Raw genomic sequence first — 70922 nt, forward strand, 5'->3', positions numbered from 1 at the left:
GGTCTCAAATAGAACTATAGTGGGTGCCTGGCTAAATCCAAGCTCTGGGAGTGTGTCGGAGGAGGGAGGCTCCCACCACAGGCCGGGGTTACTGATGGAGCGGGGCTGCATCACGGTCTGAGCTTCTCCAACCCTTCCTGCTTCCTCCCCGTGGTGCCTGGGGTGGGGGTTACCCCCACAAGCCTCTCAAACTCTTAACTCCTCCTCAGCATCTGCTTTCTGAGGCTGGAGCTGACAACACCCATTTCTCAATTCTGTGTCTCCCCACAGCAACCGACTCTCCAGGGCCCAGACTCATTTGTGTGCCAGGACTTGCAGGGCCACCCAGGGCACACCCAGGGCACACCCAGATAGGCAGGAAAGACACACGGGGTGCTGGCTGTTGCTGATCAGAACATTTATTCGCCCTGGGGCCACTTTCTCAATAAGCCAAATGTTGCTCTGATTGGACTGGGGTTGGGGGACTGGGGTCCTGGACAGGGAACGGTTCCAGGCAGCAGGCTTCCACTGGCCACTTTAGGTGGAGGTTCTGTGCACCCAGGAGGGGGCTAGAAGGACAATCAGGCTGCCAGGGGAGGCAGGTCAGGTTGTGGATGGTGAGACGAAGGCTTTCTTCTCCTGGGGCCTTTCTTCAGTACTCAAAAGTAACTGTCTTGACCTTCAGGTACTCATTCAGGGCCGCCTCTCCTGCAAGACAGCACGTGCCATTGGGACTCTCATCGTCACAGTACCTGCTGCACCCATGTTATTTCACAAAACCCAGCAAGTGAGTGGGGTCTGACTCAGCCCCAGTTATAGGTGAGAAACCGAGACCCAGTGGGTCAGCCGTCAGGGAGTGGGGGCCAGGATTCCAACAGGCATTGGAATACAGAACCAATCTGAGACCACTGTTCCAGAGACTTCTCCAGCTCCAACCACCTACACTTAGGGAGGGCAGCCTTAGCAGCTCCAGAGCAGCTGAGAGGCTCTCTTGGTGCCTTCCTATTACCCAGATGTGCCAGCCTCTCCCCACTGCTGCCTCCCAGCTAATTCCAGGTCAAACTGTGACTGGAAAAAGGGGTGCCTCACAGGGTCCCTGGGACCCCCCGGAACTTGGCTGTGCTATGTGGCTGGTATGTTTCAGCCCCGCAGCCAGCATGAGGGGTCTGTGGCTGCCTGACAACTCCCCCACCTGCTTTTTCCAGCATTCCTCACTTTCTAGAAGGATCTTGTGTAATGCCTTAATTATCACTTGTCCCTTTCCAGTAAGACGTGAGCATCAACTGCCATCTTTCAATGTTACACCCCTGGCCCTTGGGACAGGGCCTGGAACCAAGTGGCCTCTAACAGATGTTTAGGAGTAGGTTACCCAGGTCTTTGCCAAATCCAGACTGCTTGAACCCTCCGAAGGGAGCGGCCACATCGGTCTTGTTGTACGTGTTGATGAACACGGTGCCTGCCTCCAGCTTGTCACTGACGTACAGGGCCTTGTTGATGTCTCTGGTGAAGACACCAGAGGCCAAGCCAAATTCTGTGGCATTGGCCCGAGACAGCACAGCGTCCACATCACTGCAAGGAAAATCCAAGAAGAACTTGGTGAAGGATGGTTGGGGACAGCCTTGGATATGGGATTCAGGGAGACCTGCACCCCTCCTCAAAAGGGGAACCTGGCCCCATCCAAGCTCCCCACCACTCAGGACCTTCTGAGGACAAACACGCCAGGCCTATAGCAAGAGTGGGGGAGACAAGGCAGCAGAGGAAAGAAAAAAGTTAACAAGAGGAGGAAGAACAGTTGAATCTGCACACAGACACCCTTTGGGTCATCAAGGGTGAGCCCCTCACTTTACAGACGGGGCCTTAGGGGCCCAAAGAAGTCAGGTGAGGCCCTCGCCACACAGGGTATTCCCCAGGGAGCCATGTTGAGGTGTCCCTTGAAGACCTAGCGCAATATTTGCTCGTTAGATAGCAGAAAAGTATCTTGTTCTAATACCAGCAGAAGGTGATGATAATTTTGATAATTTGTTGACAGCTGAAAGTCAGGTGGATTAGGAGGAGATGCCAATCTGAAACCTGTTCAAAGGCTCTGTTCTGAGAAAGAATAGCCAATAGAAGAACTTGCGGTAGTTCAAATATGGCCACAGAGTCCGATCCCTCTCCTTCTAAACCCAGGCTGGCCTTGGTGACTTGATGGGCCAATAGAACACGGTGAAAGTTAGGTTCTGGGATTTCTGAGGCTGACCAGTGGATCTTGAGGTGTCTCGAAGCTTCCACCCAGCTTCTGTGTGGGAGGCCCTGAGGCTGCCACGGGAGAGAGCCTTTAGGGAGGCCCAGAGCCCACTCAAGGACAACCACTCCAGGCATCCCCATTGAATCCCAGACGAAGCACAGGGCAGAGGCGGTGAGCCCCATCAAACCCTAACCAAACTGCAGATTCATGAGTGAAATAAGTAACTGTTGCTATTCCAAGCCACTGAGTTTTGGGGTGGTTTATTACACAGCCCAACACACCATGAGAGACATCCAAAGGCTCAGAGAATGCTCATATTGGGACCTAAAGCCTTGCCAGTCCCTTGGGGCTCTCCTCACCTGAGTGGCTGATGAGGGCTCAGCTGGCAGCCAGGTTGCATCCACACCCCCACTTGTGTGAGTTCTCCTCCTGACCCCACAAGCTCATGTGAAGAACCCAGTAACACATGGCAAAAAACCAGGCTCTTGAGAGATACAAGCAGGATTCCTACCCATTGGCAAACCGAGAGATGATCATGACGGGCCCAAAGGACTCTTCCTTGGCTATGAACATGTGGTCCTCCACATCTGTGAAAACGGTTGGCTCGAAAAAGAAACCTGTGGGAGAAACAGAGGCCCACTGCATGGGGGAAGGTGCTCCTCCAGTGTTCTAGCTCCTCCCCATCCGGGCTGGGTCCCGCCAGCCACATGCACATCCCACTCCAGCAGTGCACTTTGTGATACCTGTATAGTGGATGCCACATTCTGTGAATAGTTTTCCCGTCCCAGACATGTGAGTTCATGTGAGCCTCACGACTCTTTCAACTAATGTTGCTGATATAAATGAGGCTTAGAGTTGGTCTATGACAGAGCTGATATTTGGATCCAAGCCTGTCCAAGGCCAGTGCCAAAGCCCAAGACATGACAAAGACTTGGATTTTTCTGGTGGCATTTAATCTGAAAACATATCTGGATTTTTTGGCTAGTGCAGCCTCCCAGATGGCTCTCCATTGGTCACTGTGAAATGGTGGGGGGGTGGGGGTGGGGACAGGCTTTGGACAGTGGTCCTGATGCACAAGACCTCCCAGGACTGCCTCCCTTCTCCTTCCTGGCACTGACTCTCCAGGTGCAGGGTAAGTGCTCTTGGCCAAGATACAGCCTCCCGCTCTCCTGTCAGCATGGATCCCCCATGTATTCCCACAAGACTGCCACCCTGCAGGCCCTGGTTGCCTGGACAAAACCATTTCTGATGGCAAAAATGCTTTCTCTGACTATTTCTCCTCTGACACCCTGCTAGACTGAGATTTAATTCAGCCTGGCTTAGGAAAAAAATCAAGAGACTTGAAATTTTCTGTCTCTGGTTTTTAGAAAAACGAACAAAAAAATTTAACTTTAAAAGCCTTTTGATTGATAAAATATTCCATATTTTATATATTTATATTTTAACATAATTACCATTTTTAAAGTGTGAGGTATGTATGAATACATGTTGATGCCTACGGCGTGGCCTGCATTTGCCCACCAGGAGCCGGGAGCTCTGGGCTGGCCAGTTTCTGTCCCTCTCCCATCCCTTCTGCTGTTTTCTCTGCCCCGCTGTGGGGAGCTCCCTCACCCTCCAGTTTCCAGTTGGGCTTGGCTACTAGGAGGTAGCCCCTGTCCCACCACTCTGCCCCTGACCAGGTCCCAGGAATTCTGCTCCCTCCTCTTGCACAGTGGTGTGGTGAGGGTTCCCCACTTTTCTTGGTTCTTGGGTGCTGCACCCCCAAGCTGCTCTTTGAACAGTGCTTTCATGTCTCTCTCTCCCATCTGCCCCTGAGCCCTGGCCTCATGGAATCCCCAGCAGAGTGGGGGCGGGGAAGAGGGAGGTTAGACAGTGGCACTATAGTGGTTATAAAACTCCGTCGAGGTGTGAGGTGCCCAGGAGTGCCTGTGACACAGCGATGGGCTGGCTTGGCTGTCGTTTAAGTTGGAAAATGAGTTCCCCAAGTGGGAAACTGGGGAGGTGTTTGCTAAGCAGAGGAGCGGCAAATTCACAAAGAGCAAGAAAACGCGAGGCGTGTTCAGAGGGAAAGTTAAGCACGGCCACAGTGTGGGTCAAGGGCAAGCAAGTTAGACACAGACCACGAGACTCTGGGTGGGAAGCTGGGACGCTTGAGTCTGCAGGAGAATGGGTCACGGTGGAAGTGTGCCAACATGGGGGCAGCACAACCAGACCTCTGGCAGCTGCGAAAGTAAAGGATGAGTGGGGTTCAAGGGATCCGCAGGACGCCACAGCGACAATCCAGGCAAGACAAGACGCAGAGAGTTGACGTGATGGTGGCAGGGATACAGGAGAAGCAAGAAAGATATCTAGGTTTAAGAGCATTTAATTAATTTAAAGTAGGAGGGCAAGAAAAGACGGGAGTCAAGAATTCATTCTTTCCTTCCCTCCTTCATTCCATCAGGTTAACTCAGGCCTGGTGCAGGCTCAGTGCTGACACAAAGGACCCAACGGTGTAGAGGAGACGCAGGGCTCCTGTGGCCCAGGAGCAGGCAGTCTAAGGGGAAGCGGCTCAAACAGTCCATGCCTGTGACTCCAGCTCCTCTGGCTCTGCTGACTTAATCAAATGGAAGAGTCTAGAGATGAGGTGAGTGTGTCTGGGGACAGGTTGGGTCTGGGGACACTGTGATGATGTGATGGATCTGATACCCTTTGAGTTTGAAGGGCCTGGGGGACATGCAGGTGGAGGTGTCCAGGTGGTCAGGAGTTCTGGGTAAGGAGGACCCTGGAGACAGGTATTTGGGAGGGTCTGAGCCATTGCAGAGAGTGAGATCCTCTAGGGGAAGTGTCTAACAGGAGAAGTGCTTCAAACTCCAGACAGACCTGGGATTTATCTACATTTAAGAGACAGGTGGAGAGGGAGCTTCCTGCAAAGAGCAACTGCCAAGAAGTCATGGCCAAAGGTAGGAAAACCATGGAACCCACAGGAGGAAAGAAGGTCAAGGATGCAGTGATGTTAGTGGCAAGTCAGAGTCCACTACAATACAGGTTAAGCCAGCCTTCCCCTTGCCAGTCCCACACTTGGTGCGGCAGGCGTCCAAATAGCCAAGGATGGGGCCTGAGGCCTGAGGCCTGAGGCCTGACTGTGCAGGTACCTGGCCTTCAGATACCTCCTGTTGGAGATGAACAAGAAACCATGCTACCTGCTGCCTCAGTTTGCCCAAGTGGGCCGAGGGTGCTCTGACTGACCTGGCCGAGGGACTTGACTCCCACCACAGACCAGAGTGGCCCCTTCCTTCACGCCGCGCTGGCAGTATGCGATCAGCTTCTGTAGGTGGGCGTGGTGGTTCTGCGGCCCATGGTTGGTGTCCCGGTCTAGAGGGTTGCCAATCTTCATCTTCCTCACCTCTTCTACCTGCAGAAGGTCCTCCCAGTCAGGTCTCATTCAGGTGCCTCAGTTTCTGACTTTGCTCATTACCCGACCTCCCTTCCATGTTTGTGTTTTCAGTGACCAACCACTGGCCCCTGGAGAAAGACCACGCTCCGGTTTCTGGCACTCAGGGCACACTCCATTTTCTTGTTCCCAGCCTGCCTTCCAGGCTGAAACTCAAATATATGCTATGTGCAAGGAGACCCAAGCCTAGTGTCAGATGCACTGGGAAACACAGTTGTACAGGAATATGGGTGAATGGAAAAGAGATGCAAATGTGTCCACGAGTGAGGGAGGCTGGGTCTGGGGGTAGCACAGTCTCTACACAGGTCCTGCACCCAGCTTCATGGACTGTGAAGCTGAAGGAAGGCTTACCCTGGGACTCCAGTATATGGGATGGGGATGGGGTGGGGAAACAGCAGTCCTGCTGCAATGCCCTGGGTGAGGTGGGACAGGCACTGAGTGGAATGGAGAGGCCTGGGCCTTGAGCCCACCCACCCTTTCCCCCACTTCTGCCTGCTTCAGAACCTAACTTGAAGACCCCCTCCTCCAGGAAGCCTTCCCTGTTACCTTGGCCAACATACAAGGAGGTCTAGGCTTTGCTACCTAGAGATGGCCTGGGTCTCCTCAAAGGTTGTACTAGATATTATTTGATGATTCTGGGGCTGGGATGGGGAGAGACAGAAAAGATCGGGGTGTGGGACGCTGTGATAGGAAAAGGAATTCAGGTGAACATAGCCATCATGAGGAGGTGGAGGGAAAGACAGCATATATTCAGGGCTTTAGGCTAGAGTCAGCACCTCTCATTTTTGTCACCCACTCCCCAGCTCCTTCCTTGCTTTTCTAAGACCAAACAAGGTCATCTCAGCCCTCACTGTAGCTTCTTTGAGGTAATGCCTGACTGGCTTCCTCCCCTGTGGCCAGGGCCACTTCACTCCACAACCCCAGCCAGGCCTAATAAGATGCAGGAGGGGCTCAAGCCCACAGCTTGGCCCTCCGACCAAGGCCCCTTAGCTCCTCTGACTGTCCTGAAGAGTCCCCAAACCAGTACCAAGCCCCCATTGTGCTCCTGCCTGGCCATCCAACTGCTCCCCTGTCTCCCGGGAACAAACCTTGCTGAATCTCCTGAATGTGCAGCTCACTCCCTGCATTCGGGAATCTGAGCCTGGCCCTCCACAAGTGGAACTAAGTGAGCTCCAAGAGGCCTCTAAACTTCTATTCTCAATCTTGGGAGTCCTGCCACAGCCCTGCACATCCCCAAGCACAAACTGTAGAATGAAGGACCGCAGGGACAAAGACAAGCCATCCAACGTGGTCACCAAGTGCTCCAGCTGACCTGCAGCTCACTGTAGATGTGAACAAGCTCAGGCGAACCTGGCTGGTGTCCACACTGCCCATCCACAGGATCATGGGCTGCGGGGGCAGTTGTTATCTCAAGCTACTAGTTTGGGGAGTGGTTTGTAACATGGCAAAAGCTGTTATGCACCGTTTTAGAAAATCGGTTCCTTTCTTCACTGCCGTTCATATTTTTACCATTATTCGAGATCTCCAGGATCTCCTTCCTAATCAGCAGTGCCACCCTGTCCCCAGACCTACTCTCTCGTTTTTCCTAAAATACAGAACGTACAGGTCTTAAATACAAAACGTGCCAGGCTTCCTAAATAGTTTGTTTAAACCTGCACATAGAGGTTGTGCCCCCAGCATCCCCTTTCATATCCACTAGGATTCGATTTTACTCTCCAAGGCGTGAAAAGGAGAGGGGCTCTTGGCTGAAGCTGAGCCAGCCACAGTCCCCAAACCCTGCTGTGCCTGAACGGATCAGGGATCGACCAGAGGCCCGGTGGCACCAACTGCATCCCTCCCCACAGCCTTTTCCAGCAGAATTGATGCGGAAAGAGTGATTTGCCCTCCGTGTCCATGCTGTAAGAATATAGGAGATGCTGTCAGCACCCACCCCATCGCCTTTACCTGTGGGCACCCACTCCGCAGTGGCCATGGGAGGTGGCAGCTGAGGGGTCCCAGGAGCTGACAGGAACTATCTTCCTTCAGCTGGTGGACAAGCCACAGTCAACAACTGTTGACAGGAGACAAAAGCCTGTCCCCTCAACTCCAGGGGTACATCTGAGTGGTGTCATTTGTGCTCCAAAGCCCGTCTGTGGGTTGGGCCAAGGCTGGACGTCACCTGAGACCACGTCCTCAGTCCCCATTCTTTCCTGGCCCCTGGCATCTCCCAGGCCCCGTGTGAGTGCTCGCCTTTGGTAGGTCACATGCATTCCTGGCTCAGGCTCCATTGCTAGGGACCTGACCTAAGACAAACTCTTTTTCGGTTATACCAATTTTAGCTACTGGGTTTCTGTTTCTTGCTAAAATAATAAAATCCAGTGAAGAGTTGATACAGCCCCCTCTGAGGGCTCCCTGCTCCAGGTGGATGGTGTCCAACTCCACATGCCCAAGCCCCCTGCAGCCCAGGTGACCGTCCCAGTGCACCAGTGCCTCTGAGAGCCTGTGGCAGAACTTACCACCTTCTGCACAAACTGGTCGTGTATTGAGTCCTCTACGAAGAGCCGGCCCGCTGCGATGCAGTTCTCACCTTTGTTGAAGAAGACGGAGCTCATCCCCTTTGGCAAACGGACAGGAATGCTAGATTACAGCTGCTCCCAGGGGTGCCAGCTCCCCACTCCCACTGGCCTCCGGTACCCCCTTCGTACAGGAAAGAAGAGGAATGCATGTCCTGACCTCCTAAGGAGGCTAGGCCCAGCCAGTGCTGGGCACGTGCACTGTACTCGTTCCTTAGTCACCTTAGGGGAGAGGCAAAGGGTGACCTGCCCCTGGGGGACAAGGCCTGTGTCCACGTTGCAGAGAGTGGAGGAGAAGAGGAAGTGGAGTGGAGTGAGCCTGGAGACTCCGCATGCTGGCTTGGCTCCCTGGGTAACTCAAGAGGAGTCAGAGCCCGCACCCGTGGAGTTGAGCCTGGTGAATCTGTCAGCATGGAACAGGCTGGGTGGGCAAAGGCAGGGATGGGTTATCTGCCCAGGCCTGAGGGAACTCCTGGCAGGAGTCCAGAATAAATGTGCACACAGGCCCAAGGGAGCCTGCTTTTTGCACCTGGGGAACTCCATGTTGGGGACCAGGGGAAGAGCGAGAGGCTAGCTGCTTGGCTGTCCTGAAAGCTGGGACTGCACGGGCCTCCTGTCCAGCACTGTCAGCCTCAGCACTAGGACCCCAATCCTTGGGCTGATGGGCTGGCCTCCCTTGGCTTCCCCATCTAGTGAGGCTGGACTCCCTTTCATGTCCGTGCTGGGTGTCACATCATCCTCCAAGGCTTAGGTGGGGTAGGGACACATCTGAGCAGCTGTCTGAACAGGGCCTTACTGTTCAGCCAGAGACTGAGGCATGACAATGACAATGGATAGTGCTAATGTAAGAAGAACTGACATCCAGCACATGCCACATGTGGCCACCATTCTAAGTCCTTTAGACATAATAGCTTGTTTAACCCTCCTAACAACCACAGGAGGTACATATAGTATTCGCCCACTGTACAGGCGAGGTTACAGGGGCCCAGAAAGGTTAAGCAATTTGCTGAAGACTGCCCAGCGAGTCTGTGGCAGAGCTGGGCTAGTGTGGACACAGCCAAAGGTTGGGGGTGGGTATCTGTCAGCAGGGTTGTGCCCAGGATCTAGGGTTCTGCTTTGCTTTTCTAGGATGGGAAAGGTTGCCCTGCTGACTTCAGCACGTTTTCCATTCCGTGAAGCTGATTCCAGGTAGCCGTACAGTTATGAAACTTCTTGGGAAATTGGTTTTGGAGAGCACACGTCATTCCTTGCCCCCAAGGCCCCTTCCTGCCACAGTCTATGCTTGTGGTGACACTACAGTCTAGGTTAAATGTGCAAGTTTGACTGTGGAATCAGAGAAAGCCGCCCCCCACTGCCCCCCACTCGCCCTCTTATCCCTCAGGCCAGCCCTCACCATCTGCACAGCCTTGCTGAGGTCACAGTCAGCAAAGATGATAAGGGGTGACTTCCCACCTAGCTCCAGGGACACCTTCTTCACGTTACTCATGGCACAGCTGAAAGAAACAGTGTTGGTGGGGTTGGGTCCATGGCAGGTGGGTACACAGGGGCTCTAGTTTGGGGGAAGGGGGTGTCAAGGCGGCTCCAAAGCATGCTTTACTTGAAAGAGCAAGCAGAGGTTAGGGGGAGCCCATGTGAGACCAGGCCCAGCCCCTTCCCCACCACATGCTGGCCAACTAGTCCCCCCCCCCACTGGCTTTCCACTGCGCTTCTTCCACCTTCAACACCCAAGCCCACGCCCACCTCAGGGCCTTGCTCTCACTGCTCCCCCTCCTGGTCACTCCTTCTTCCTGAGCTCATTTCTCACTTCCTTCAGGCCTCTGTTCCAAAGCCGCCTTGTTAGGGTGCCTGCCCTGACAGCCCCAGACAAAATCCAAGCTCCTGGCACCACGGTGCATTTGTCTGACACCACGCACCCAAGCGTAAGCCCCAGCGGAGTGGGCAGGCGTTTGTCTGGGCACGCAACTCACGTTGCCCAATGTCAAACTAACGAATCAGACAGAACCATTCCCCAGCTGGGACAGCTGCAGTACTGTAGGGGCTTCGCACCTCAGGTTTTTAGTGATGGGTGCAGACAGAGAGTAGCTGGGCGTCCTGTGCCCGCTGCATCCGTGGACACGAAATGGGCTTACTGACCCTGTCCTCAAAGAGACGCTCAGGGAACTGGGCCGGTGAAGCACGATGCATCACACAGGGCAGGGGGTTCCTCACTCGGGACTGACTGCAGGAGGAGGACTCCCCTGTTTCAGGCCCTCCACAGGGGCTAGGAGAGGATCCCAGGAAGACAGCCGCCACAGAGCCACGGGATGCTGCTTGCCCAAACCCTTCCTCCCCGGAGTTCTCAGAGTGGCCACTTCCTGAGTCCTCCCTCCGCACTTTGCGCACACACATTCAGACGTGACTATCACCTACGCACCACAGAAGAGCCGGCCAGGTTTTGAATCAGGAGAGGTAAATGAGCTGCTATGACTACTTGCAGTTACCTCCCCTGCTTTGTCACCTGGCCCCACCTGATGCACTCACAGGCTGTGACATCAGCCTCTACTGACCCTAGAGACATGATCCACCAGCCACACTGACCCTCACTCCTGACCCGAAAGTGGATGTTACATAAGGCCATTGTGATTGACACAAGCATGGTGCCCATTTGAGAAGGGGGGCACAGCCCAAGCTGGCCCACGGAGGGCGTGTGCAGGGGCATGAGCCCCACCTTGTGGGGCACAGAGAGGCCTGTGGAGTTGTGGGGTCAGGGGCTTCAGAACTGTCCCAAGGAAAGAGAGCATTGCTCTGCATTAGGAGCTACAACAAGGAGACATTGTTTTAATACAAGAGAAGCCTTTCTCCCCGTGGAATTGTCGTGATATAGCTGGGCTCCCCACACACGTGACCCTTGGAGCAGAGACAGAAATGGGTGGTCATGTTTCCTTAGAGATCCTGAAGGTCAGTTGGCTCAGAAGAACCCTCAGCTGCTCTCTATTTGTACCCATCACTCAAAGCGCAGATACCCCAAATCCACCACATAAATTCAGCTTCAGTGGGGTGGGGTTTAGGCATCTGGTGATTGTCCTGGGGCAGCCAGGGTTAGGAGCTGCTGCCCTGGGATCTGGCCCTATGTACCACTCCATGCTTGTCCACTACGCAGACCAGAATTACTAAGCCTGTAAACTACCTTCATTGAAATGATGGGGAAACTGAAGCCTGGAAGGGTCAGGGGTTGGCCAGAGTCATATTGTGATTTAGTAACAGAGCCTGATACACAACCCAGTCAGTTTAAGGCCGAAGTCCAAGGAATCAGAGGTTAGAGGATGTCCTAGGTCACTGCCATCTATTACAGTAGAACAGAAGCCTCAAATACTAGCCACACATGTAATGACAATTTTTTTAGTAGCCACATTAAAAACAAAAACAAACAAAAACTAAAGCAAGACTGGTATTAATAAAGAATATTATCATTTCAACTTGTAGTTAAGATAAAAAATTATTAATGATATGCTTTATTTTGTGTGCTACATTTTGAAAATCTGGTGTCTTTTACTCTCCCCAGCACATTTCAACTCAGAGCAGCTCTATTCCAGGTGCTCAGCAGCCATGTGGGCTCCGGCACCTCACCCATCCAAGTGAGCTCCACAGAGCCCCTACCACTGGCCACGCTAAGCATTTGCCACACATTTGAAATCAGCCTGCTTTAACCTGGCCTCTGGGAACCACCAAGCACATGGTGGCTTGAGAAGCAGGATGGAGTTCACACATAGCACTGTCCAGTTCCAGACACTGGGACCAGAGCCACAGCCTCTGTGGCAGCGGTAGCCTCTCCCACACACCCAACCACCTACCTTTTCATGATGTGCTTTCCCACCTCTGTGGAGCCTGTGAACCCAATCTTCCGCACATCAGGATGGTCTGAGAGCCTCTGGCCAACCAATGAACCTGCAGAGGGGAGTAAGCAGAGGAGGGGAGGTAGTCAGGACAGCCTCCGAGGCCCTGGAGTGGAGAGGCAGGAGCCCCTTTACCCCTCACATGTCCACCCCGAGGCCAGAGCTCTGGGCTGTGTCCTCTGTGAGGCTCACTAGGTCATGCTCCCTGTTAAGGGCCATCCCTAGGTAGCAAAGTCCATATTGTGTAGATGTAGATATGAACCAAACCAACTCCATCTCTGTGTCCTGGATTTCATTTCATTGTTAAGCTTCATGCTGTGACCTTTGACCAACCTCACTGTCCTCAGTAAGTATACCAAAGCTTTGTAGGTGATGTCTGAGCTCCTTAAATGTAGCCACAAATATGTTTGTTAGTAACAGCCATGAATGGCATGACTGCAAGATAAATATCAAAGTGGCAATGGTCTCTATCCATCTGTCACAGGGCCAGCAGGAGCTGTGGCCCCTGGTGCTACTGCATTCTTTGTCCCTTTGTCCTGTGAGTCTTTAGTGCCTGGGTTATACTATAAAAAAGGACAGTAAGGGTCTGTTAGCAGAGAAGAGTCTGGCAGAGTTGCTGGGTCGTCTCTTCCACTCTGACCCAACCTTCCTGTAAGTAGTGCCCTACAGTGAGCTCCGTTATATCTGTGCGGCAGCTGCCGCATCTCTCGGTCTGCAGATACCTTCTCTCTCTGGTGGCCATTACCTTTGCCCCACCATTGGGCACATATGTTGAAGCCCTGACCCCCAGTACTTCAGATGTGACTGTGTTTGGAGACAGGGTTTTTATAAAGAGGTAGGTAAGGTAAAATGAGGTCATTAATCAATCCAATTAAGGATATTATCCTTAATCCAATCTGACTGATGTCCTTGCAAGAAGAGCAGATGAGACGGACACCTGCAGAGGAAAGGACCTGCGAAGACCCGGGGAGGAGATGGTCACCTGAAAGCCAAGACAGAAGCCTCAGAAGGAACTAACCTTACTCACACTTTGATCTTGGACTTACGGCCTCCAGAACTGTAAGAAATGAATGTCTGTGTTTTTGTTTTGTTAATTTTTTAATTTATTGATTTTTAGAGAGAGAGAGAAGAAACGCTGATTTGTTGCTCCACTTACTTATGCATCATAAAGTGATTCTTGGATGTGCCCTGACCAGGGATAGAACCCGCAACCTTGATGTATGCGACAAGGCTCTAACCAGCTGAGCTACTTGGCCAGTTGTTTAAGCCCCCAGTCTGTGGTACTTTGTAACAACAGCCCAAGCAAACTCATACAGTCCACACGTGGCTTTCAGCCTACTGAGGTAGACATCAAGGGTGCAGGCACCGACGTCCAGCTTTTGCAGGGTCTCCAGCAGAGACCCAAAGATTGCCTAGACTGGCTGTGGGGGCAGTGGTGCCCAAGCACCACAGACTCCAAAAGGCCTTCCTTGGGGATGCAGCCTGGTCAGGAGGGCACCAGGCATGGGGAGACTGGGTGTGGATGGCCCAGATGTAGATCCAAGCATTCACTGTGCCTCCTGTTTGGATTGCTTGGAACCTAACTTGCCCTTTACTCCATGGTCTTCCCACTTCACCCCAAGCCCTGCATACGTCCTGCCCCCAAATGTGGCTAATTCCTATTCACCTCTCAGGTCTCCTTTTCAATGAGGCTTCAGGGTCACCTCTCCCTATCCCACTGGCTCTGCCCTGGGTTGCGCACTTGCCAGGGCACATAATGCAACAGGCCCTGTTCTGATCAAGTGTATCTCCAGCTGCCTGGGGCCCTGGCTCCCTCAGATGCCCATGTTCCCATTCACACACTTACCAGATCCTGGGAGGATGTTGATCACGCCTTTGGGAATGCCAGCCTTCAAGGTCAGCTCTGCAAACTTCAAGGCTGTCAGTGGGGTCACCTAAGGAGGCAGAAAAGAAGACTGGGTCAGGAGGGACTGAGAAGTGGGGCTCGGCCATCGTCTCCCAGCAGCCTAAGTAGCAAGCAGGGAGGGGCAGTTGTGGCAGGAAGATCCCTGGGGGAAGCCCTGTTCATGTTTCACCATAGTGGGCACCACCAACCCTGCCGACTTCCCCCACAGCTCCTGCTGGGAGCCAGGAACAGGGCCTGCTAACCTCAGGTACCTTTCTAGCACTTTCTCCTGGCAAGGCTTCAGCCCCTCAGCCAGGCCTGGATCCCCTTCTGCACCTGTCACTGTTTCACTGAGCCTCAGGCAGAGCAGAATCTGAGGACTGCCCAGCAGTGCATTGTACTCAGAACGCTGCAGGGTGTTCCCGCTCCCTGCCCCCTCAGGAAAACTGGCTCCTTCTCTGGCTGTGGTGCCACCTTAGTTGCCCACCTGCTGGGTTCTGGCAGCACCTCAGCCCAAGGAAGGCCTGATGCTGCAGGGTCCAGCTATGATTCTGATGACCACTCTGCTGCTAGAGGTGGTGCCCTGACCTTGACCAGCCAGCAACTGACCTTCTTCTGGAGGAAGAGGGAATAAATTGGTGGCCCAGGTAACTTTCTTATCAAGGTGAGGCTGTGCCCCACCCACCACCAGGCCTCAGGCTGAGGGGCGAAATCTGTGGGGTCTGGGCCCTGGGAGTAGGGTCTTCGTGTTTCCAAGGGCAATGGGCTAGTGGGGGGTCTTCCAGAGACAACAGCCCCCCCACAAGAAAAGGAGGAGGTTAAGGGTCATCTTAGGGGGTTGTTGTGATGCTTAAATAAGCAAATATATGTAAATTACTATTAGTTTGTTCTATATGTTAAAATGCTCAAAGAGTGCCTAACTCCAGGCACTATAAAACTATAAATGTCAGCTATCATTATTATTTTTTTATTACTTTAATACTCTTGGGGCTAAATTGCCCCAAAGAAGCTGAGGGAGTGGGAGACCTCCTGGGTGCACTGTTGAGAGCCACATGCTGGAGCATCTCGCGTTCAGTTCCTAACAGCCCTGGAGGCAGGCAGGGGAGGGCCTGTCACTGTCAGTGCACAAATGCAGAAGCTGAGGCTCATGGACGGAGGGTGTCTTCACCCCTGGGGACCTTGCTCAGGCTCTCCTGACCTTCATGAGCTGCCACGGATGTCCCACCTCTGTGCCCCTCTGTAAGGGGCTGCGGTGGCAAATACACAGATCCCACTGCTCATCTCACTTCCCTCCAGGACTTTGATCTCTGAAGCCAAATGGGACACCACGGCACCAGTTTTACTAATAGACCACTGCAGGCTGTCTCAGAGCATGGGGCCTGGGCAAGGGGCACCAAGCAGGGTTTCTACTTCCCCGAATCCAGAGTTCTGGTATCTGTGGAGAAATCCCTGACTCTGCTCACCAGGCAGCTGCAAACACCAGCACAGTTATCCGGACGCAGCCACCCCCTGGTTGAATGAACACAACGTCTGCTTATGGCTGGCACTGGCCCTACTGTGTGATACCTCTGCCCACTGTGTGCGGGACCCGCAGCAGGCTGGCTCTCATCAGCAATACACTTTTTTTCTTGAGGAGAAATCAAGACTGGTGTGGGCCAAGGGGCTAATGGGCCATCTAGCTCCTCCCTTACAGGGCGCAGGCTCTGCCCATACCCACCTGGGCAGGCTTGATCACCACTGTGTTCCCAGCAGCCAGGCAGGCGGCCGTCTTCCAGGAGAGCATCATCAGGGGGTAGTTCCAGGGGATGACAATGCCACAGACCCTGCCATACAAAAGAAGGCCTTTATCTCTCCACTCAGCCTGGGTGCCCACAGTGCGCCTTCCAGCGTCCTCCTCTCAGGTCTGCTGTCCACTCCAGGAGTGGATATGGCAGGCTTCCTGATATGGCACCAAAGGTCCTGTTGGAGGCAGCTCCTGTCTACCTTTCCAGGCCCTGACGGGGCAATATATCCAGTGTGGCAGGAGCCCCTCTTCCCAGGGCATAAAGGCATGGGACACTGAACAGTTTCTGATGGGAGCTGTGAGGCCAGTCTAGTGATGCAGTTTGGTAGGGCATGGCGCCAGGCAATGGGGGAGGTGACAGCGGGTAGGCATTTAAAAACCTGGAAGCTAGCAGGGCCTGGGAGAGGGCACAGGGTGAGATGACAGGCTGGGGGGATGTGGGGCAGGGTCCAGGGTCAGAAGAGTAGGCCAGCCAAAGTCAGGAGTTTGATTTCATTTTAGGTGCACCGGGAGCCACCAGAGGATGCTAAGAGAATCAGTGAGATGAGCTCATAAATTTTCTAACATTTTCTGAACGTCAGAAAGAGCTGGTCTTTTTTTTCTCAGCACTAGGTAGGCAATTCTCTTCTCCCCATAGCTTAAGCTGCTTGGCCTGTCCCCTGCCTTGTAGTCCATGCTCACTTCCCCCAGCCTCACCCCTCCCTGTGGGCTGAAGGAAGGCTTTCCTGCTTCCACAGCCTACTCACCCTGAGCCTTTGGGATGGTGAGATAGGGCCTCTTGCTGCCGGATTTCATCATTTCCCCAGTCCCTAGTCTTGTCTATGCTGACTGGACACTTCCCTTTCTCCTTCCGCTGAGCACCCGTCTCTCTGTTCTTGCCTCTTTCTCCACCTGCTTTTCTGTTCCTTGGGGCTGTGTAGGAGTCCTTCCTTTTTAAGCACATTATTACACTGTTTTCAGATAAATTTCTTAGAGTGTACTCTCTGTTTTCCACCATGACTCTGACTGATATAGGGTTACTGTGAGGATTACATAAAATTATATTTATCAGGTAGTTAAAATAGTGCCTGGCACAGAACAGGCACTGTGGAAGTGAAAGCTCTTTTATCCTGAGAATAGGAATTTTCACCAGGTTTGGTCATTGCTGTATCTCCAGCCCCTGAAATGTCTGGCACATAGTAGTTGGCAAATAAATAGATGTTCAATAAATACATAAACAGAAGATGATATCAGTGCCCCACACGTTGTGTTGCGTGAAAAGCACATGGTGTGTGGCCACTGTCCACTCTATGCTATGACTCACCCGATTGGCTCCCTCCTGGTCAAGGTCAGGTTTCGGTTGGGTCTGGCCTGGTTGATGGGGATGGTGGAGCCCTGGAAGAAGCATGGGTGGTGTCAGCGGGAGGGGGCTACACTTTCTCATCCCTTCCCTCTGGGCAGCCAGCCTGCCCCTGGGGCGCAGGGAAGAGCAGGATCTTGTCTGAGTCTTGACTCCCCCACTACCCAAGTGGGTAGGAGACCCAAACCTCCCAGCTTAAGTATAATGGGGACATCTGAGTTCAGATGTGGATGGGGTGGGCAGCCCACCTCCCTCATTGCCCGAATTCCTCAGGCCTATGAAGAGAACAGGAGTCGCGGAGCCCAGACACTGTGAGCTCCAGTCATGGATCTCCCTGGGGAAGGGATGACCTCTCACTGCTTGCAGCAGGCAAACCTCTGATAATGGCCTCTAAGGTGATGCCCTGATACCTGAGCCCGGGGATACCGCTAGCGACCCCTCCTGCAATGATGAAGTATGGAACCATTGACCTGAGGATGGGAAGATGATGCAGGTGTGCCTGGCATAACCCTAGGAGCCCCCGTGAAAGCAGGCAGTTTTCTCCAATTAGCGGCATAAGAGAGTCAGAGAGATGGGGGAATGAAGGTCCAGGGTAAGGACCAGAGAGGGATCTGCAGGGGCTGAGAGCAGCCCTGGCAGGCAAGGCAGTAAGGACCCAGGACCTCAGTCCTGCCACTGCAGAAAGTGAACTCGCCAACACCTGATCAGGCCAAAAGCAGGTTTCCCCCAGAGCTTCTGATAAGGCCCAGCCCACCCACACCTTGACATCAAGCTGGTGAGGCCCTGGTCTAGAAACCAGGAGAGCCCACCTGGACTTCTCACCTATAGAACTGGGAGCTAATAAATAGTGTTGTCCTAGGCACTGAGGTGTAGTAGCTCACCTCCCTCACTGCCCACACTCCTCAGCCATGTGGAAAGAGGAGGCGGGGCCAAGCCCAGGCCTGACAGAAGTGGAAGCCACGGCCTTCATAGCCAGCATTCAGTCACGTGCTGCCCTCGGACTTCCCTGACAGGCCTGGCCTGCCTGTGAGCTCTCATGCAGTAGGCAGGAGCCAGTCCCCACCTGGATCTTGTCACACCAGCCAGCAAAGTAGCGGAAGGTCTGGATGGACATGCCCACGTGTGTCTTCAGGGCCAGTGTGTAGACAGCGCCTGCATCCAGAGCCTCAATGGTGGCCAGCTCTTCCTGGTGCTGCTCCATGAGGTCTGCCAACCTGGCCAAGGCATGGAGGAAGGGAGGAAGATGGGCTCAGGCTTGGCACAGCCTGGCCTGTTTTTTCAAGGCTGTTCTTCAAGGAGTCAGGACCCCTGCCCTGCACACTCAGGTGTGCTGACCTCAGTTTCATCTGTGAGATGGAACAGTAACATTTACTCTACTGGGTGAGTGTGAGGGCGATAGTCTCTGTCCTGCTCTCCATCACTCTCTCCCTTCCTTCCTTCCCAAAATATTGATGGATTGACTACTTTATATTAATCCTCACACCTGATCCTGCAGAGGAGGCTGCCTGCCTCCAACAAGCAGGTCACCATTCCAGAAGGCCACCCTCTCTGTCTCTGGATGGCCTCCACCAGGGAAAGTCCATCTGGCTTCTAGCACCAGCTAATCCAGTGGAGATGCTCCTGAGGCTGGTGTCTCCAGGGATGGAGAGAGAGGGATGACGGGAGAGATGCAAGGGAAGGCATGTCTACACAGCCCCCGTGGAGTCTGAGCCCTCTGACATCCAGTTGTTCTCTCATGACTCTAGTGGGTTTGTTGTTCTGGGCAGCCAAGGAGTTAAAATGGTGTCCCCCTTCCTGATGTGAGGGGGGCAGGGTGGACGGGGAAAGGTGGAGACCACCAATCTAGAGCAGCCCTCAGTCTTGCACATGGGGAAGCTCCCACCCAGAGACAAATATGGGATCAAAGCCTGCTGACGGGTTCCCACTCTGCTCCTTTCTGCCTACGGCACTGGCAAGGCCCTAACACCCCCAGGCCTGCTCCAGTTCTCCCAATGGCTGCCCATAACACTCAGGGTGCAGCCCCCACCTTGTGCCTGACCAACCAGCCTCAAGGACCTGCCTAGTTCCCCCTGGGGCTATGGTGCCCACCGCCTTCCTCCTCCCTCCTCCCTGCATCAGCCTCCTTCAAGTGTTCAAGTAACTCAGGCCTCTTGCCGGGGACCATGGGCCTGGCCTGTTCTTCTTGTACTCCAGTTTCCCTCCTCAGCCTTCTGCACCTCTTGCAGACCCTCTGGGAAGCTGACCTTAAACCTACCCGCCCCAAAGCAGTCCCATCTCCCTGCAGGGTTCTGATAGCATCCTCGCCTTTTTTCAAAGCTCTCCTGGCTGCCACTGAGAGTCACTTAGATGAGCATTCCAGTACTATCGCCTCTCCCATGTGGCAGACAGCATCCGGTCTCCTGTTCCCCACTGGGCCCATGGGCAGCACACCGTACAGGACTGGGGAGTGCAAGTGTAGACTGCATGAGCACAACAAATCAGCGGCAGGGTCACACCACTGCCTCAGAAACAATGCCTGGGTCACTCACTGGGTAACTCGCTTTTTGAAAAAAATTATAGACCAAATATTGAGCTTCCTAGAACCCAGAGCATGAAAGCCAGGTTTCTGAAACTGGCTCACCAGGCTTCTGGATACTGCTCAGTTCATCTGTCCAGCACCCTCCCCTCTTCTGGAAACATCACCCCACTTCCTTGGGGGTGACCGCTCCACCTCCACTGGGACCACCTGGTTCTGGGGGAGCAGCTCCTCTGTTTCAGGCCTCACATCCACCCTGTGGTCACAAGCTGGAGCAATCCCAAGTCCCTCCCTAAGACTTCTCATTGGAGCTAAGGAAAGAGGGTCATTTATATCCTGACTTAAAAAAAAAGTAAATTGTGAAGACAAGTCCCATCCCTGCCCTTGCTGGCGTCTGTGCCCAGGAGCCCAAATCCCCCCTCCAGCCTAGGCCGGTCCAGGTAAGCGCCCCGTCTGCCTGGGTCTGCCCAGGGCCAGCTGCTAGCTTGGGCAGTTTGTGGCTCCCACCTAAGGCACTCCCTCAATTTTGTACCTCCTCATCTTAGCTCACATTGTTCCCTCTACCCTGAACACCTTTCCCCTAAGGCTACTTGTGAAATCCCTCTTGCCTCTCAAGTCACCTCCTCTGAGTTGCCTTTTCTGAGCCTCAGGCCCCGGTGACCTGTCTGGAGCCCCAGCTCCTCTTGGCAGGACCTAAGCTCCCCTCGTCCTCCCTGAGCTAAAGGCGGTGGTGGCTGTCGGGTAGGTGTGTGGCTCTCACCTGTACAGGAGCCGGCCCCGGTCCCGCGCGCTGATCTTGCCCCACAATCCATTCTCAAAGGCATCTTTTGCAGCAGCCACTGCCTTGTCAACATCGCTGACCTGCGCCAGGGACACCTGGCAGATAACCTGTGGTGGAGCAGAGCCCTGAAGTCACCATGGGCTCAGTGGACACCATGCCTGACTGTGCCCCCGGCCACTTGGGTGCACTCAGAGAAGACGGTCTGCCAACAGAAGGTGCACTGGGAGGACATGAGGGTCAGATGGGGCCTGGGGAAGGTCTGTTTGTGTTTCTACATACCAGGGACCTTCTCTTCAATTTCCCAAGGCAACAGACTTGGGCTGCAGACTAAGGCTGAGCGTTTTCAAACCAAGAGCATAGACCCATTAATTGAGTGGTTCCCAGGCAAAAGGTTTATTTTTTAAGTGGAATAGGTTAGACACTGGAGGTGACTAGATCCATCCCCTCTCTGCATTGCATGCCCTGAGGGTACCCATATGCTCTGCAGCACAGGCCTGGGCTCAGGTTGGGAGAGAGGGGCAGGAGGGGTGAGGCCAGCGCTTCCTTGCTGGTCACTACAGCCCTGCCCACATAGCCTTGGTCCTGAGACTCCCAAAACAGGCTTTGAGGTGGTAACAGCGCTCGGTGCTTCTACCCGAGGGCACTGTACCCTTGGTCTGTGTCCCCACACCTTGTCCATCTTTTTGTGAAGCACTTTCTTTCAATTTCCCTCAAATGAGCCACTTTGAGTGTGCTATCTGCTTTCTGCAGGGACTGGAGCGATGCTGTAGGATGGGACAGGACAGAAAACAATCAGTATACACCTGTAAGAGTGTTGTTCCAAGTATGTACATGTGTGAGGATGCATGTGTGCACAGGTCATGATGTAAGAAAATCATAGTCAAGAATCCTGAAAAACATAGGATTCAAGAAAGAATTTCCCGATACTGAGGTACAAATATTCTAGAAGGTGGGGCCCACGCTGGGATAACTGTTGAAGTGTGGAGGGGAGGGAATGGTCTTCTTATATTCCTTGGGAGATTTGAAATTTATTCCGAGTCTCTGAAGCAGGCCTTTTAGGGTCCTCCTGCCCTCACTCCCTGCCAACCTCTCCCCACCATACCTCTATGCCATTGCTGTAGGGACGACTGGAGATTGGCTTCAACCCTTTTGTGTCCAAGCATTGGTCCCCTGGGCCAGGACCCCCAGATATCAGATAGGGGGGTAGATGGGAAAGCACGCCATGGATGGGGGAGCAGTGGGAGGGTGGAAAGAAGAGGGTGCTGGGCCTGCACTCACACTTCCATCTGTCGGGTTGATGGTCTCATAGGTCTTGGCGCCCTCAGCATCCACAAATGTGCCCCCAATGAAGAGCTGGTGGGGCATTCGGAGGGTCAGCTTGTTCACTGCCTTTTCCACCTGGGAAGGAAGGTTTCACAGGCTTTAGCTGCAGTGTGGGTTCTTCACAAATGGGCATCAGTGACTGGCACAAACCCACATGGAGACACAGGAAACACTCAGATGGATAGACCACCTCTGGCACGTGTGCACACACACTCGCACACCCCTCCCCAAGGCGGCTATTATGTGAGAAGTCTGAGGCTCTGAGTGCTAAGAGGAAATGAATAGCATAGACTCTGCACCCAGACTGCCTGGGTTGAAGTCCCAGCCCTGCTACTTACTTACCTGCTATGTGACCTCAGGTTGCTTGCTGGGCCTTCACACATAGGAAGTAGGTGGACAGGCCCATATAAGCCCCCAGACATGACACCAGCCCCACCACTCACTTCCCTACAGGTCTGCAACTCCACGCTGAATGCGGGAGCCTCTGGGAGGGCATCCCCTTCCCGAAACCTGTTCACCCGTTATTTGTCCACGAACCCAAAGTCGACCTGCGGTCCATCCTGACCACCTGCACTTTCTTCATCAGCTCTTGTTTCAAACGACCAGCCCAAAGAACTACCCCAAAGCTAGTTGCTGTGGGAACTTGTAGCTTACCAAGAAAGCCTGGAGATAACTTTCAAGAATTTCTTTAAGAAACACCCTGGCTGGGTGGCTGTTGGCTAGAGTGTTGTCCCGTGCACCAAAAAGATTGCGGGTTTGGTTCCTGGTCAGGGCACATACCTAGGTTTCAGGTTTGATCCCCGGTCTGGGTGCACATGGGAGGCAACTGATTGATGTTTCTCTCTCTTTCTCTCTCCCCTTCCCTCTCTAAAAAATCAGTAAACATATCCTTGGGTGAGAATTAAAGAATGAATGAATGAATGGAGTTTCTTTAAGGAACAGATTTGCATTACTTCACCACTCTTCCCTAATACAAGTTGAATGTATAGGAACATTTGTTTTCCTCATTGGGAAAACATTCCAAATTCCTTTCTCTCTTGCTTTCTTTTTTCCCCCTGGCATTTCAACAAAAATAATTTAATGCAGAGAATTGGTTACACAGGTGATGGAAGAGCTGAGTAGCCATGAGTCAACCCAGAGATTGGCAACGGCAGGAAGCCACTGCCCTCATTAAATTCCAGGGACAAATGGAGGAGATGGTTGTACCAGAGCCGGGGACTAGGGCCGCCCACGGAAACCAGAGTTGAGGCAGGTAATCTGGGAGGGACTGGAGGCACAGTAGGGATGCAGCTGGAAAACCCAATAAAGGAGAAAGAGGGAGAGAAGTGCTCAATGAAAGCATCTTCTTATTACCCTGGGCTCATGTTCTTGGGCCTCGGAACTTGTCCCACACACTGAGCCTTAGACAGCAATTCTCTCTGTTGAGTTTGCCCTACTGCCCTGGCATCCTCAGGCTATCCAGAGCTGCCACAGAGAGCTTGGGACACTGAAAGGTGGGCTCTTGGGGGTTCTGCCTCCTGCACATCCAGGTTTCCCCCCTGTACCATCCTGGATCCCACGTGGAGGAGCCCAGAACTCACATAGTCAATGACGCACTCGCTCTCTCTGTCATCCCCTCGCAGCTTTCTCACTAACAGTTGGATGAAGTCCTTGAAGGTAGTTGCCATGTAAACGTCTTCATTTTCTAATTCCAGGCCATCACACAGCTCTTTCACTTCTTCCACCAGTCTGCAGGAAAGGAAATTTTAAAAAGTGGGAGATGGAAAGAGGCGTGGCAGACCTGCATTATTCTAGCAGCAGAGGTGGTGGTGCCAAACATTTATCTAGAAGAGACCTTCATCCCAGCACCCAAAGCCTGAGTGCTAGTCTAGAACTGGGGTTAAGATCCCAGTCCATGCGCTCAGGAGATCCTGGTTTCGAGTTCTGGCTCCACCACTCACTAATCTGTGACCTTGGTAAGTGACAAACTCTTCACCTGTACTATGGGAATGATAATAGCTCTGCTACTATTTTGTGATGAATAAATGAGATAATCAACTATTAATTAATATAAGATTAATAATTATAATCTTCAAAAAACACTGTTAAAAATGAAAAAGCAAGCCACAGGTTGAGAGAAAATATTTCCAAATCACATATCTAATAAAGGACTTTTATTCAGGATATATAACAAACTCTCAAAACTCAACACTAAGAGAAAAACAACCTAAGTAAAAATGGTCAAAAGATTGATCAGACATTTCACCAAAGAAGAAATATGGATGACATATGAAAGATGCTCAAGCATCATTAATCACTAGGAAAAATGCAAATTAAAACTGGGAGATATGGCTACATACTCATTAGAATATCTAAAATTATAAAGCCTGATCTTACCAACCAAATTCTCATACACTGCTAGTACAATTGTAAAATGGTACTTTGGAAACCACTTTGTAAAGCAGTTTGGCAGTTTCTTAAAATTTAAACATATACTTCCCATTTCACTTTTAGATATCTATCCAAGAGAAATAAAAGCCTATGTATAGTCAGAAGATGACAGAGTAGGAAGCTCCAGAAATTCATCCCTCCACCTATATAACTATCGAACTGGTAGAACTGTCTGAATCAGATGTTTTGGAAGTCTGGAGTCAAGTGACCATTTGCAGTATTTGGGGACAGCACTATGAGGAGGGTGGTAAATGTCGGTAAAGTTTAGCGAATTTCACGTATTGGCTGTCATCTCTTGTCTCTCATCTTTGTGGCAGGAAGCAGTGCAGGAAGTACTCCATCCAAGAAGAGCAGAATTCACATTCTTCTCAAGTCCACATAAGATATTCTCCAGAATAAATCATTTGTTGGCCACACAATAAGTTTTAATAAATTTTAAAACATCGCAATCTTGTAAAGTGTCTTTTTTATCACAATAGATGAAACCAGAAATCAACAGCAGAAAATTGAAAATAATCACAAACATGTGGAAATTAAGTAGCACATTCTCTTTAAATTTTTTTTCAGTTTTATTGAGAAATAATTGGCATACATCACGCTATAAGTTTAAGGTTGTAGGGCATGATATGACTCCCTCATCCCCCTTCCCTCTGTTAACAACCACACTGTTTTGTGTGTGTCTATGAGTTTTTGTTTTCCTTATTTGTTGCTTTCAGTTTTATATCCCACATGTGAGTAAATTAATATGGTTCTTAGCTTTTTCTGTCTGACTTATTTCGCTTAGCATGTTACCCTCAGTGTCCACACATGTTGTCACAAATGGCAGTATTTCACCTTTCTTAGGGCTGAGTAATATCCCATTGCATATATGTGCCACATCTTCCTTATCCAGTCATCTACTGAAGGACACTTTGGTTGTTTCCATGTCTTGGCCACTGTGAATAGTGCTGCAGTGAACATAGAAGTACATATATCTTTGCAAATAAATGTTTTCAAAATTTTCAGGTTGATACTCAGAATAGGGGTTGCTGGGTCATATGGTAGCTCTATCCTTGTTTTCTGAGGAGCCTCCATACTGTTCTCCATAGTGGCTGTGCCAGTCTACATTCCCACCAGCAGCCAATGAGGGTTCCTTTTTCTCCGCAACCTCTCCAACACTTGTTATTGCTTGTCTTGTTGATCACAGCCATCCTAACAGGTGCGCGGTGCTATGTCATTGTAGTTTTGGTTTGCATTTCCCTAGCAGCTAGTGAAGTTGAGCACTTTTTCATATATCTTTTGACCATTTGTATGTCTCCTTGGGAGAAGTGTCTGTTCAGGTCCTCTGCCTTTTTTAAAAAATATATTTTTATTTATTTATTATTTATTTTAGAGAGAGGAAGGGAGATGGAGAGAGAAAGAGAAACATCGATGTGAGAGCGGAATATTGATGGGCTGCCTCCTGCACACCCCCTACAGGAGATCGAGCCATAAACCCAGGCATGTGCCCTGACCTGGAACGGAACCAGCCACCTTTTAGTGCACGGGGCGATGCTCAATCAATTGAGCCACCCAGCCAGGGTTTCTGCCCATTTTTTAATTGAATTATTTGTTTGGTGTTGGGTTGTATGAGTTCTTTATATATTTTGGATATTAATTAACCCTTCATTGGTGCTGTTGTTTGCACAGGTCTCTTCCCATCCAGTTGGTGGCCTCTTTGTTTTGCTGTCAGTTTCTTTTGCTGTTCAGAAGCTTTTTAGTTTGATTTAGTCCCATTCATTTATTTTTGTCTTTACTTTCCTTGCCTTTGGGGGTCAAAGTCATAAAATCTTCTCCAAGACCAAGGTCCATAGTATAGTACCTATGTTTTCTTCTATGTAATTTATTGTTTCAGATCTTATATTTAGGTGTTTGATGCACTTTGAGTTAATTTTTGTGTGTGGGGATAAACTGCAGCCTAGTTTCATTCTTTTGCATGTGGCTTTCTAATTTTCCCCAGCACTGTTTATTGAACAGGCTTTCTTTTCTCCATTGCATGTTTCTGGCTCCTCTGTCAAAAATTATTTGCCCATATATGTGTGGGTTCATTTCTGGGCTCTCAATTCTGTTCCATTGGTCTGTCTGTTTTCTGCCAATACCAGGATGTTTTGACTATGATGGCTTTGTAATATAATTTGAAATTAGGAAGTGTGATACCTCTGGCTTCATTCTTTTTTCTCAGAATTCCTTCGGCTATTCAGGGTCTTCTGTGGTTCCATACAAATCTGATGGGTTTTTTTGTTCTGTTTCTTTAGGAAATGTCATTGGTATTTTGATAAGGATTGCATTAAATCTGTATATTGCTTTGGGTACTATGGACTTTTTAACTATGTTGATTCACCCAGAGCATGAACACAGAATACCTTTCCATTTCATTGTGGGGGCTTTTTCAATCTCTTTTAATCATGCTTTGTAGTTTTCTGTATTGTTGGGGATTTTTTTGACTACTGCTTCATGTCATTGTTAGTAATCAGTCTGTTCAGATTTTACTTCTTTCTGGTTCATTCTTGGAAGGCTACATGTTTCTAGAAATGTACCCATTTCTTCTAGAGTATCCAAATTGTTGGCATATAATTGTTTATAGTACCCTTTAATGACCTTTTGCATTTCTGTGGTGTTGGTTGTAATCTCTCTTCTTTAATTTTTTATTTATTTGGGCTCTCTCTGTTTTTTCTTGATGAGTCTGGCTAAAAGTGCAAAAAGTCTCAACAAACTGTTAGCAAACTGAATTCAACAATACATTAAAATAATTATACACTGTGATAAAGTGGGCTTTATCCCAGGGATGCAAGTATCCCATATCCACAAACCAACATGATATACCACATCAGCAAACCAAAGATAAAAATCATATGATCACCTCAGGAGATGCAGAAAAAGCGTTTGACAAAATTCAATATCCATTTATGATAACAACTCTCAACAACATGGGTATGGAGGGAACTTACTTCAACATGATAAAGGTTACGTATGACAAACCCAAAGCTAACATCATGCTAAAGGTGGAAAGTTACAAGTAACCCAGGCAGGCTCCCTTAACCAGGAATTGAACCCATGAGACTGCTCAGACCAGCTGAGTCAGGGTCAATGATGCGATGAGACTTTCCAGGCTGGGTGAGGAAAGGCGCTACCATGCCTGCCTTGTTTGCTGGCACCCTCGCTCTCAGCACTGCGAGCTGCTACACAGAAAAGTCTAAGTCCCCAAGCTGCCACAGGCAGATGCGTGGTCACTGGTGCCAGCAAAGCAGCTGCCAGCCTTCAGGCATGGCGGTGAGAAGCCAACTAGCAGTAGTACATCCCTCCTTGGCTGTCCCGGCTCCTGCCAGTCCGCTGCCCTGTAGCCATTGAAGGTGGCCTGCCAGCCTGTACTCATGGGCCCTTTCTGGATCACTGGCCTACACAACCATGAGCATAACAAGTGGTGCTGGTTTCCCGCCATTAAGTTTTGGGCTGAGGAGTGACATAGCCTCAGACACCTGGGATAGGACCGCACTATTCCTGGTCTTACCTTACAACATCCACTGATGCGGCCCCTGACTTGAAGAAATCTGTGGAGTCTTCCACCTTCAGGACGTTGGGGAGAATCCGTTTCCAGGCACTCTGAAAAACAGGCATGGCAAGAACATAGCTCCCAGGGCGGGTGGGGGCAGGTGTCAGCTGGGTGACAGCAGCCCTGGCATGTGCACCAATGGCCTGGTATCAGGCTTGGCTCTCAGTCCACTCCAACATGCAGCTGCTTTGAGGTGCCTGAAGGTCCTGGACTGACCACCTCCTAGGGAAGGAGGAGCTGTCCCAGCCCTGGCCACACGGTTGCTGTTCTTATGCCCACCTCACCTTGACCCTCAGTTTCTCTGGGGTCCTCATGGCAGCCTAGGGATGGCAGACGGCTGGATGTGCTGGAGCTGAGGGCATGGCTGGGGACCAGAAAGGCAGGGCCCAGTTCCTCCTGAGCCACCCCCCACGTCTTACTCTGGCCTCACCGTGGCGCTATTGTCTAGATTTGGATATCCCCAGCATGACACTGGTGTGGGGTGCTGTGGGGTGGAAGGGAGAGGAAAACAGTGGTAGTCCTGGGGGTGAAAACGAGGCACACTGATGGGGCTCAGGAGGCCTGGGTCTTGTCCTCGCTGAGAGACTAGGTGGTTCTGTGCCCTCTGTCTCTGGACCTGTGGAGGGCAGCAGTGCCCGCCAGCCGGACTTGTGGGGCATGGAAAGGGCAGTGACAGCTGAGGGGGCAGCACCCATCCAGTCTCCCAAGAAGGTTGTCTGGCAGGTCAGGATGGAATGGCTGTTTTCTGGGAAGGTCACCAGCCAGACCTGTCAGGACAGGAGCAGAGAGAGGCCTCGCACTCTGTCTGAGCTCCAGGCCACAGCTGGTCATTGATGTGGCCAACAGGCCCCATGAAGACCAGGCCCCCCATGACCCCTACACCAACCTCTCCCTGGCTCCCTTCTTTCCTTCTTGGAAAGGTGTCCTGGGTTTACCCTTCCCACACTCAGTGTGACCATCAGCAGCGATGCCGAGCCACTCCCTGTTCCCACAGGACTGCTGTCTGCCCTCCACACCTTCACCTGGACCCTCACCCACTGGCAACACCTTTCCCTGAACCCCCAGCTCACATTTAAATCCTGGGCATCCCTCAGAGCCAACTCCTGCATCACCTCTTCCCTGAAATTTTCCCTGACTGACCTGCTGGCAGCGGCTACCCTCCTCCTCAGACTCATGTGGTCGGGGGCCACCGGTCACCTGCTGGTGCGTGAGCATGCCACTGCGCGGTGCCTGTGAGATGCACCAGTGGAACCTCTGAAAGGCAGTGCACCTTAAAGCCACACAGCCACCTTTAGATCCTGGCTCAATCCCCGGCAAGCCAGAGATGCAGGCAGCCTGTTGGTGCCTCGGTTTCCTCATCTGTGAAAGAGCGTGGCTGATAACGTGGTGGGAGGATTCCTTGTGTTCCAGGGCAGTGAAAAGCTAGGAAAATTCCAGGGCAAGAGGAGTCGGGAAACTGAGACAAGAAAGTTAAAACAAGGCCAAACAGTGGGGGCAATTTGCAGACAGCTTGTAAATGGCAAGCTCTCATCTTTCCCAAGGAGCTTGAAAGCAAATGGTTAATGACTCTCCAACTAAGAAAGCAGGATAGGCGGGAACAGAGGGAGAAATGGGAGTAGTTTTTCTCACTGCTAAACAAAGCAGCCGTTTGGGGGAAGGGGACAGGGCAAAAATGGTAGTTTTATTTATTTTTTTAGTCCCTACATAGAGAAGCCAGCAGTCTCAAGGCTTGGCAAGGTAAAACTGCCAGGTGCGTCTCATGCGTTCTGGGAAGCCCACAGAGTAAAAAGGGACATTGAGAATCTGTACCAAGATATTCAACAGAGGAATTTTGAAACACGTAGATAGGAAGGTATATAACACCTCGAACCCCCACCCAACTTGCTCCTCAGATTAGCTGAGTGATGCCAATCTGCACTGCATAAGCCAGATGATAGATTTGTTTGCCTTGCTCCTTTAATAAATTTGTTTGCTTTAATTCTTTAAATAAATTGGCTTTATCACAATGCAATCAGAGTCTGTAGGGTCAAGCAAGGATATTATAGCCCAGTTCCCTCTCCCAGTCAGTGGACCGGTGTCTGCCTGGCAAGCAGCCATAGGAGCAGAGCAGGGCAGACCCAAGTGTTTCCCACATCCTTGACAGCTAAAAAACCTCACCAGGCTCTGTTTGTCCTTGCTCTGAATATAGGCCTTTCTCAGCACGGCTCCCTCCCACTCCCTCTCCTGTCTGCTAGATAAGCCTCTAGCCTACCTTGGCCCAGTGTGGAACTCACCAGAAACTCACCATCAGGTCTCCCCCAGATGTAAGTAATAAAGGCTGTGTCTCTCCCCTCTGGTCCCCTGTGTGTTTTTTCTGACTAGCAAAGAACAGCGTGGCACTCCCTGGGTTGGAGCTCCTACAATACAGGGTCTCTCATTTAAATTCATTTATAGGAGAAGACAAGAACAGAGGAGGGGCTAACCCTCTCCTTCTGACTCAGAGGACTATCCAATAACACCTTTTCTGGGGTCCCTCGCTGCTTATAAGGCTTACATGAAGCAGGCAGAGCTCCTGGAGTACAGAATAGCTCAACAAACATGGTGTTTGTGCCATCTGCAATGCCCTGCACAGCTTCAGCTCAGGAGGGTGTAAGCTGGGCTGGTTGCCCATGGCCTGCCTCAGCCCACGATGGGCACCTGGTGAGCTCTGCTGAATGAAGAACACAGGCTGACCCCTGCTATGGCCACCAGGCCAAACCCTCTCCACCAATACTGGGGGGGCTGCAACCCCCCCACACTGGCCTCTTCTCCCTGGCCATCTCCCTTCTACCCCATTCGCCTCCAGACTACACATCCTGAAAGAGCCCAGCCCAGCTCTGACCAACAGGCACACAGATAGCAATGCCAATGACCAAGAGGCCATATGGGTAGCAGTGGAGGCGAGGACTCTAACCCGAGCACCTGGGCTCCAGCCTGAGCACTGCCCTCATTAGCCATGACTCCGCCTCAACCTGGATACCTCAGCTGGGAAATGAAGGTAACAAAAGCATCAACTTCATGGAATTGTTATAATTAAATACACTACTATTCCTGACGTGTTTAGAACTCTACATGTGTACACGCTCTAGAAGTATCTGATTTTTTGATGACTGTCAGGCTCATTGCCAACATTTTTTGAGATCCTAAAAAGTGCTACTAAAGTGACCTTTTTCACATGCATTCTCTCCTCTAACACTCACAACACCCACAGGAGGCGGGGTTTATTCTTTCATATCACAGATGGACTTGGTCGTAGAAACTTTTGACCCAGACCTAGCTCTACAAACACATAATCTCATGCCACCGCAAGTGCCACTCAATTGTAAGCTCCAGAAGGCCAGTTTATCCAGCTGGCCCTGTAACCCCAGGGCAGGCACAGGGTCGGAGCCAGAGCAATTGCTCCAAGAATATTTTTTGAATGAATAGGCTTTTATTTTCTTTTTTAACAGTCATTCAAATGTTCAGCTTTCAACTAAGGAAGTTCTTGGTGTCCTCCTGTCTCTCCCTGGCTAAGTTCTGCTGTCTGCACTTGTCATCAACACCCACACTCACCAACGTGGCCGGCTGGCAGGCCCTCCTCCACTCATCAGAGCCCTCCTCCCCGGGCTCGCTGTATTGCTTCCTGTGGTACCTAACACAGGGAGGGCCCACCTTTCTGAGGTCTCCCATTTTCTGTTCCTTCTGTCTTAAAGGTCTTCCCCCCAGATATTTTCTCTCCATCAGTCTCCATTCAAGTCTTCCCTTCCTCCCACTGATTGTTCCTTCTAAATTTGTCCCTGAGCCTCCAGAGGCCTTGTTCCCATCCCGTTATTTCACTCGTAGCACTTCTCCCATCTAAAACGATTCTGTTCACTTACTTGAGTGTTCATTGGCTCTGTTCCCACGAGAAAGGACGCTTCATAACAGTAGGGATAGTGCTTATTGTCACATTCTTAGTGTATGGCTTAGCACCTGGCATTTGGTAGGAGTTCAATTCATATTTCTTAAATAAGTAATTGAATACATAATCTAATGAGTGAGTGGCTGAAAATTCATTCAATGTCCTCCATTCAATAAGACTAAGTATAATCAATATCATGCCTTCCTGGGGGAGGGCAAAGGTGGGGGGTCATGTAGGCGATGAACAGTTCTGGGAAGTCACCACCTACTGGACTCAGGGGGAAGAGACTGATTCTCAGAGAAAGCACTGCCCAGCATCATGAGGAGGGAGCTGGAATGGAGTCAGAATCTGCCTATGACACCTGTGCTGGTCACATCGTAGCGTGCTCCCTCCAGGGGAGCCTTTCTGGAAGGTTCCAGTGCACATGTTCTATCACAAGACCTCAGGCTTGGCTCTTTCAGCTCTTCCAGGGGCTTCTGTTTCATTTGTCCACGTTGACAATGAATCCCTAAAAGAGTCAGAGGCAGCTGGCCAAATCTCAGGGTCCCAGTGGTAGAGGAAAGGGCAAGAGGACATAGAAAACCCCAAGACAGGATAGAGCCAGCACCGCGCCTTAGGCCAGCACATACATACACAGAGAGTGTGCACAACCTGACTCCAGGGAGTGTGACTCACAAAACACATGCGCAGTGCATGACCTGCCCAACCAGACAGCAGCCCTGAAGTGGTCTCCTACCCGCACAGCCTCCATGGTGACCAGCTCTGCCTCTGTCAGCTCGAGGGCATCACTGTCTTCTCCCCTGAAGAAGTTCGAGGCAGGGATCATCTTGCCATCCTCCAGCTGGATGTTCTTCACCAGCAGCTGCACAAGAAAGGATTTTACAGAGCGTGTGGTTGCGCTTACGGCAGGGAAGAGAGCAAGGCCACAGGGAGCGCTGTGTTTCATGGCCAGCCCCACCGCAAGAAAGGCACAGAGAGTGAATGACGAATGGTGAGGAGAGGGGTTCAGAGCGGGGAGGCTGCTGTTTAGGGACACCGAGGGAACTGTAGAGCTCATGTGCACTTTTCCTACCACCCAACCCACCATGCTCTCATTTTCTTGTTAGTGCAATGACTTTATTGTTTCTATAAAACTGATGCCCATGCATTAGACAAAATAATTTCAGCATTCCTTTGAAAACCAATTGAGAAAACAATTAATCATTAATAGCCCAGCTCCCAAAACCCCATGAGAACATCTGGTGAAGGTCATATATGCCCCTCCGGGGGACAGAGGTAGAAAGAGGAGCAGATGTACTCATGGGTAGAGAAGGACATCTCTGCGTGACAAGAGGTCTATAAGAATGGCATATTCTATGCATGCCCTAACAGAACTGGTGCCAAGTACGTCGTTGTCTGACCCTGAGCCCGCTGCCTTTTGAAGATGTTCTGGAGCTTTCTGTGAGCTAAAGCCCAGCCATACTCAGCTGAAAATTCCCAAGAGATGATTCAACCAAGGGTCTCCACCAAGGCTGCCTCCTTTGCTTTGCCGTCCCTGTGGTTATCACACCAGATGGACTCGGTGCCCTTCCCCCACAACAGGGCCATTCAGGGCTGGAGCCTCCATCCTTTAGCTGCTGCAATGGTGGCCTGTTAGTGGCCTGCTTCTGCACCCTTGTCCTCCTCTCTGCTGGCAGATAAGCATGGCTGTGCACAGAGAGGCCCAGGGGCTATGCCTCTTTGTCCCCCACCCTACCTCGGGGGGGAGTGAAAACCACAGCCTGAGTAATGTGAGGATGCAGTGACATGATCAGCTGATGTAAGTCACACTGCAGAGTCCGTCCTGATCGAGGCTGGACTGCCCCAGACTCCGATGTCTTAGCTGCTCCCCGAATGGTACATAAATCACATGCCCAAGATTTCCCATCTCAGGAGCTGCTTCTAGGAACCATGATCCAAGACAGATCTGGTCTTCCAACTGCATTTATCAATCAAGATAGATTGGCCTGTACACACACCAGTGCAGCCAATGGTCAACAGCCACAGGGTTTGTTGAAATTCCCTAAAGTGCTCACAGTCCCCTGCATGTCCTCTTTCTTCCCTGCCCCTGATACCTTAAGGTCCCCCCCTGTTCAACCACTGCATGGAATGAGCACTAATAGAGTATCATAGCCAATTGGTAGCCTCAGAGCCAGAATTTTAGGGCTTGAATCCCAGCTCTGCCACAAACGAGGTTGGGCTTCAGTTTCCTCCTCTGTAAAATGGGTATAATATTAATACATATCTCATAGGCTTGTTGGGAGAATTAAATTTAATACATATAAATTGTTTTAAAACTGCCCAGCACACAGAAAGTGCTCCATAAATATTAGCAGTTTCTGAGTTGTAGAGTCTGCTAATACAAATCAGAGCATGCTATATGCCTGGTATGACTCCAGGGTTCTTCAAAGAGAAGGAAACTGAGGCACAGTGGTTTAATGGCCATACCAGTGGCGCTGAGACACTCAGTAAGACTAGTTCGAGGCCTCAAGTGAAGGGCTCCCTGCAGAGAGCTTCTCCCTGATCTGACACCCTCACAGGACACCTCACTCTGGTTAGCACACCTGGTCAGAAGGAGCAAGAGGCCAGCCTCCCTGGAACAAGGAAGCGGGCAGGCCCAGTGGGCAGGGGCACGCATGGCTCCTAGAACTTGGCGTCTCATTTCCTCCAGAGCTGCCTGGGTTCTAACTATAGGACCAGAACCCCTGGACAGAAGTCTGTGTGGTCTTGAGACAACTGTAGAGACATGTGACCCACAACAGCATTGTTACCATTTTGTCATCATTCCCGAAGAGGATCAGTCCTTTTTTGGTGACCACCCCTGGCCGATGGGCTCCCGGGATGGGCAAGGCTTCTCCCTCAGGCACCAGGCCTGCAGTGTTCAGCGTGGAGTTGAAGAATGTCAGCTTCTATTTGGAGACAGGACAGGAAAACCAGAAGGCAGTGAGTGAGAAGAGGTCCCCACACTTGGCAGCCTAGGCAGGCTGAGCAGAGCTAAGGAGATGAAGTGGGAGCGGGGACAGTGCAATATGGGCCCAGGACTCTGCCTCCAGGGGCACAAGCAAGGTCTGGAGCCTTTAAGTCCTGTGTGCCCCTAAGACCCTTTGTACTGGCCCCCAGCCTCAGATCTCAGGTAGACAGACACTGGGAGAAAATTTGCTCAAGGCCCCCCAAAGTGAGGACACCTGCCCTGGGGATGCTACCAAGCACTGTTCACTTTGAAAAGGGTCCTGTGGTGGTGAGGACAGCAGAGGGACTCCAGGACACAGTCTGGGCAGTTGGTCAGTGATCAGGGGTTTGGACAGTCTAGGACTTTGTGGAGAACAGGATTGCCCTCCATGGGGTGCAGACAAAGTTCCTGCTCACGGTCTTGCCAGACCCTGCCCCCTCGAGAGAGCCTGTAGCACCATCTGACTTGCCTCCTTCCCAGCCCCTGGCCTAAGCATGCTGGCCCTCCCCCTGGGGCTAAGTCGAAGTCAGGGGTGGGCCTGGGTGAGAGTCTGAGAGCCCAGGGGCGAGAGTCAAAATATTTTACAACCAATATAGCTCAACCTCAGACTTGCTGCAGGGCCTGAAGGCCTTGAGCTGTGCTGTCCTTTTACCTTTTAGCCACCAGGCCTCTGGGTAGGTCTCATGGTCCTCAGGGAGGGGCTGAAGTGGCTGGGGGCACTTGAGTGGGATTGGAGTTCAGGGCAGTGGCTATTTGCCAGCCAGTTTTGCAGTCAGTGGGGCACACCAGTGCATCTAGCTCAGTCCCAGCCACACATGAACACACCTGCCCACAAGCCTCTGTCCAGGCGCCCGGCACCTTGTCGTTCCCACGGATCCAATTATGAATGGCCTCCGCTGGCTGCTCCCAGTTGATCTGTGGGGCAGGACATGTCTGCTCAGCTGGTGTCTCTCCACTCGCTGACCATCTGGATAACACCTATGCCCTCCTCCCTTCCAGCCCTGTTGACCACTGACAGTAGGTGAAGCCCGGGGAACAAAGCTGGGAAGTGTGGCTTCTTCTTAGACACTAGTCCAAGTTCCTGAGCTGGGTGGGTGTCTCCCTGGTACTCATGCCCTGGGTGCTCTCTGATCCTCAGATTTTCACAGGTTGAGTAAACACAAACTAAGGGTTTGGGAAAGATAATGTTCCATTGTTAAGATGGCCAAGGCTTATACAGAGTCCCCAGCACAAAGTGCAGGCCCATCCCATAGTGCCCTGCCGCCAACAGCTTCTCTTGGCCCACAAGACTCACACAAATCCTCATATAGCACCCACAAGCCCTGCGCAGAGATACAGCCCATGGACACCCAAGGCTCCGCTACTATACTATGACAGCTTTGAGGAACTGAATTAGCTCTCATTCCTCATCTTAGAGACTTCCAGCACTACAGGTGATTTTACACACACACACACGCTTCTCTCTGGGGACCTTGCCTGCCCATTCTTCCTAAAGAGAAACGGAAAAAAACCCGAAAGGCCCCTGTTCCCTGCCTGTCTGAGTGCCCATGCCTTTCCCCTTCCACAGCTTTGTCCACGCTTCCCCAGCCTGGGCAGCCCTCTCTTCTGGCCTTAAACAGTTACAACCTGGCTGCCCAGCCAGAACCTCAGCTTCCCTAAGATACTCTCCCCACCCCAGACCCAGCACAGACAGGTTTCAGGGTGGACAGAGTCCTGGCACTCACCTTGGCTGTTTCCTTCTTCTGAATGCCTTCGTAGGTGGCTCCTTCCTCGGGCTGAGGGAGTCTGGGGGCTTTGCCCTCGGCAATCAGTCTCACAGCCTGCACCTGGGGAGGCCCGGTCGGTCGGCAATCCCAGTATTAGGACCTTTCCCTTACTCCCATCCCCTGGGTTCACATTGAGTTTGGACCCTGCCCCACACTAATCATACATCCCTAGCACGCAACAGGCACCCAAGAAATATCTCCTGTATGAAGAGATAGAGCTAGTCTAACTCCAATTCCAATCTGTACAATGGGCACAAAACCCCACCCTCTCTACTACATAAAGTTTCAGAAGATTATATAGAATACCCCTCTCTACTACACAAGGTTTTAGAAGACCATATAGAACATACACACAAATTTCCATGTTTTTATCTAAAACCTTCCCTGCCTGGTAAGGAGAATGGGTCATGAGCTCATGACGGTTTTGGGGGTCTGAGATTAAGCAGGGAGCAGTTTCTCTGTTAAAGGAAAGAGGTAGATTGTGGGAGAAGGAATGGGGGGGAAGGGCAGCCAAGGAGCCTGAGCTCACTGTGAGGAAGAGGCTGTGCGGAGAGCCCCCAGGCACAGCGAGCCTGAGACGTGATGGGAGTGTCAGCAATGTCTAAAGCAGGACTGCCAGTGGAATGTTCTGTGGTGACGAGCAGGCCCCATGTCTGTACTGATACAGTGGCCATCAGCCACGCGTAGTTCCTGGGGATTTGACGTGTAGCTAGTGAGACTGAGGAATTCAACTTTCGAGTTCGTTTTAACTAATTTAACAGCTGCATGTGACTGGTGGCTGCCCTACTGGACAGCGCAGTCTTAAAGGAATGTTTAATTGTTTCTGTGAGATGAGCAAGGTAACCCCTTTCTCTGTCTCTCATATCAAATCTCCAGCAAGTCTCCTTTGCATGGGAGAGAATGCAGAGAATGTAGTTTTGCACACCTGGAAAATAAAAGGTGGCGGCAAACCAGGCTGGCTAAGGGCCAGGGGACAGCTGACCCTGGGCAGCAGTGAGCACTTCACAGCACTGCTGTGCTTACCGCTGCTTCCAAACAGCAAATGCTCTCCCCCTGGGGGACCGCGGGCAGGCCCCGCCCGCGGGACCACCAGCCCCCCCGCACCCCGCACACACCAACCCCTCTGGAGTCCGGTCGCGTGGGGTGTGCCTGCTGGGCCAAGCCTAAGTGCCTCCGATCTCCCTCATTCTTGTGTCTTCCTCTGATAACATGCGGAAAACCGGACCAGCCTTCCTTCCCCACCCAGGGAAACAAAGTCACAGCAGGAAGCACGTGACTGAGGCTAGCCAATCAGAGTACTCCCTCATCCTGGTCTGTGATTGGTTCCGGATGATCACATGACCCCTAAATTGGCCAATCACCGCCTACTCTGATTTTTCATTCATGAATTCCAGGAGAAAGAAGATTTCCCTTCCCCTGGAGCCCAGAGGTGTAAACCCTGAGCTACCAGTGACTATCTTTCTTCCCATTTGAGGGCAAGCAACTTGAGAATGAAGCTAACCAAACAGAGAAAAGCAGATTCAGGGTGAAGAAAAAGAGAGAAATAGAATCCTAGTAACATGGCTTAAGCCTCTGGACTCAGCCATGCTTGACACCATCCTTGCCTTTAGTCTTCTCTATTAAATAAGCCCAGAATGTCTCCCTTTTGGCTAAAGCTTTTTGAGTTGGTTTCTGTCCTTTGTAAGCAAGAGTCCTGCCTAATACAATATATTACATGTCCCAATCATGCTTCTTTGAAACTCTGAAATGAGAGCTCTCTCCCTCCAGAATCCTGGAATTGGGGGAACAAATTCCCTGCCAGCTCCAGGGGAGGCTGGGCCTAGAAAGGGTGTCTGTGACAAAGGGGCACATGTGGCAAGGCCAGCTCCCAGTTCTTACCATCCCTTTGATGCCTTCAGGGAAGAGGAAGCGGTTATAGAGTGTGCTCACGGTGTCATCCGGAAGGACCTCACACTCCTTCTGGAGCAGAAGGTCCCCAGTGTCCAGGCCATCATCTGCCCAGAAGATGGTGAACCCCCCTTTTTTATCTCCATGAATGAGGGTCCTAAGGAACAGAAGAATGAAACCCTGAGTCTAACAGGAAGGACCACAGAAAAGGATGCCCCGGGGGTAGCCTGTATGGCCCCTGCCATCCTCCAACACACCCCCTTGTTCCCCTTGACCCCTGGGAGGATCGATGCCTGCTCTGGCAAGAGCGGAAAGGAGAAAGAAAATGCTATTTATTGACACCAGCCAGGTGCCAGGCATTGTGATAAAAGTCTGATATGCCTCATGTAACTTAATCTTCCCAACTGGTGAAACAGGCACTGCATGCCCCCTTTAAAGAAACTGAGATCCAGAGAAGTGCAGAGATGTGGCTTAGATCTTGGTATCTGGATTCCAACCAGATCAGGCTGACTGCAAATCCACTCTCTTTTCCCAGTTCAGATGTCTCCCCTCCCTGACTACTCATCAAAATTGCCCCACCTACCAGACACAGCTCCCATTTATTGTCTTCTTAGTACTTCTCATAACACATCTTTATCTCTTTCTCGGTGGGGTGCTTCTGAGAGGGTGCCAGTGGGTGGAGGTTAGAGCAGACCTCTGGGCACATCACCCGGGCTGGTGATCCTGGTAGCCTCCTGGGTGAGGCCTCCAGCAAGCCCCTTGACACACTGTTTCTGAGGCCCCAGAGCAAGATGGCAACATCGAATGCCCACTTTGAAGTGCCCTGGGGGAATGCAGGGTACTTGGCAGTACTTAGCGATGCCTATCTCTGTTTCTCGAGTGCCCTTGCTGACTGATAACATTTCACCAATCCGGCGTGTGATGCGGGCTGGCAGCACAGGATCAGCACCTGCATGCTACCTGCTCCGCAGCCCCAGAGCAAAGCTCCGGGCTAGGGGAGAATGACAATTCAGGCAGGGGGGCTGTTTTTGCCATCTTACCAGTTGATGGCCGAGGCCCCTCGATGCCGGGGGAGCAGACTCGGGTGGTAGATGATGGAGCCATGGCGGGGGGCATTGATGACTTCCATGGGGATGAACTGGCTGCAGAAGGGCAGGACGTTGAGCTCAGCACCCAAAGCCTGGTATTTGGCCACCACGTGAGGCAGAGCCTGTCCTTTCTCCCTCCAGCGGGGGAACTTAAACACTGGCACTCCATCTTTCTCTGCCTCCAGGCCTGTGGAACAGAGAATGACAAACTGGCCCCTTTTTGCACCCACCCACACATGGCCACCTCTCCTTCCCACCAAGGAACTCCTGCATCTCCTCTCCAGGCCTGTCCCTTCCAGCCTTCCCCACTGCCCAGCCAGGCTGCACCCAGCAGCGCACAGGGGACAGCACTAGACAAGGGTGAGGTTTCAGGGGCTGCTCTGTCTGGTCAGACTCCTGCCTGACCCCCAACAGCTGACCTCTTGTCCTCATGCCACTCCCCACGGCCTCACACCATGAATATCACCAAATTACTATTTCTCCACCCTTCTCCTCTCTCTGGGGTGGAGTCTGGGACCCTGCAAACCACAAAAGCACTGTCAATACGAGTGCTGAAAGGCCCCTGACAGACTGGAGGTGGAGAGGAGGGGTCGTTCCTTCCTGAGAGCTCTTGTCCTGTGAGCATTACCCCAGCCTCACTTCTTCACCCCAGAGAAGCAGCTGAGTCTGTCTGTAGTTTTCCCAATATCTGCAGATCCAGCCTCAGTGCACACAATTCCCTCCTGCTGGTGTCTGCAGTCCGAGGTCCAAGTCCCAGCCCTCACGCCCCTCTCCCCACCCTGTTAACAGCCCCCACGGCCAGCACACCTGCCTCACAGGTCTGCATTATGGCTTCCCCAATTCCAAGTTTTAGAAGTCACAACTTCTCCCCTCGATTTCCCCAGCCTTAAAGGTGGCAGCTGCCTCCTGCTGTCACTATACCTGTCACTTCAAGTCCTCTTTTGCCTGCCCCTCTTTAGCACCTATTGGGCACCTGCTTGTACTTGATTCTCTGTTAGCGCTCCTGACATCTGGCCCTTGACTGTACCCTGGTATCCAGGGGTGTTGAAGGAGGGTGGGATCAGTGTGAGCAGACTGGACTGTGCTTGCAAAAGCTGTTCCCACTGTGACCAAGGGAATACTTCTGCAGGACATCTGAGGTGAGGTCAAGTAGCAGCCCCAGCCAGGCTCAGTCTGGGTCCAGGCTCAGGAGCTGGTGTCAGAGGTCATTTAGTGGCTGGGGCTGGGCTCAGGCTATGTCACGGGCCACAGTGAGATGAGATCTAAGAACAAGGCCTGCACTGCTGCCTGGAGAGACTTGACTCTTCCTTATGAACCAAAGCCTTGTGCCTGGTCAGCCCCACTGGCCCCTTTCCTAAGTCTGGCCCCAGGTTCTGTGTATTTCAGGCCTGAGAAGGAGGCGTGAGTGTTCCTGGAAAGTCTGTGAATCTGAGCTGAGGATCCCTGCATCTTGCTGTGCTGTTGAGGTCCCCAGTTCAACCAGTGATTCTCAAATTGTGCTCTTCCTAGAGCCAAGGGCATCAGCATCACCTGAGAACTTGTTAAAAATGCAAATCCCCAGACCCCTTTCCATCCCTCTGAACCGAAACTCCCAAGGTGGGGCTCTCCACTATGTTCCAGAAAAGCCAGGCAGCCAATTGACACCTGAGCAAGATTCAGGGTGGACCGTATCAGGCTGCCCCCAATCAGGGACACCCACAGCCCACCACAAGTTCCTGCAGGCTTCTGCTCCCATGCGATGCTACCTGCCTTCTTGGACGCTCCATTTCCCTGCTCCTAGGTCACCCACTCACCCAGGGGGTCCGCCTTCCCATTCTTGTCCGGGACAGTGAACACGCCTACGACCTCATGGCCTTCCTTTCTCAGGTGACTATAAACTTCCTGGCCAAACAGGCTCTGGCCAATCACGGCGATCTTCATGGCAGCAAGGGCGGGTCAGAAGGACCTGGGGAAGGAAGAAAGTTGCAGCATTAGAAAGGGCTTGCTGGCCCCAAGGAAGCCGACCCTGGTCCAAGTGCGGCAGCTGCACAGCGCCTCACCTGCCCACCTCTTCCCCAGCCTCCCAGCCCCCTTCTGGGGCCTCCTCGTGGCAGGCCACTTCAGGGAGACTGCACCGTGAAAGGGCCAAGAAAAGGTTCCACAAGGGAAGGGAGCAGATTTTAGATGTTACAGTGGGTGAGCTGCACAGAGATTGTAGAATTAGGGATTCCTACTCAAAATCCTCTAAATTGGCATGGAACACTGGGTGTCAAGTTCCCTGAAGTATATTTGAGCATATTTCTGTAACTAACCAGTCTGTGATCTTGGTCAAGTCACATCAAGCCTCATTTTCCTCATTTGTTAGTGAAAAAGATGCCATGTGCCTCAAATGACTTTAAGCCTATAAATCAGGCTTATTCCCTTGAGCCAGGAAGCAGCAAGGGGCCTGGGCCTGAGGAGGGGTGCCACTGGACTGGCCAGGAAGAAGGAAGATATGTGGAATGACAAGTAGCTAGATCATGCAAATGTCTCTCTCTGCTCATTCATTCACCACGCTCATATCTGAAAAACCTATTTGCCTGATACATTTCTTTAAATTGTTTATTTACAAAAACATACATACTTTGGGGAAATTTCTATTGAAGTTACAAGCCTCATACATACAGAAAAGTGCACAAAACATTGGTATGTAGCTCAATGAATCTTCACAAATGGAAAACACCCTTATAATTAACACCCAGAAAAAGAATTACTTCAGAAGTCCCCCTTTTGTTTCTTCCAGTTGGCCATCTGTATGTCCTCTTTGGAGACGTGTCTATTCAGGTCCTTTGATCATTTTTTTTTTTTTTAATATCTTTTTTTTAAATTGATTTCAGAGACAGGAAAGGAGTGGGAGAGAGAAAAAGCATCAATGTGAGAAACATCTATCAATTGCCTCCAGAATGCACCCCAACCTGGGATCTAACCCACAACCTACGTATGTGCCTTGACAGGGAATTGAATCTGAAACCTTTTGGTGTACAGGACAATGCTCCAACCAACTGAGCCACCCAACCAGGGCTAGTACCTCACTGTTTTGATTGCTGTAGCTTTTTAGTAAGTTTCAAAATAAAAAAGTGAGTCTCCAAATTTGCTTTTCTTTTTCAAGATTGGTTTGACTATTTGAGATCCTTTGCAATAAGTTTTAGGATTGCCTTTTTCATTTTTGAAAAAAAAAAGCTCTTAGTATTTTGATAAGGATTGTGCTAAATCTGTATATCACTTGGGGTAGGATTGACAACAATATTAAGTCTTCTTATCCATGAACACTGTATGTCTTTCATTTCTTTAGATCTTCTCTAATTTCTTTCAACAATATTTTATACTTTTTATTGTACAAGTCTTTGACTTCCTTAGATAAATCCTAGGTATTTTCTACTTTTAGATGCTGTTGGAAAAGGAATTGCCTTGAAAATTTTCTGTTTTGATTGTTCGCTGTATAAGAAACACAACTGATTTTTGCATATTGAGCTCATACCCAGCAACTCTGCTGAATTTATTTATTAGCTCAGACTTCTTGTGAATTTTGGGGAATTATCTATCTATAGGATCATTTCATCTTTGAATAGATAGTTTCACTTCTTCCTTTCTAATTTGGGTGCCTTTTATTTATTTTTCTTGCTTAATTACTCCAGCTAGAACTTTCAGTACAATCACAAATAGCAGGGGTGAAAATGGGCCTCATTGTCAATTCCTGGTCTTAGAGGAAAAGCTTTCAGTCCCATAAGCTAGAACTGGATCTAATCTGTATCCAGTAAAATTATCCTTCAAAAGTGAAGAAGAAATGAAGACTTTCTCAGACAAACAAAACTGAAGGGAATTTGTCACCAATAAACCTGACTTACAAAATATCTTTAAAAAGGTTGTTCAAAAAAGGGGGGGACTGATAATTAAGAAACTCAGAACTACATACAGAAAGAAAGAGCATTAGATTTGATAAATAACAGTTTGTTCAAAATAATTATAGCAGCAATATATTAGGTGATTATAGCCTTATAGCTTATTGATTAGTAAAATGACAGTATTGATGCTAAGCCATGGAAAGGAAAAATCAGGTACTTGCACCACCAATAAAACAGTATAGTGTTATTTGAAAGTGGACTTGGATTAATTGTAAATGTATATTGAAAACTCTAGAGCAACCACTAAAAAAATGCAAAAAAACCTTGTAATTCATATGCTAAGAGAGTAAAGAAAATGAAATCATATAAAATGCTTAGTTTAAAACCAGAGAAGTCAGAAAGAGTGGTAAACCCCAAAAAAAGTAAAGAAACAAAAAGCAAAGGCAATAAATAGAAAACAGTAATAAATATGTTTGATATTAATCCAACTATATCAATAATCACTTTTAACATCAATGGTCTAAATACACCAATTAAAACACAGTAAAACATAGAGACTATCACAGTGGACAAAATATCAAGACTCAATTACATGTTGTCCACAAGAAACCCACTTTAAACATAAAAACATAGATACATTAAAAGTAAAGGGATAGAGAATGAAATACCCTCCTAAACTAATTAAAAAAATATGAAATAGCGCCATTAATTTTAGACAAAGCAGACTTCAAAGCACAGGAAATTATTACAGATAAAGAGAAACACTTACATAATGGGAAAGAGTTCAATTCTCTGAGAAGATATAACAATCCTTAATGTGTATATACCTAAAACAGAGCATCAAAATATGTGCAGCAAAAACTGACAGAATTCTAAGGAGAAATAGGCAAATATACTAGTACAGTTGCAGATTTAACACCCCTCTGTCAATCCCCACTAAGTAGGAGATCCAACGGTAGAAAATCAGTCAGGACATGGGTGAACTGAACAATTGAACTAACTGACATTTATAGAATACTTCATCCAACAATAACGGAATACATATTCACCTCAGGCTCATATGGAATATTCACCAAGATAGACAGTAAAATACATCTTAACAGATTTAAAAAAAATAGAAATCATACTACGTATGCTTTCAGATCACAATGGAATATATAGAAATTTATAACAGCACAAGGGTGAAAGAAGTCTCAAGAGAAATTTTAAAATATTTTAAACTAAATGAAATGAAAATAAAAATATAACATCAAAATGAGAAAGATGCAGTTAAAGCAATGTGTAGATGGAAATTTATAGCATTAAATGCACATAATAGTAAAGAAAAATGATCTAAAATCAATAAAATAAGCTTCCACTTTAGGAAACAAGAAAAACAAGAGCAAATTAAATCAAAAGTAAGCAGAGAAAAGGAAATAATAAAAACTAAAGCAAAAATCAATGAAACTAAAAGCAGTAAATTGAGAAAATCACAAAACCACAGAAGTTTCTTTTGAAACATGAATAAAATTGATAAGCTTCTAGCCAGACTAACTAAACAAACAAACCAACCAACAAACCAAACAACAAAAAACACAGAGAAGACACAAATTTCTAATATCAAAAATGAAAGAAGGGCCATGACTACTGATCCCATGGTCATTAAAATAATAATAAAAGAATATTATAAATAACTACACCCAGAAATTTGATGTTAGATGAAATGGAACAATTCCTTGAAAGAAAAAATTTACTAAAACTTACACAAGGAGAAACACAATAGAAATAGGCCCATATTTGTTAAAGATATTGAATCAATAATTAATACCATCCCCAAATGGAAAGCGCCAGGGTTCACTGGTGAGTTCTACCAAACATTTAAGGAATAAATTATACTAGTTCTCTATAATCTGTTTCAAAGAATGAATATTTGAATCCAACAGTGTATAAAAAATATACACCACAAGCAAGTGGGATTTATTCTAGGTATTGAACATTCAAAACTCAGTTATTGTAATCAATCACATCAAAAGGCTAAAAAAGAAAAATCATATGAACACATAAATGTAAAAAAGCATTTGACAAAACCAAACACCCATACATGATAAAAATTTTAAGCAAATTAGGAATAGGGAAGAATTTAACTTGATAAAGAACATCTACAGAAAGCCTACAGCTAACGTGATACTTAGTGGTGAGAAACCAAAAGCTTGCCACCAAGGTCAGGAATAAAGCAAGGGTGTTCCCTCTCATTACTCACGTGCAACATCCCACTAGAAATTCTAGCTAATGCAATAACACAGACATAAATAAAGCCTGTACAGATTGGAGAGGAAGAAATAAACTGTCTTTGTTCACAGATGACATGATTGTCTTTGCAAAAAATCTCAAAGAATCAACAAAAAACTCCTGGAACTAATAAGCAATTACAGCAAGGTTATAGGACACAAGGTTAACATACAAAAGTCCGTGGGTTCGTATATGTCAGCAATAAACAACTGGGATTTGAAATTTAAAACACAATAACATTTACATTAGTACCAAAAATGAAATTATTTAGGTATAGATCTAACAAAATATCTCCATAAGGAAAACCACAAGACTCTGATGAAAGAAGTCAAATGAAACCTAAATAAATGGAGAGATATTCCATATACATGGATAGGAAGACATAATATTGTTAAGATAGCAGTTCTTTCCAACTTAATCTATAGATTTCACACAATCTCAATTAAAATTCCAGCAGCTATTTTGCTGATATTAACAAACTGATTCTGAAGTTTATATGGAAAGGCAAAGGACTGGAATACGCAGCATGATATCGAAGGAGAGGAACAAAGTCAAAGAACTGATACTACATGACTTCAGGACATACTTTAAAGCTTTAGCAACTAAGACAATATTAATTGGTATCAGCAAAAGAATAGTCAAGTAGATCAGTAGACAGAGTAGAGAAGCCAGAAATAGACTGACACGAATATAGTTAACTGATCTTCAACAAAGGAGCAAAGTCAATACAGTGGAGAAAGAATAGACTTGCAGCAAATGATTCTTGAACAGCTGGATATAACGCACACACACAAAAAAGACTCAAAATCAAATACAGACATGAATATAAAACGCAGAACTGTAAAAGTCCCAGAAGATAATACAGGAGAATATCTAGGTGACTTTGGGTTTGGCTTTTTAGGGGCAACACCAAAAGAGCAATCCATGAAAGAAAAATATAATAAATTGGACTTCTTTAAAAGTTAAACTTCTGCTCTACAGAAGACACTGTTAGAGTAAAAAGAAGCCATAGATAGAAAAAAAAACTATTTGCAAAATAGTTATCTAATAAAGGACTGGGATTCAAAATATACAAAGAACCTGTAAAACTCAACATAAAAAACACACAAACTACCCAATTAAAAAGTGGAGGAAAGAGCTGAACAGACATCTCATCAAAAAAAATGCTCAACATCATATGTTATAGGGATGGCAAATTAAAACAATGAAATACCACTACACAACTATAAGAATGACTAAAATCCAAATCACTGATGGAGCAACAGGAACTCTCACTCATTGATGGTGGAAATGCAGAATAATTCCGCCACTTTGGAAAACAGTTTGGCAGTTTATTATAAAACTAAACATACTCTTTTCTTACAGTCCAGCAACCAGAGTCCTTGGTATTGACTTAAATGAGTTGAAAATTTATGTCTACACAAAACCTGCACATGGAAATTTATGGCAGCTTTTGTTCATAATTAGTAAAATTTGGAAGCAACCAAGATGTCCTTCAGTAGGTGAGTATATAATGAAATATTATTCAGCGCTAGAAAGAAATGGTCTACCAAGCCATGAAGAGACACGGAGAAACCTTTCATGCATATTGCTTAGTGAAAGAAGTCAATATTAAAAGGCTATTGTATGATTCCAAGTGTATGACAGTCTCAAAGTGGCAAAGCTAGGGGAACAGTGAAAAGATCTGTGGCTGCCAGGGATTGGGGAGGAAAGGGAGAGGAATTAACAGGTAGAGCACAGAAGTTTTAAAAAAATTGTTCCAAAAAACACCACATCTATTAATTTAATTAATTAATTAATTAATTAGCTCTATGGTTCACATCTTACACCAAAATATAATTCATTTGGGTTTTAAAATATTTAAAATATTAAATATAGGAAGAAAACATGGAAGTATTAGAAAACGCCGGTAAATTTTGGGCTTTACAAGTCTGACACTACAGGAGGAATGTAAAAGAAAGTATATGAGAAACTTTCACACATGAAAATTTTATGTCTCTGACTCAATTTGCCAAGAAAACTGCTAATAGATAAATAAAAATATGTTAAAATCACAAGTAATCAAAAAAAAAAAGTAAAATAAAACAAAGGACTATTTTTCTCCTATAAAATTGGAAGATATTTAAATCAGTATAAATATGTGATGTTGGTTAGCCTATGGAAAATGGACAATCTTATATACTGCTAATAGTGGTATATGAAAAATAGATAGCTCGCTGCACTGATAAACTGGTACAAACTCTTTGGAGGAAAATTTGGCAATAAATATCAAAATCCTAAAAAAATTCTTCTGACTCAACAATTTCACTTCTAAATTATGCTTGGACAAGCAAATAAAGACAGGAATATTTTAAAATAATTACACACATTGTTTAAATCATGCAGCAGTTAGAAATGATAACATAATCTGCTTCATTCCCAGGAATTTATAAGCCAAAACACCCAAACAAGTAACACACCGCTACAATGCTTTAAGGCGTGTGTGCAAACACCTATGTTTATGTACTTGCAGTGGAAAGGCCTGAAGAATTCACACAGAAATGTTAAAAGTCCCTGGATAGTTTTTGGGGGTCTGAGATTTCTGGGGTGGGTGGAGGGGAATGACTGCATTTACCCTTTTCTTACCAGAATGCTGTTCTTTTTTTTTCATTCCTCAAGCAAAGATATGTTTTTATTGATTTTTTTTTTTTAGAGAGAGAGGAAGGGAGAGAGAGAGAAGCATCCATTGTTGCCTCCCATATGCAACCCAACCGGAAATGGAACCCGAAACCTAGGTCTGTGCCTTGACCTTAAATCGAACCTGCAATCTTTTGGTGTATGGAAGGATGCTCCAACCAACTGAGTCACCTGGCCAGGGCTTTTTTTTTCCTCCCTACACTGGGCATGTATTCCTTGTGGAAAAATAAAGGGGTACAAAAAAGATTCCTTTGGAAGAAGTTAGGAGTAGCCACCCAGAGGGGCGGTTGTCACAGGTGAGTGGTGAGAGGGGCCTCAGTTAACCATGGGTCTTTGGCAGAAGAAAGATCAGGTGCAGGGAAGGGGGTGGCTGGAAAGAAGAGAAAACAGAGCCCACGTGGGCCGCCTGGCAGCCTCCCAGCTTATGCCTCCTTTCTGAGTTGGCACTGCTCAGTGTCCTTGCCCTGGGCAGTGCGTGGGGACGCTGTGGGCTGCCCCGGCAGCAGTAAGGCTGTAATGGCTTCCCAGGTCTCCTACCCCAGACTCCCACCCAGGACTGGCTCCCCAGGACCCAGCTACCAGACCCTGCCCAAGGGGGTGGAGCTGTGCTGTGCAGGAGCAGCTCTGAGTCACTTGTTCCGTTGTAGTCCTGAGGCCCACCCAGTAATGCAGCTCCAGAGGGGCAGAGGCTCAGCGGAGCTACCAGGCAGTCAGCCTTCGTTCAGCCACAGGGTGCCCTATTCCTCTCACTGCCACTTAGAAGGCCCAAAGCTGACTCCTCTCCAGCCATCGGCCTGCTCAGCTTGGCACCTGGCTGGCAGCACACTTTCCCACCCACAGCCAGGGTTCCCTGGGAGAGTATCTTTCCTAAGGTCCTGGGCACAGGGGACAGGCCACAGTGCAGGGTACGTAGAGCACCGGAGGCTGTAAACCTGGGTTCAACCGTGTTGAATCACTTCCATCTCTGAGCTTCAGTTTCCTTATTTATCACAGGACTGTTCCCAACATTGTTGCAAAGAGGTTAACAACCGGTCAACCTTCACAGAGGGCCTCCTATGGGCAGACACAGTGCATAATCTCATGCAATTCTCAAGCAGCCTCAGGAGGTAGGTACCACTGCTTGTGGCCCTTCCCGGTTTCAGCCCAAGACACTAGGAGTCAGAGCTTAAGAACTTGCCTGAGAACAGAGCAGGGAGGAGTGGGAGGGACGCCAGAGCCCACCCCCGTTAACCCCGAGTCTGGGAATGCTTGTTCAACTCTGTCTCTACCGCCCCTCGGGGAGATTTCTGTCTTTCCTAGGCCGGTGGCCAATGAGGGTTCCCAAGAGGCGAGGGAGGGGAGGGGAGCTCTGAGTAGGGCAATCCCAAGAGCCACGCTGTGGGTCCTGCTGGGGCTCTGGGGTTCCCGCTCCTGTTGCACCAATCCCAGGGGAGCTTTCCCAGTCCCTAGGATGGGGTAAGGAACTTAGGAAAGGGGGACCTGTTGTTCCTCAGTCAAGAACCATCCCTGTCACCTTTCTCGCTTTTCTCTCCAAACCTCACTTCTCTCTTCCGTAGGCAGGGCCTATAGCGCCCACCCCCAGGGGCTGTGCGGGCTCCGTAAGGTCCTGCCCAGGGTCCCTACCCAGGCCCTGCCGCGGCCCTTTAGCCTAAAGACCCCAGACAAGGCTGGAGGCTCGGCGGCCCCAAGGCGAGCCCAGATCGGCACCCCAGGCCCCCGCATTCCCTCGGTGAGGCTCCTGGGTTTCACCGGAGCACCTGAGCCCGGAGCGCCCGCGGCCCGGAGCGGCGAGCGGGAGCAGCCTGGTTTTCGGGGGGAGGGGGGCAGACTGGGGCGCCCGGGACTCACCTGGCTCGGAAGGAGGGGCAGCCGTCTCGGGCCTGAAGGGGCCTCTGAGCGCTGAGCTCGGGGAGCCGGGTTGGCGCGGGCTGGCTCTGGGAGGCGGAGGGGTGGGACCTGCCCCCGCCAGTCCCGGAGCCGGGGCCAAGGCCGCAGCCGGGGAGGGAGAGGCGCGGGGGGGAGGCGCGGGGCGGGGCGGGGCGGGGGGCCGGAGGCGGGCGGGGCGGGGGCGAGGCGGGGCAGGACCCGCTCCCGGGCGTCCCGCTGGGCGCCGCGCTCACCCTCTCCGCGCCCGCTGCGCCCGCGGAGACTTGCCGCGGGCCCTTCCCGGAGCCGCAGAGCTTGGGCTTTGCAAAGGTCCCCGCGCCCCGACGTGCCGAGCGCTTGCAAGGCGGCGCTGGTGAGAAGGAACGGGCCAAGCCGGGTGTTTGCACGCGCTCCTTCACTGAAATATAACCTGTCAACTTCCTATCACAGGTTGAGCCAAGAGAAATCCTTGCCGTGTGACCTCCGTGAGCCTGGGAGAGACAGTACCTGCGTGTCTCGGTGCTGGTCGGGTTTCTGTTTGCTCAGTGCCCAGCCTGCCTTTCTAGGCAATTCCTCTTCTCCCAGCGCTGCCTTCCACCTAGTCTGGAGGCCACCGACCCCTCCCCTGGCCCCCCACCTGACCAGTCCGGCCTCAGGCAGGGTTATCTGTCTCCCTCTGGACCAAGAAGAGTCAGGGGGAAAGAACACAGAGGAGAATAAATCCGCCCACTGCTTCAAGTCCTCCAGCCTTTGTCTGGAGGGCCCCTTCCACCTGGACTGCCCTTCCTGCCACCCCGCAGCAGGCCTGCCCTATGCCCTTCCCAGCCTTACTTCTCTTGGGGGCTCTCTCTGCCTGGATTCTGCCACCTGGGCCTCTGCTCATTGCCTGCACACGTCAAGCTTGCCCCAGCCTCAAGGCTTTCGCCTTGGCCTCTGCTGGGACGGCCTCCTCTGCAATGCTCCAGAGGCATTGCCCTCTCTCACTTGCACAGAGTGGCTTACAGGTCAAATATCTGATGCAGAGCCTTCCAGAAGCTGCTCTAGGTCAGAGAGTGTAAAGTCCCTTAGCCACTCTCCATTGCATTTTCCTTCACCGCTCTCGCTGTATAGCTGAGATTTTTTTCTTGTTTATTATTTGTTTCATCTGTCTCTACCACTAGTTTCTAAGCTCTTTGGGGGCAGGAAACTGGTGCGATGTCTTCACTGTTGTATTCCCAGTACACAGTGATGGCGCATGATAGATGCTAAATGTTCATTGAATGGCTTAATGCCCACATGCCAGGACGATCACCGAAGATTGAGGTGGCCCATCTCTACCGAGCCTTCTCACTCATTCTCAGGAGCTGTTGCCTTGTTCTTTCTGCTCCAGCCCCCAGGTCTCTGGGCTGACCTTCACGTACACCAACCTCCTTCACTCATAAACGTTCCGCATGCTATTTGTCTTCTTCCCCAAGGGAATCTCATCCATACCTCAGGAGGTTCCTACTTAAATGTCACATCTTCAGGGATGCTTTCCCTAAGCACACACCCACCAAGACAGATTATGTGACTGCAGAGGGGCCTCTAATTTTCCTTCATGCACCCCCTTCAGTTTTAATTTTACCATGGCTTCTGGGATTATTTAATTGACATGTCTCCCCCACTAGAACATGAAAGCAAAGACTATCTTAGTCCCCGGGAATTCCCCAGCATTTAGCATAATGCCTTGTGTTCAGAAGGTGCTCAACAAAATTTGTAGAATAAATGACTGAATGTCAGGGGCCTGGAATCGGGAAGTAGTGTGAGCAGAGCTCTAAAACTAGAATAGAAAAGGCAGAATAATAGGTGGTAACAGGAACCACTAAAAGAATGACTTGGAGATTGGACACCCCCAAAAGGCGCTAGAAAATCAGAAAAGAGCCCATAGTCTTACAGTGTATAAGGAGCAGGGAAGGAGGAAAGTTTAAGCAGAAAGTTTAGCAACGCTGCCATCTGCAGTAACACGGAAAGTAGAAAATGTGCCAAATGAACTGGGTAATCTGGTAAGGAAATGTTCAGGCAGAATGTTGAAGGTGCTTCCTAGCTTCTTCTTGCTGCATATATTAAAATGTGAGAGAAGAGAGATAAGCCAAAAGGACTATTAAGTAAAAAGGGACCAAACTTGCTGGTTTTAAAAATTCCCTGCTTCTCCAGATGTCAAATGATGCTTAAATTAACTAATAACTTCCAGGCAAAGATGCAGTCCAGGGTCATGCCAGGAAAGGATTGTTTAAAGATGAAGCCAAGTGTGTGGCTGTAAAATCTTTTGTTAAGTTCTCAAAAAGATCAAAAGTGGGACCTCAGAGTATTCGGTTAAACAGTAGGACTTTCAAAAATCTTAAAGTTGTCATTTAGACAAAGCCCAAGGTAGAGAAGAACTCATCTCAAAGAGGTGCCAGTTGTCTAAAGGAGCGAACCTTAATAAGATTCATGGAAAACACACAGAGTTTTTTGAAAGAATTATATTGGCAAAACAGTGCCAGCCTTGAGCTTGGACTAAAAGGATGAGTGATAGTACAAAATAAAAAGAGACTTCTGGAACTGCCCCCCTTGCCTTGCCCCAATTCCACCGACAAGAAGCAGTCCCAGAAAGCACACAGATGCAAATATGGGCTCATTTCATGGGAACAAAAGGATGACTGGAGAGCAGAGCAAAGGGTACAAGGGTGGAACCAAGAGCACGGAGAGGCCAGTGTCAGAGTGAGTCCTAATCAGGGAATTTCCCGTATCTGCCCAGCTGTGTTTCAGAATTGTGGGGACTAGGGACACTTGTGTGCCTCCCATCGCTGTCCCCTTTGAACAAGAACGTCTATAGGGGTTTTGCTATGCCTGTCCTATCACTGTATGTTTGGGGGTGGGAGTAGGAGCAGGAGTGCAGACAACTTGTCCCTGGAATTCACAGGTCTGCAAATTAAGAGCAACTGTACCTGAGGAGGTACACTGAAGGAAATGCACCCAAGGGGCCTCCTTCGCATCAGAACTGGGTTTGGATGCAAAGATTCTGGACTTTGAGCTCATTCTGTAGTAGGCTAGGACTTTGGGGGTGGTGTTAGGAAGGGTGTATAGGTTTTGCAAGAGGGAGGATAGTAAATAATGTGTGAGCACTGGGTGGACTGTAGTCATTTTAAAACTCTTTAACGCTCCCTCCAACAAGAGGAAGCGTACAATTCCTTGAGCCCTTGAGCATGGACTGGACTCAGTGACTTGCTTCTAACAAATGAAATATGGTGGAGTGACAGTGTATGGCTTTGGAATTCATTATTTCATAGACCAGATAGAGAAATTGGGCTTGTGGTCAGAGTGGCAGAAGCCAGCTCTTCTGCATCCTAGAACTCTCTGATAATCTCTGAATGAGTTATACTGAACACACCTCTGCCACTTTAGTTCATTGTGCCAGGAGTGCCCCTTCACTTCATCTACCTAAGCTTATGCTTCAGGGATTGCCTTGTGTATTATCTCTTTTGGAAAGTCTTCCCCGGCCCTCCTCCCTTGGGAATTCCCATATTTGTAGCACAGATTACACTCTAATATAATTTTCCAAATGCTTGTCTGTCTCTCTCAACTTAAAGCTCCTGAGGGCAAGGACAGGGACTACTTCATCTGTGGACCCCAGACCCCTGCATGGGACCTGACTCAAAAAAGGCACCAATGGTTGAATGTGGATTGAGGATGCAGCAAACAGAAAGAGCCTCTGCCTGAACTTTCTATGGATCCCTAGGTGGCTGGGAGGATAGTGGGTGCTTGCACACCCTATGTTCTGGTTAAGGGGATGGGGCTACTGCTCCAATCCAGGGAGAGTTTAGGGAATGAGTCTTCTCAAGACCACATGGGTGGGTGGCCAGATGGATAGAGAGATGGGTTTTCTTTCTGTTGTATAAGGATGATTCAGCTTGTCCTTTGGGAACTTAGTCACTGGGCAGTGCTATGTATACCCAGCAAAGGAAACATTAACTTGGCAAGGACTATGACCTTTGGGAAATCAAAACAGGCAGAGCACATGACTTGAACTTTCTTTTCAAATTAGGGGTCAGTGTTCCCCTTTGCTCAACTTCTGTGGCCTCCTATTTAGATGCAAAGTGAGACCATCCGTGCTTTTACTTTGCCTTGTGAATTACTCATCGCATCACCTGATGTCCCATCCCTTAGAACCTCTTCCCAGTGGGAACCCAGAATTCGGCATGGTTTTCCTTGATAGTACCCCTTAAAATGGCTAACATGCGATTTTACATATTGTTTTAGTCCACTCTGACTGCTATTACACAATACACACTGGGTGGCTTATAACCAATAGAAATGTATTTCTTACAGTCCTGGAGTCTGGAAATCTGAGATTAGGGTACCAGCATGGTTGGGTGAGGGACCTCATCTGAGCCACAGATTTCTCATGTGTCCTTACATGAGCTTCATGGGGTCTCTTTTATAAGGGACCCCTTCATGAGGGCTCCACCCTCATGGCCTAATTATCTTCTGTTGGCAGCGAGAATGGTACCAGGTGTTAGACTGGTGGGGTCAGACCAGACCTTGGTTCAGCAACCTAGTATTTGAGTTCTGTCTAGGAAAGAATTCAGAGCCAAGACTCAAACTATAAGAGAAAGTTTATTTAGAAAGTCACAGAGGTGAAAGAAGTGAGTGGTAGAAGAAATGGGCTAGGAAACAAGTTACAGAGGCAAAAGAAGGACCCTTGGAGCTTAGGAGAGAGAGAGGTAAAGATAACAGACCTGGGCATGGGGGTGGAGGAGAAAAGGGGAAGGGGAAAGGCTAGGGTAAGCTCCCAGGAAGTCCTTGGTCCTAAGGGCTTGTAAGGGCAGGGATTTTAGGGGAGGTCCCAGGGGAGGCTCTCAATAGAACAGTCATCAGCTTACCAGGTGTATCCTTCCAGGGGTCATTAGTCAATGCAGCTGGTCCTGATGTTAGCCATGGCGTTACTTGTCTGGTTTTGTTGCTTTTCTGGGCGTGAAGCTGAAACACAACTGAGGCCTAAATGTATTTGATGTGGGTCAGAACCTCATTGTCCTGGACGCTTAATGTTTAGGGCTATTCTCTAGCCTCCTTGTTTGTTGCCCCTCTAAGGGGATATAACCAGCATGACTAGCAACGTGCCAGGGGGGAAAGGCCAGGAGAGGGTCCAAACCACATGACCAGCAATATGAAAGGTCAGGGAGTCTAAACCACATGACCAGGGATATGCTAGGGGAGGAAAGTTTACCCTGGGCAGGGGAGGTCCTTGTTTTCCCCATTGGTAGGCACCCGTGGCTTTCTGGTGACCTTCTGTACCTGGCCTATGGTCTTTGCTATGCTCATGTGTAACTAACTGCCCACTGCACTCCCAAAGTTCCGACCTCCTAACACTATCATTTTTGAGAGTTAAGATTTCAACATATAAATTTGAGGGAGACACAAACATTCAGATCATTGCACATATAGAGGTAAAAATATGAATTTGCCTTAACACAGGTCCAGACTTTGAACCAGGACACATCTGAGAATCTGGAGTCACAAACAATAATGTTTTCGAAGAGCTAAGCAGATGGTCAGGAAGTTTACAGCCATTCTCTTATGAGGGCCTCACCAGCTTCAGGCCGAGCCTGTTGACCCCTGCGTAAAATCAAACCTTGGGTTTGTTTTGTTTTTGTATCCCCAATGCCTGTGACAGCCCCTGGCCTAAAGATGGCCCCCAGGATCTCATTGCAGAGGAACAAATGAGAATAGGGGAGAGTCAGGTGCAATCTCCCTCAGGTGCTTATAGGCCAGTGTGGGAGATGAACATGCAGACCCAGCTGAAATCAAAGATAGGGAAGTGATGTAAACCGTGAGAGGGAAGACATTAAGCGAGGGGACCTGGAGTGCATTAGGCTTCTTTTAGAGGATAAGGCCTGCAAACCTGGGATGAATTTAAATTAGGAAAAATGAGAAAGATCCCAGATGGAGAGGAAAGTAAGAATGAATGCTGGAGGTGCATGGAGGCTGCGACATGGAGGTGGTTTCTAAGGAATGCTGAGAAAGCATGACTCACCACGCTTACCATGTGGCTGGCTGACAGGAACCCGAGAGGCTTTGGGTCTCAAGGACCTGCGACACAGGGCGAGGAGTCCGCATTTCACACTAAGGTCCAGTGGTAGCCAGGCATGTGATTTCACAGGTCAGGGCCATTTCAGAAGCATTTGGGTGACATTGGGTTGCTAACTGTTTATTTTGCAAAGTGAGAACACCTAAAAAAAAAAAAATCAATTTCCTGGAATGTTATTCAGCCTTGAAAAGGAAGGAGAGTCTAACATACTCTACAATATGAATGAACCTTAAGTACATTATGCTCAGTGAAACAAACCAGACAAAAGGAAAGTACTATATTATTCTGTTTATATGAGGTCCCTATCAGAGTCAAATTTATAGAAATGGAAAGTAGAATGGTGGTTGCCAGGGGCTGGGGGAGGAGGAATGGGGAGTTAGTGTTCTAATGGGTACAGAGTTTCAGTTTGGGGCGATAAAAAAGCTCTGAGGGTGGACAGCGTGATGTTTACACAACAATAGGAATGTACTGAATGCCACTGAACTGGGCATTTAAAAATGATTAAGAAGGAAAATTTAGTGTTATTCTATCACAATTAACTTTTAAAAATCAATTTCCATTGGCCATCATTATAATTAAATTGTAAAGACCATTTAGCACACCAAAAAGCTTAAAAGAAAATTTCATTTGTTGAAAACTCCATACCAACTCACTGTTGATCTTGGACCTGGCATTTGGAAAGCAGCTCTGGCTCAAAGGAGCAGCAGTTCTGTGTTTGACAGACATGAGGTGAAGACACTGCAAAGTAGGAGACCATCAAGAAGGAGGTAGCACTCGTCATAGGGAGCACAGGGTGGTGCCCAGGGCCAGTGACAGCATTGCTCTATGCTCTAACGGGCTAGGAGTAGGGGCATGGAGCATTCACCACACCCAGAGGAGGACAGTATGGAGAGAGCGCTGTTTGAGAGGAGTCATGACCTTGGACAAGGACACAGCCAACTACAAGGGCGAGCCAGGGGAATAAATACCCATCTCATTCTCCTCCCTCTCTCCTCAGATCTCCTTCCAGGACTCTCTCTGGTTGGGTAACTGGAAGTCAGAGGTAAAAAGGCCAGTAGATGCAGTCCTCCCAGGTCAGACTGCTGAGCAGCAAGCAGCAAGGAAATGAGGAGAATGGACCTAAGGAGGCCAGCGGATGAGCAGATACCACCCAGTTAGGAGAGAGCCCCCCCAAGTTTAATGGAGAGAACTTAGTATGAAGCTGTAGTTACAGAAAAGTTAGCAGAGCTGAGGATGCAGGCAAGAAATGATGAGGCAACCGAGAGATTAGCAGCAGACAGGAAGCTGAAACTCCTAAGGCCAGATGGTCCACCAAAGGGGAAATGAGGTCACTGGTGCCTCTCATGTTGCTAAACCCAATGCACACACAGTTCTCCCCATCCTGACCTCTCCATTGCAGTCAGTGCTGTTGGTCCCCTGTGTCGATCATGTACCTGGTTGTTCAAAATCCTTGCCCTGCTCTGCACTGCTCTGTATTGCAAAGCTCTGAAATTGGAGTCCTCCAGCAGGGAGCTGGGACCAACAGGGTGGCCCAGAGAGAGCTAGAATCAAGGACACTCAGCCACTCCTGAAGAGCACAGATGATGCAGTCTGAAGCACAGGGCTTCCCAGAGCTTGGACAAACTGGAAGGCACCCACTTGACAGCAGCCCAGAAAATGTGGCTCCCTGAGGCCAGGCACCTGCAGTGTGGAAGGGGGTGAGGGGCAGGGGAGAAGCAGAGGAGTGAGAACAAGGCACATGACTGACACATGACAGGCACAGGGACAAGAGCTTTGGACTGCTACAGAGAGGACAAGATGGGGAAGATAGTCTGTCTAGGTCTGACCACAGGAAAGGTATTGGTGATGTCAACGAAAGCTGTGTCTGGAGGAACGAGAGCAGAGCCAGCTTGCAGGTGTGTGATGAAAACATGGACACAAGCACTTGTGAAGTTTTTGGTTGTGAGGGGAAGATAATGAGAAAGGCCAAGGTGGGAGAAAGACCTGGAATCAAGAAAAAGGGTTTTTAATGAGAGAGACTTACCAGTATAAAAAGTCTGTGGGAAGAATTCAGCTGAAAAGGAATCCTTCTCAGGGAGGAAAGGGAAAATTAGTAGTGTCTGTGGTTCCTAAAAAGGTGGGAAGGCATCCAAAGTCAGATTCAGGGAGTGGCCTTCAATGACACTCTAACCAGAGGGAAGCAAGGCAGGTAGGATGGAGGGATTAGATGGACTGGACGGCTGGATAGATGGGTGGATGGTTAGATGGAAATGTAGATGGATGGATGGATGGATGGATGGATGGATGGATGGATGGATGGATATGTAGACGGAAGGAAGGAAGGAAGGAAGGAAGGAAGGAAGGAAGGAAGGAAGGAAGGAAGGAAGGAAGGAAGGAAGGAAGGAAGGAAGGAAATATGGATGTGTGGATGGATGGATAGATGGACAGTAGACGTGTGAATAGGTGATGACTAGATGGGTGGATGGATGGATATGTAGATGGATAGATGGATGGGTGGAGAGATGAATGGTGGTTTTTCTTTGCCTGCTTTATGTTGGTTCAAAATGGTGGATCTTACTTCATAGTTTTCCTTCTCTGTCTAAACAACAGGTGAGATCATCTGCTGAGGTGGAATGGGGGAAAGGGATGTTGGTTTGTGAAAGTTTGAGAAGCCAAGGCAGTGTTGAAGGCTCATTTGAGATTAGTGATCATGAGTAGGACCCACCTATACTGTTTTGAGACCCTTTTCCAGCAGTACCAGGCTGTTAGAGGAGGTACTGCAGCAAAGTAAAGAGATCTTTGGGTTCATCCACAGCTGGCAGTTTTCCCAGTGAACAGCAAAGGGAAACAGTGAACTGCTGTGTCTAAGATGGACAAGGAGAATGCTGATGGGTGAGGGAAATTATAGAGGTCAGTGAACTAGAGGTCCCTTTAAGGCCAATGAGTGGTCATGCTAGAGCAGTTGAACCAGAGGCTGAACGAGAGAACATGTGGACACCAAGTGAGATGGGGAATGCCTAAATCAATGGTTCTGGAAGTGGAGGGGTCCTAGGTAACCATAGTTATAAGAGAGGATCATGAGGAGGTTATCGCAGCAAGGGCCCAAGGGCAATAGGAAGAGCACACATTTTTGTATTCCCTGTAATTAATGTTTGCCTATTCTTGGACCAGCAACTACTGTTTTTAATTGCTATAGTTTTCTTGCTTTATTTTTCAATTTACTTTATTAAAAATAATTACATACCCTATGACTCGGCCATTTCACTCCTAGATACTTTAACCAAGCGAACAAAAACATCCATCCACACAAAGACTTGTAGAGTGTTCACAGCAGCCTGATTCATCATAGCCAAGACCCAGACATGCCCTCTTTATATCACACTTTATTTATTCTTTCTCCTGTCCATACCCACCTTCTCCTTCCCAATATTAGCTTATCCTGAAGCAAAACCCAGATACCATGTCATCCCATTTGCAATATTTCAGAATGTATTACTGAGAGATAAAATTATTTTAAGAAACAACTACAACTTTATATCACACCTAAAAATTAATAATAATTTCTTAATATCATCAAATATTCCCCCAGTTGTTACATATAGTACATTGAATAGTTTTGAATCAGGTCCACGCACTGTAAATTGTTGATACGTCTCTTCAGTTTTTTGTTTGTTGTTTTTTTTAATACATCTTTATTGATTTCAGAGAGAAGAAGGGAGAGGAAGAGAGACAGAAACATCAATGATGAGAGAGTCATTGATCGGCTGCCTCCTGCAGGCCCCCTACTGGGGATGGAGCCCACAACCAAGGCATGTGCCCTGACGGGGAATCGAACCCTGATCACCTGGATCCTAGGCCGATGCTCAACCACTGAGCCACGCCGGGCCGGGCTCTTCAGTTTCTTTTAATCTCTCTCCCCCTCTCTCTTTCCCTGTCTGTCTCTCTTTCCCCCTCCCTCCCATTTCTCTCTTTCTTTCTCTCCTCTCTCCTCCGCTTTCTCTCCCTCACCCCTTCTCCTCCCCCACCTCTACTCTTCCAATGCTTCCAATTTATTTGTTGAAGAAACAAAGTGGATCATCTCGTAGAGTTTTCTGCTGGATTTTGAGATCACATCCCTTTGACGTAAATGGGCAGCTGGAGCGAGAGGCCGGGACGCAGGTGGATCTGTGTGTGTGTTTGCTGGTGAAAATACTTCTAAACGTGTGTTGCTCCCTCCATCAGGAGGCGCCTAAGAAGAATATCACTGTGCATTTGCAGGCCCGATGGGGCATTCTGAAAAAAATAAAAAACAAGGATCAGTACACTGAAAATGAAACAAATTTTAAAAACTAAGAATAACAAAAAATTGGACCAGAAAAAAAAATCCAGACTATTGCCCCTTAAGCACATAGTATCACATAGTCATAACAGAGTATTAATTTTATAACAGGCTATTAATTTTACCAAACTTTTGCTCTGCCCATATTGAGAGACAGGGGCAATGAGGGGAAGCTTATAGAGAAGGGAAGGCTGCTAATAAGTACTAAATGCTCATTTGCCATAACAGCCTCTCAATAGGGCATTTCAGGAATTGCTCATTGAGCAATAAGAGTATAAGCACATTATTCAGATATATTGGTCGACAATTAGTATTTCACTTCTACTTGTGAAATACCTACTAAGTGGCAGGTGCTGGTCCAGGACTGGGGACCCGAGGGTGGGCAAACCTGCGCTTGAAGAAGTGAGCTTGACTACCCGCAGGAAGCAGAGCCAGCCGCAAGCGGACAGGCGGGCTATGGGGAGCTGGAATTTCTCTCATAGGCTTTGAGTACTGCTTGAACGTTTAATTGGGTCTGTGTATTGTTTTTATAAAGGCAGACATTAATAACTGTTTCAGAAACTCTAAGTTGGCTCCTCCAACATTGATGCCTACCCATCTTCTCCCTTACCTTTCTCTTCTAGAGGGACTAGAAAATTAAAATACAGGGTTTCCCACCTCTCTCTCTCCCCCTCTCTTTTTTTTTCCCCCCTTCAAAGTTCAAGTGAAAATTTACTGCAGTAAAAACAGAGTACATACAAGTAAATAGAGTTGTCATCAGTAACCTGTTAAAATTCCAGGCAATACCGACTGTCAAGTACCTAGTATCAGTGAAATTAATGAAAACACTGTTATTCACATGGCATGTTCTTTTAGTACCAAATATTTGAAATCTTTATTTAGAAATTAGGAGAAAAGTAAATTACATATGAGTGTATGTCTTAGCGATGACTATCAGGAAAATTTTATGTTCTTACCTAAATGTTTAGACCTCAGAAAATACTAGATAAATTATGTGTGGAAATAATTGGCTGTGAACTGAAATACAAAATATATGTAAAATGTTTTGTTTTTTTTCCTTCAAACTGTCTCTTTATTTAGATGTGTCTTTCTCAGTATCTCTCTCTCTTTTTTTTTTTTTTTTTAATGCTGACATTATTGCAGGTGTCCCCCTCACCCTCCTTTGCCCACCTCCACCCACCTCTCCCTCCTTCTCCCTTGGCCTTCACCAAACTATTGTCCCTGACCATGGTGTATGCATATATGTTCTTCCCACCTCTCTTGCCACCTGGGTGGCTGCAGGACACAGTGTGAGAGGATTCAGCAGATGTCCATGGGAAGGGCTGCCCCCCATGTCCACCCTAACACTGCCTGGTGCCTGCAGATGCCATTACTCTCTGTCCACTATGAGCGCAGCCACCTGCTCGGGATGCCAGAGCAGCACCTTGACCACCGTGTGGAGCTCTGGGCCGTCTGCCCACCTTTTTCTGACTGGCGTAGAGAAGCCTGTTGGTTTAGCACTGGTTACAGTGTTTTCAGTTGCTTGTAGACAAAGGCAGATGAAGATGTAGGAAAGACTAGCATAGAGTCCAGGCAGGAGCCAAGCTGACGCCACCAACTGGATGGGACCTGGAGCGCAGCAGAAGTGGCATCTTCTGTCACCTGTGTGAAACAGTGGAGTGAGGCCAGCTTCACTCTCTCGGCCTCACTCTCTCTCTCAGCTTCACTCTCTCAGCCTCACTCTCTCAGCCTCACTCAGCCTCTGCCTCTGGGAAATCTCTGTTGCTTTAGCAACCAAGGATATTCCTCATCCCTCACCAGCTCTTGGCAGGCAGAAAAGTTTATAAGGCAGACATGCCCCACTCCCCTCACTCTTTGGATTAGCTCAGAGAGCCCATCCCAGCTTTATGCCAGATAATAGATTTGCTTGCCTTGCTCCTTTAATAAATTTGCATGTTTTACTTTCTTAATAAACTACTTTCTTAATAAATTCGCTTTAACACATGCAATTATCTGGATTCACTTGTTTGAATTCATTTATCCAAGAAGACAAGAACCGAGGTGGGGACAGCCCTCTCCCTCTGATTCAGGGGGCTGTCCGATAACACCTTTCCTGGTGTTTTGGGTGCCTATAACAGGTGGAGGTGGGCAAAGAGGGGTGAAATGGGGGAGTCTGCAATCATGTCAACATTATAATTTTTTAATTAAAAAAAAAGTGATAGTGACTGAATGCCTCATTAGAAATGGATGATGTGTGGATGATGTGTGTGCCATGCCTTTCCCATCTGGGCCATGGATTTACCCTGATTCTCACTTACCCTATCTACCCCCTTGCTCTTCCTGGAGCATGCCAGGCACACTTCTGCCCCAGAGCCTATGTTCAGCATATCCTTCCCCCAAGTGTAACTTTCCCCCAGGTGTGTCCTTCTCCCAGTGTGCCCTCCCCAAGGTGTATTTCCCCCCCTCCCCCGATGTACTCTTCCCCAGGCATACCTTTCTTCCAAGTGTGCTCTTCCCCTAGGTTAAAAATCTTGGGATGTTTACTCCATGTTACCTATGAAAGCAATTGCTTATTAAAGAATCTACTTCCAGAGGAAGGGGTAGTCAGGGGCACTTGCTAAGCCTCATGTCAGGAGCTCTGCTTCGAAGGCTGCATGCCTCTCCTGGGAGAGGACGCTGGAGCGTCAGCCATGCTCGCGGGAAGGACAGGTGCGTGGGGGTGGAGGGGGGATGTATGCCGGCCATCTCCGTCTCTAGCTATAAGCGCCGTCACACAGTTATGCCGAGCTCTTCCCCAGCCAGGAGACCGGCAGGCCCCAAATAAGAGCTGCTGGAACTCCTTCAACTGCTTCATTCAGGCCTGCATTTTAAGCCAATAAACCTTCACTAAGTCATTTCCTGTGCTTGTGAGTCATATGATCGCAGAACAACAGAGGGACAAGAATTACTCTATAACACTTATGTAGTACTTAACTGTGTGCCAAACACAGTTTTAAGCACTTTTCAGATCAATCAACATTATGCAGATAATGTTGAGAGATATGCTCATTAAGTTCAGGAAATAAACATAAAAGAAATAAGCTGTCATTTTTATTGTACAATGTTGGGGCAGTGCAATGAAAAAAAAAATAGAATACATAATTATTAGAAGAGACAAAGTATTACTAGTTTCAGGTATGTTGATTTTGATCCACAGAAAACCCAAGAGAGTAAACAGAAAAACTATTAAAATTAGTAAGTCCTACAAGCTTTGTGGCAGGGGATGAGCCCCTTCCTCTCTCTTCTCTAATCTGAGTCTCTGTAGAGCCTTCTGAAAGTGGGGGATCCCCTGCCTTGGCAGCTGGAAGGTGTGTCATGAAGAGCCAGGAAGAGAGTGGATATGAAGAAACTGACCACAGAGCACTTTGGGGAATGTAAAGATTGGTGTTCACAGGAGACATTAACAAGATTTTGACGACCCAGTAGGTGTGTTATCCTCAATGGTTCCTGAAGAGTGGCTGGAACTAGAAGACAAAGAATGGAGGGAGTGGCCCATTCAGAAGAGAAGGTGGGGCTGAGAGGCAGCACTATCCCTGTCAGGAATTTATGGTCCCCCTCAATCCCTCCCTATTTTTCTTCATTCCCCCCACCCAACCCCACTTCTGATAGCATTTGTTGATTTTGCCCTGGGAAACTACAGGTCTATATTGCATGCAGTCATGGTGAAAGCTCAGTCCAGGCATTTCCTAGGCAAGGGCCTGTGAAGCAAGTCAGTGAGACTCTGGGTCCCCCAGGAATCTGACTCCTGAGCAAAGGAGCACTCAGATGGAGAACAGTTGCCCTATGTGGCTGCCCTGTGCTCCCTGAGAGGAGCACTTGCCAGGTCTTAAGTGGGAACTGGACTCACCGTGGTTCTGAAGAACTGATTTCTCTTTTTCTTTGATTCTGTGAGCCACCCAAATCCCTTTTTGATTCTTGCTCCAGTCAACCAGACACAGGTTTTGTTGTTTACAATTAAAGGACTGCCAATGGCAGCAGAGAGATGAGGTTCCCGGGAAAATGGGGAGTGACACATGCCAGGCCCAGTGTCACAAACAATAAATATCTCACTGTCTTTACATAAGAACCTTATGAAGTAGCAATTGTTACCCCAATTTGCAGATAAGAAAACTGAGGCTCCAAGAAGAAATTGATTGATCAATGTCACAGCAAGTGAATGACAGAGAGAAAGTCGTAATCTAGGTTCTGTGTTCTGCGGTGTGTAAATGGAACTCTCCAGACCCTGTATCATGTGCTCATGAGCTTGCCAGGTCTCCTGGCCACCTGGAGAGGTCAAGTGTTTGTTCAGCAGCTGGACTGTCTCTACTGTTTCGGGCCTCCCCATCTCTCCCATCCCTCCCCCCAATGCAGGGTCTAATGTGTAGAGAGGCCTGGGAAGGCATCCCGCTTTCATAAAATATCAGTCAGGTCTTACTCCTGAAACAATTTTGTCATTCGGCATTTTGACAAAAAGCCATTTGAACAATTTGGCTGTGGTTTCATGTCCATATATCTCTCCATTCTAATAATAATCTTTCCCAAATTGTGTTTCAAAATTTTTATTACATGTTTTCCCACTTGGAAGTCTGATTTTTAAGCATACCCAGAGGACTCAAGCTTGCAGTTTGGCTCTTTGTTCATAATTAAAGTCAGCTAGGCCGGAAGCACTTCCCAAAGAAGCCAAAGTGCTTGCTGGCCACATTGGAAAATGAACTCTTTGACAGATATTCTAAGGGCTGTCCTGCCCAACTCTGCAGGATTTGGGGCCAACAGAGCTGTGAGGGCTGAGAAGTGCAGGCCCTTTGGGGGGAGCCTCCAGTGTTAAGCCCAGTCCTGCCCCTCCTGGCCTCAGAGTGGGTTGGCCATCATTCCAGACTTGGCTTGAGTCCCAGCTGCACCACTGCCTCGCTGGGAGATCTCAGCCAGGTTACTTAACTTCACCTAGTCCCCTTTTCCTCATCTGTCACATGATTTACCTTTAAGGCAGTGTTTCTCCACTTAACTCACTCGGTTTTGGTGGCATATTTGTATACCACATGTACAATTATTGAAGTTTTTCTTGCCTGGCCTTCTTGACTCAGTGGTTGAGCATCACCCTATGAACCAGGCAGTCACGGTTCGATTCCCGGTCAGGGCATGTGCCTGGGTTTCGGGCTCAGTCCCCAGCAGGGGGTGTGTGGGAGGCAGCCAATCAATGACTCCCTCAGCATTGATGTTTCTCTCTCTCTCCCCCTTCCTCTCTCTGAAATCAATAAAGATATTTTTTTTAAAAAAGATAGCACAAGTATAAAATAACTAATATAATATAACATATAATAGAATCTCCTCTAACACCAGCCTGTGTAACACCAGTAATACACAGACCCAATTTTGGAAAACGTGCTTTAAGGAGTGTGGTATATGACCTCAAATGTCTTTAGCCTGAATATCCTCCAATTATCAGGGCTCTCTCTTTTACTAATTTGAAAAACAAACTGCCTGAATCTTCATTTCACACATTACAGCAAGACTCTGCCCTCTCCCCTGTACCTCTACCAATATTTGTTTGGATTTCTAAAATGCTTATGTTTTCCCAGGCTATGTGAACTACCTGCTTTTTTGATAGTGCCTAGCTCCTAACTGGCAATCTGGGTTCCAAAGAGGCCCAAATTTACATCCCAAACCACTCTTCCAAACTGCAGATTCCTACATCCAGCCAGATTCTTGACAATTCCATATGGATGGATATCTTATAAATACCTCAATCTTAGTATGCTGAAAACAGGACTCTTGATTTTTGCCCTAACCCTGCTTTTCTCCAATCTTCCCCATGGGTGGTGGACAGGGAGGAATCTATTCCTCAAGTTCATATATTTCCATGGGCCTGTTCACTGCAGTATTCCTCACTCAAAACACATTGCCTATCACAAGGTAGGCACTTGTATTGGTCAGCGGAAGAAGCTGTTATACCACAGTAACAAATGACCCCAGATCCTAGTGACTTAGAATAGCAAAGGTTTATTTCTCACTCATATTTATGTCTCTCTTAGCTTAGCTGGGTTTCTGTTTCATGTCTCCTTCATCCAGAATCAGGGCTGAAGCAGTGGCCTCTACCAGGCCATGCCAGTCTGATGGAAATGGAAAAGAGCAATAATGCAACTACATGATGGCCCTTAAAGCTCTTGCTACAGCTCACACCTCACGGGTTAAGACTGAGTCAGCAAGTCATGGAAGTGTAGCCCTACCATGGACTGCTGGAAAATAACAGCATAATATGCTGCAGAGCATGATAAATGTTTATTTAATGTTGACATAATGAATAGAGTCTCACATGCATCTCCAACCATGAGTCTAGGACCTGGATTTCATATGCAATTAGAAAATGGGCTTTATACTCAGGTCATAAGCACATTTGGGACATAGAGCTCATCTACTTGCCTAGGGTATTAACTTCTCACATGGGCCTGGGGTCCTGGCCTCTCATGTGGACAGGGAGTCCTGGCTTCATATGTGGACAGGGGCCCTGGCCTCACACATGCGCCTGGGGTCCTGACCCCAATGTGAACTAGGGATACTGGCCTCACACATGGGTCTGAGGTCCTGCGCTCACCACAAACCTGGGACAAACTTCTCAGTCTCAGATTTAAAGGAAGGCACAGAGCAGGGAGCTGGTGTTCTGCTTTCTGTGGTCATCACTAATCTGAGATGATGTGTCCTGCTGATTCCTGTCATCTGCTTGTTGGCACAGTTCCCCTAGCTTCATCTTGTGCCTCATGAGGTAGGCCCCTGGGTGATCTCTGGGCTTCTCTGATGCTGTGTCTTGAGCCATGGACCTTCCAGAAACCATTGGGAAAGGCCAAGTGCCTATCCCTACTGACCCTGGGAGCCTGTTCTTGGATCAAGACAGAAAGCCCACCTCCATTCTCAGATCTGGCTTGGGAGTCAGAAGTCATTTTAAACCCCCTCCAACTCTCACTCAGGCTGGCTAGTACCATACCTCGCTCTTCCTCTGTGCCCAGAGAGGCCACAGGTTGGCCAGCACTGTGGCCAGGTCCACCTCCTGAGTCCCTTTACTATACCTCTCTCCACGCTGGCCTGGGCCTCTAGCAAACAGCCCAACTCCTACATCACACCCCATCCCCGGGGCCTCAGGAGCAGTGCATGGGGCTGGGGTCTCGCCACGTCCTGTGCACCTAACTGCCCAAGGCTCTCTGATAATACTCATGGCCCTAAGAGGGTAAATGGGACTGGAGGAGCTACTCTGAGCCTTCTGAGGCTTGGTCTTCTGGAAACAAAGGCTCACACTGGGTCCCATCTAAGGGGCCGTCCCTGTCAAATCTTCCCTGAGCTGAGGTCTCCTGCTGGCAGAGGCTGAGAGGGTGGGAAAAGCAGGAAATCAGGACCACATGACAGGTAGCCCTGACAACTCTCCAGGTAGCTGAGGCTGGTACATAACCACAGTGGTCCTCGAGGGTCAGCCGGGGTTTAGGTCTGGGTGGCAGAAACAGGAGCGATTACTACAGATACACCTGCATGGGTGCAAAATGGCACACGTACAAGCCAAGTGCCTTTCCACAGGCTCCTGGTGAAAAAGACGCAGGAGCCCGGCTCAGCGGTCAGAGAACAAAGAGGCTCTCCACGCACTGGCAGTGAGAGATCTCGAGGACATACGGTTACATTAAGAAAAGAAGCAAGGCACAGAACAAGAAAGGGTGGAGTAGACTAGATAGGCTATTTGCTTGCATCTCCTACAGGCATATGCATGTAACAGATACTGAGAGAGCTCATAAAAGTGTCTACAGGGGGCGCAGAAGAGCAGAGTAGACTGGATGGAAGAGTTACTGTTTAGAAGTAAAGTTTTTTAAAAATCATTCTGATTCTTGAAACGTGTAAACAGAGGATGCACAAAGCCACTGATTATCACAGACCTGGAATCTTTAAAGCCAGGAGCACTCACCATCACCCCCAACCCCAGCTTTCCTCCCACACTGAGCACCCCCAACCCCAGTTTTCCAGGCTGGAGTCACGCTTGGGTCTGAGATCATAATGCCTTAGAGCATCTAATTTGTGTGGCAAGAGCGTCCTGCTATCCTGGCTGCAGTCCTGACTGTGGCTGCCCTCCCAGAAGAGGAGAGGACAGTGAGCTTTGTCCTGCTGCAAATGGGGACACAGAGGCCCGGAAACTTGGGGTTGGCTCAAGGGATAGGCTCAGCCAGAGTCCCCAGCTGCTGCCTTGGCCTGCCTGCCAGAGCCCAGATTGCCATGGAGGGCCAGGGCCCGCCTCTCTCCCATCAGTCAAGGGGGACCTTAGAGATCAGTGTGCTGCTATCCTCTCCTGGTCACAGTCTTGTCCCCCTCATACCAGCCACACTTCTGAGCCTACTTCCTCCTCTCTGTGTTTCCCTCTCTACTCGCTCCCTGTCTTCTTGGAGACAATGCAGCCTGGAGGTTTCAGAGACACCTCCAGGACTGCAGCCAAAAGCATTTTGTCCAGAACTCAAAAGGGCTGTCTCCAAAGACATGGGCTTTCCTGCCTGGGAGCTCCAGAGTCTAATGGACACGGGGAAATGCCTTTGTGGTTCTTGGAAAGATTCCACCCCCTCTAAGCACCCCACCAGCACTTGCATAATTAGTGGGCATAAAGGAAGGCAGGACTCTTATCCTTGTGAAGTGCCATCCCCCCATCCTGATGGCCTCCTTAGGCCCAGACCCTTCCCCGTCACACGCACTTTTTGATGGGCAATATGCATATAGAAAACATATATACCTTAAGTGTACAGCTTGACAAATTTTACAGAAAAATACCCAGAAACCATCACCCAGACCAAGCCAAAGAAAAACCCTTTTCTGATTTCCAGCACCATTGGTTCATTTTGCCCACTTTGGGACTTTATGTCTATGGAATTAAACTGTGCATTTTCTGGCTTCTTCCATGCAACATTATGTGAGAGTCACCCCTGCAGTTCAGTCTCACTGCTGTGCAGCATTCCATTGCACTGTTGATTTCCCAATTCTGCCATTTGTCTGAGGCTATGAGAAATAGCACCACTATGAGCGCTCTAGTGTATGCTTTCCAGTGAACATGTATACACATTTCTCTTGAGTATATATATATATATAGGCATGGAATTGCCGTCTCTCAGTACTTTGGTGCAAAGTCTTGCTCTTACTTTGAAGCTGGAGAAAACAGATGGACTATCCACATTCATGATCCCAGTCAGGCTCAGAATGGGAACTTGACAGAACAGCAGTGGAGTGGAGTGGAGGTGGAGGTCACATACCGTAAGGTGCTACTGTCTCTTGCCCTGAAAGGGTGGCCACACCCTTTGTTGACCACAGGTGTGGCTGTAAAGCCCAGTGGGTTAGGGGGGAAGGTTAACAAAGGGCTCTTCCCCCCAAAAAACCATATAGACCTTCCAGCTCTTCCCTTTGGGAGAGGGAATTACTAACTTGATGGATTTGAACATGAGCCATTGATCAGAACTTGACTGTTGCAGGCAGGACCCATGGGCTTTAGGAAGTAGATTCGGTGATCTGCTACTTCTGCATTCACTCCCTGCTCCGTCTCCCAGGGCTGAACAGGCAGGGCAGAGCCTAGCTTTCCAGATGAGGTGGCTTCGGTCTCCTTCCTCACTTCCATTTCCTCTCCACAAAGACACTGAATAAATGAACTTGGAGTCCATTTGCTGCTAGTCCCTTTGGGGGTTCCCTGAGGGTGAGCATAATGGGCAAGAAAGCCTTTGTTACTTATAATTGCTTGGTTATAACAATATCAAAATACCACCAAACACTAGACAGAGGTGAAAATTTTATCTGAATTTTTGTTTTCCTATTTTACAGGAGCCTTACTGATGTGCTGGTGAGGTGTGGAATGGGAAGCATTCTGCAGGCCTATGATTAGGTCTCAGTTTTTTAGTGAGCCTGCACCCCTGGTTGTGTCCCTTACTATTCTGTCTCAGTTGTTTTGTACCCCTTAGGTCAGAGAACAGCTAGAAGGGGCCAGAGTTGGGTATTTCTCTTCCCCAAGAAAGTTAAGCTCTAGTAAATAGTTTCCCAAGGGCAGGCCTTAATAAAAAGAACTGAGTGTTCCAGGTATATTTCAAGGGGTTGCCTTTTCCCTTCCCCCTGCCAGAAGCACAAGGGATTTTTGTCCATCTTCACTGTGAGAACCTGGTCAAGTTTCTGGAAGCAAAATTCACCAAGATATGCAGATTCTACCCTCCCCCCAACCCTGCTCCCAGTTAGGTTTCACTGAGCTCCAGCAATTCATCAATTATAGTTCAGGTTTTTCCTCTCTGAGAACTGGTCGCCAGGAGGTTCCTGCTTAGAGGTTTTTATTCTGGCAACTTGGGATTCTCTGTTTTCACCTGTCTCTCCAGTATGGGGGGCATTGGTTTGCCTTGTGACCTCAGTTCTCTGGTGGATCTAAGAAGAGTTGTTGATTTTCAATTTGTTCAGCTTTTTAAGGATGTAGTGACAATCTTTAAGCTCCTACATGCCAGAACAAAAACACAGAGCCTCTAAATATTGCCAGTGGAAATGAAGTTCTTTTATGGAGCTACAAGGAAGGAATTCTGGGAGAGCCACAGACGGGAGGATG

General features: G+C 48.8%; 1 protein-coding gene across 2 annotated transcripts; it reads right to left on the reverse strand.

Annotated features, from left to right (window-relative positions):
• Window positions 1–398: 398 nt before the first annotated feature.
• ALDH1L1 (aldehyde dehydrogenase 1 family member L1) lies at window positions 399–50029 on the reverse strand. Of its 2 annotated transcripts, XM_016197310.2 has the most exons (24): window positions 49947–50029; window positions 43924–43981; window positions 41088–41239; window positions 39247–39481; window positions 38198–38363; window positions 36278–36379; window positions 35379–35468; window positions 34375–34512; window positions 32322–32447; window positions 27646–27737; window positions 23270–23417; window positions 21645–21764; window positions 20346–20473; window positions 18134–18284; window positions 17035–17105; window positions 15666–15771; window positions 13910–13997; window positions 12022–12115; window positions 9585–9684; window positions 8135–8233; window positions 5435–5600; window positions 2718–2823; window positions 1349–1548; window positions 399–687 (listed from the first exon to the last, which is right to left on the reverse strand). In XM_016197310.2, exons 3-24 carry the CDS (start codon window positions 41212–41214, stop codon window positions 632–634), a joined length of 2709 nt encoding a protein of 902 aa, XP_016052796.2. In that variant the 5' UTR covers window positions 41215–41239; window positions 43924–43981; window positions 49947–50029; the 3' UTR covers window positions 399–631. The 2 variants fall into 2 exon arrangements, with proteins under 2 accessions (XP_016052796.2, XP_016052797.2); XM_016197311.2 differs by lacking the exon at window positions 43924–43981 and having other exon boundaries at window positions 49947–50020.
• Between the last annotated feature and the right edge of the window lie 20893 nt (window positions 50030–70922).

This window comes from Miniopterus natalensis, chromosome 7 (assembly GCF_054644295.1).
Source record: "Miniopterus natalensis isolate mMinNat1 chromosome 7, mMinNat1.hap1, whole genome shotgun sequence".
Lineage (NCBI taxonomy): Eukaryota > Metazoa > Chordata > Mammalia > Chiroptera > Miniopteridae > Miniopterus > Miniopterus natalensis.

Excerpts from the sequence above, each read along its gene's own strand:
- ALDH1L1 (XM_016197310.2), bottom strand. The coding sequence starts at position 41,214 with ATGAAGATCGCCGTGATTGGCCAGAGCCTGTTTGGCCAGGAAGTTTAT. Across the intron at positions 21,765-23,269 it reads GCGAGTGCGTCATTGACTAT|GTGGAAAAGGCAGTGAACAA; the intron begins GTGAGTTCTGGG and ends CTTCCTTCCCAG. Across the intron at positions 9,685-12,021 it reads GGAAAGCACATCATGAAAAG|CTGTGCCATGAGTAACGTGA; the intron begins GTAGGTGGTTGG and ends TGTTTCTTTCAG.